A 72,089-nucleotide genomic window follows, 5' to 3' on the forward strand; every position below is an offset into this window, starting at 1 on the left:
ACAAAAGTGGATGTAAGTAGGTGAATTTCTTTCGAACAAACATATTATCAATAGCAAACTCATAATAGTTATAGTTTAAAAGAAAAAGTACATTAATTCAAGAGAAAAAAAAACTGGTTAATTTAGATCTAAGTTATAGAGAACAGAAACACGGCCCTGGCCAAGTTCGCAGGGTTTGACGGTATTAAAGTGAAGGAGTTTCATTTTGATTATTGTAATGTAGTGTTCTTTAGTGAAACATATCACCATTTTAACACTTTAATGCGCCTCCAACGGTTCATCACGAACCGGCTGCTGCAGATGGGGTATGGCTGATCATATGCATCAGACATGCTCGATAAACACGGAGGAACCGCCAGGGCTCAGTAGAGTCTATTCCAAAGCAATAGTTCCAAATCGGTTGGATTTGAGAAGGTTTTGATGATCGTTACAAATCCTTATAAAAGTTTTATAGGATTTGTGACTGGTTTTGGAACCTTTTACAGTCAGCTGATTTCAAAATGTTGTTTGGGCTCTATTTCCCACGTTTCTCGGTTGATTTTGATTAGTAATTTATTAATGTCATAGTCGCTTTTTCGAATTTTTATAATGTTGGGTACTTGATTATATTTTCTTTAAATGAAGCAATTAAAATCAACCGAAATAATTAATAGTGGGAAGGAGATTTGCAGCACTTATTTGTGTTGATAGATCCAAATTAACGTGCGAACACTTAAACGCATTGCGTTTGACGTGACAGTTCGGACTGGACAAAAAACTGACTGCTTTTTATTAACTGAACAACGTTACTTTTGTATGACTAGGTTGACATTTCTAGGCCACGCATGAGAAAAAATGACATGGTCTATCTTGGTAGGACAGATGGGACAGAACAAATTTGAATATTTTTCATAGTATTTGTAGGGGGATGAATACATAATAGTTGACAAGCAATTTTTGTTTTATTACAATCAACTGACCAACTTGGCGTATTTTTGTTTATCTCGTAGATGGTGTTATGACACCAACAGAAAAAATATCAGAAGTTCAGTTACATGTTTCTGTAGGTTTTGAACCGATGACAATTTAAGGACACAAGAGATGAACACAGAGAAGTAGAAATCAAGAAAACAATTTGACACAGGATCGGCTATATTTTAACATACGGGTTCGACTGATTCGATTAATCTATCTAGAAGTATCTAGAAGACAATTGACGCTAAGATTGGAAAAAAGCTTGCAGTTGGGGCTAGACTACAATTATGGACGATAGGAAACAATTCGCTAGACAGCATGATTATTCATGTTTTAATATTTACCCGTAGGCTTTTCGCCTATTGACAGTACAGTATTTAGCTGTGTATGAAGATACGGATTAGTTGGTGTACAGATGACGAGTTCTCGCGGACAGTGCATCAAGCGAGGCTTGCATAACAACTGACAATAAAGAAACCTATTTTCCTTGACTTTCTACGCAATGGACAGCTGACCGTTAATCTCCTAGGCATTAATAAGACATGACGTATGTGCATGATGGAACAACTAGCAGAATACAGTTCTAGACGTCTCTTTTCAATAACGACATTCAGCATATTTCCAATAAAACTACACTTCAATAAAGCAAAGACTAAAGCTGCTATGACAGAACAGATCAGAATGACTTAATTTACTATTACCTTGGAGATCCGCTTCGAATAACTGACAAATTGACAAGAACCTAACTAATTACATGGACCATACTACAAAAAAACAATTGACAAAAAGAAAAAAGGGGAAACTTTTGTTAAAACTATTTTTGTTCAACGCAGGCCAAAACAGTGTCGACTTGGGCCACGCACGCCTACGTACTTCTGTGTGTTGAAACAAAAATAGAGGCTCCTAGAAGCAAATGTAGGGAAAGGGTGCGGTGTAGAACATAAGCACAGTGTTGCTACCGCCGTAATCACTTTGAAAAAAAAAAAAAAAAAAAAAGTTATAGAGAACAGAAACAATACAAGGTAAGTCAATATCCACTTTAAATAATTCATATTATACAAATATTGGCATCTCTTATTAATTCCTATTACTTTTATTACTGTTATTACTTTTTTTTATCTATGTATGTATTTTTTTACGAACATGGAAAATATAAATAAGGTTGTGGGTTCTGGAGAGGGTTTTGGAAACATCAGTGATACGCTTATTGATCAAATAAAAAAGGCTGACAAACGATTTTTGACATTCAATTTTTCCAAAAAAGTTTTCGACGCTCTAGTTTCACCCTTTGTAAATAGTAAGGTACCCCGGGGCAAGTGGGACCTAAAAAAATGCTAATTTGGTTTTGTCATGCCAAAAGTTTCAGAACACAAATTCTTTAATAATTCCAATGGACCCAAAAGACGTTGTTGGTATATTTGTACTTATTAACGTGCATTAAAACTGTTTCAAAATTTTTACATTCCATATATTATGCATATAAAGAAAAGTGTAGCAGATCTTCATTTACTGCGTTTCACGGGGCAAGTGGGACCTATTCAGAGTTTTTGTTCAAAGGGCTTAATATAAGTTGCAACAAATAAGGTAACATAAATCATAAATCTCTTATATTAATGGCTATGTTTAGAGATTAAAATAAGAAGAGGTTTATGGTACCATGCATAAATTACGTAACACATAACAAATCGCTGGGAAGAATTGAATCAACTCTAGCAGCTCATGCAAAATAAATTGATTTTTTTTATACAAAAAGCGCCGTAAAGTGAAGAGACAAAATATTTCGAAACTTGCTCTCTATATTATATAGTTGATGATTCTCACCACTAGTTAATCTGGGGTTTCGAGGTTTTCAGTAATATCTTCTCCCTTACATAATCTTACGATCATTAAATAATGTTTTTTTAATCATAAATTTTGAAAAGGCCATTTCCCTATTTTAATTTTTTATGGACGGTTCCCGAATGCTCAGAAGAATGCATTATGTAGCGTTAAGTGAAACAAAAAATGGAAGATATTTAGAGAAAAACATAAAAAATGCATGCTTTTGATCTTTTTTTGTTTTACCCAAGGTTTTACCATTTTTAACAAGAATTCCATCATCTAAATAGAGGTAATAAAGTATAATTCAACAATAGATTACTTAACGCGTCATTTTTTATTGACTTTCGTGCTGATTTCATCTTAGGCTGGACAAGGCGAGATGAACCCATAAAATTATGTTTATTTATTCTCATAGGTCCCACTTGCCCCAGATAGCGAAATGCACTGGGGCCAGTGAGAGCAGTAAACTAAAGGTAATAAATAAAAATAAAATACAGCTTTTTCGCTTGAAATCATTTGCCTGAACTCCAAATACTATCCTGAAATCAAAAAAGTATTTGTAGAATAACAAATCTATTTTTAAACGACGAATGTAGTAGAGCACGTCAATCTTACCTAGTGAATTGAAAATTACATATGAACAACAATAACGTATATGGTCTCTTTATGGTTGAAACAATAACATTTTTTATATTCAAAGTATCCGTAGGTGTGATACCTATGTTTTCTATGAAGAATGTTAGACTTAAAAATCAATAATAAAAAAAATACTAGCTATAGGTCTCACTTGCCCCCGATTCTCACTTGCCCCGGAGTACCTTAAATTGTTTAAGAGAAGCATTGTGAAAAGAGATATAATTAAAATATTTCAGAGAAATAATTTCAAAGATCTTAGAATTATTTGTGCTACGGCGGAAATATTCTGTACAGTGATTAATATTTTTGAAGGCGGTGATTACAAATTTTTAATAATTCCTGAAAAAATGCGTAATACAGTTAACGGGGTTGAATTTAACATTGAATGTAAAATAATGGACTCATCAATTGCGTTCAAATCCAGTGGGTCAACAAAGCGGGATACAACTACAAACAGTGTGAAGAAGTCTCACCAAAAACAAGAGAGCAATTCGGAAAATTATGTAGCATTGTTACACGATAAGACAACAAAAATAAGAGTTCGTAAGATTAAGGGAGACGGGAACTGTTTGATTAGAGCTCTTATTGATCAATTGAAGGGACAAGAACATAATCACATTGTTACAACCAAGGAAATTCAGGATTTCAGAAACAGAGTTGCAGAGCACATGATCAGTAATAGAGACAGATACGAACCTTTCCTAATAGAAAGTTTGGAAGAGGGAGGGTTTGATAAGTTTATTTCGTCAAGTGTCAGAAAAATGGGAGCATGGTTAGGACATGAAGTAATGGTGGCAGTTAGTGAATTGTTTGAGAAAAACATAATAGTTCATCAAGAGGATGAACCAGATGTTATCATTGGTGAAAGCGGAAGAGACGAGGATCAGACACTGAGGATTTTTTACACCAGAACTGTGGCAGATGGAGGAAAAAATCATTTTGAGAGTGTGATTGAAGTTTTGAATGTTGAGAATGATTCATGTGGACAGGGTATGGTTGCACAGGAACGTGTGAATGGTGAGATTGAAGATTGTGTTCAGGTGGTAGAGAGCAGCGAAATAAGTGTGGGGGATGAGGGGGGGAAACAGGAAGAGATAGAGTTGAACAGCCAAAGAAGATCGACCCATCAAATAAAGAGAATTCCAAGCCAAGAAACCAAACAACGGTTCATCAGGGTGGCCACATTGAACGTGAGAGGATGTATCAAAGAAGAAAAAAGAAATGAGATAGATGAAATAATGAGGTTACATAATATAGAGGTAGCAGCGTTACAAGAAGTTAATGCCTTAGGAGAGTTGATTGAAACTAAAAACTACAAATGGACATCACCAATGAATAGGCCCAACAAATCAAGGGGTTTAGCATTAATGATTAAGAAAAACTCGGGAGTATCGGTAGGGGAGATAAGAATGAAGAGTGCGTCAATTATGTCAGTGGAAATCATGATTGACAATATGTGGAAATTTATTTTAGTGAATGTTCATGGACCAAACAAAACGGTATACAACTTTTTAACAGATGTGGGTTCGTTGACCGGAAAAGATCATGTTAGAAGTAGAGTTCTAATTATTGGGGATTTTAACGCTCAAATCGGACGTGAAGATACAGATAGCGACGATAAGGAAATTTTGGGAGAGAAACTGGGTTTTGATAAGAGTAATGATAATGGAGAGGAATTTAAAATGTTTTTGAAAATACATAGGCTGATCAACATTTCTTCAAAAATCGGAGAAGACACGTGTGTCACATGGAAGAGTGGGCATAGGGAAAGTCAAATAGACCATGTGCTGATACCAAACGATAGTGCTTTGAGGGTAAGGTTTGTAAGAGGATTTTGGACAGGCATAAAAACGGATCACAAATTGCTGTTAGTTGGGTTGAGGTTTGAAGATAGTTCTATTCAAAGAAAAAGGAAGAATTGTAAGAGGAAGTTAGATTGTGCGGCCTTGAGGTATGATGCAATTAAGAAAAAATATATTGAAGCCCTAAAACAACATGACAACACTGAGTTCAGGGAAATAAGGAAGGATATTCATCAGCAATATAAAGCAGTATCGGAGAGAATGAAATGTTCTGCAGACGAGGCATTGAAAACGGCAAAACCACCTTTAACTCCAAAAAGAAAGGCAGCTTTGGGAAGACTGAATAAAGCATTAAAATTAAGGAAGAAACATCCAGATATGTTGCCTTACAAATGGAAAGTTCAGAATAGGAAAGAGGAATTCCAGAGAGCAGAGAGAGAGCATACGGAAAAAAATATTAGGGATTTTTATAGAAATTTGAATGATTTTGAAGTAGGAGCAAGAATTAGAAAATCTTATACCTTTTTGAAAAATTTTATGAAAAAGAAGAAAAAGAAGAATGCCTATATTCCTACGAGGTTATGGAATCAAATTTTAAAAGAGAGTGAAGGGCCTAGCATAACATTTTTGGAAGAGAATGATACGTGCCCATTGACCGAGCCGCCAACGAAGGAGGAAATGCGCACGATAATTTTTAATTCTTGTAATGGGAAATCAGCAGGCCCGGATGGGGTACGTATGGAAATGATAAAATACGCTGATGAGGATACTTTCAATGACCTGATGGAAATTTGGCAAAGAATGTGGATAGAGAATGTAATGCCCAGAGACCTTTCGTGTTCAACACAAATTCCAATTCCCAAGGTGAGCTGTCCAAAGAAAGTCGAAGATTTCAGAAGAATTAGTCTATGCAATGTTATTTACAAACCTTATGCAAAGTGGGTTAAAAATAGATTAAGAGATTTTTCGGGAGACCCAGGGCTTCATCAGGCAGCATTTACGGAAGGGAGGTCAACAGATGACCACATTTTCATCACACGAAGAATTATGGAGGAGTACTGGAATGCTGGAGAGCAATTATATATTGCATCTTTAGACATAAAAAAAGCATTTGATAATGTCAAGATAGAGAAGTTAAAGGATATATTACTAGATTTAAAGGTACCCACACACGTAATCAATAGAGTTCTATTGTGTTTGAATGAAGATAAAACAAGGGTAAAATGGCAAAATCAGTGGTCAGAAGAAATCAACAGAGGGAAGGGAATTAAGCAAGGGTGCCCTTTGTCACCCTTTCTATTTAATCTAGTGATGCAGAAAGTGTTAATGTTAGTGGTAGATAAAGTTCCCGGACTCAAATTGATGGAAATGGATTTAATGGAACTTCCCTTAATATTAGTTTTTGCAGATGATGTTTTAATTATAGCAAGAAGTCGTGCGGAACTAGAGAAAATAGTGAAAGCGTTAGAAGAGTGTTTACCGACAGTAGGTTTAGAGATCAATCAAGAGAAAAGCCACGTAATAATAAGAGCGCCAAATAAAATAAGAGACATTCCAACTTCAATTCAGCTGAATAATAAAAACTACAAAACATGTAAATCACTAAAATATCTGGGAATTACTTTAACGGAAAGCTTGAATAGGCCAGCAACAGTAAAGCAAAGATGCGTAAATGCAGTAAAAGCAGCCAGAGTAGTAATCGACTTCTGTAAACAATTCCAACCTCCGTGGAACATTGGCAAGTTGATGTATAATACTGTGATAGCACCGGCAATATTATACGGTACAAAAGTATCAACGCTGACAAAGAAGAGTAGACAGCAGATAGCAAAATATGAGAAAATTATAGTTAAAAGTATTTGGCAAAACTGTAGAAGAGAAAACAATAACAAGTTGAATATAAGAAAAGAATTGAATGGTAAAACGATAAATAGGAGGATTAGAGTCGGTAGAATAAGCTATTATGGTCATATCAAAAGGAGACCTCAAAATCATCCACTAAAAATCGCATATAGGTTCAAGTTTAGCCGTAAAAAGGAGGGAAGGCCAAGCTTTACTGGGAAGGATTCGCTGAATAAGGATCTGGGAAGATATAGATGCATAAGCAAAGATGAGTGGAAAGCTTTTGCGAAAGATAAAGTTAAGTTGAAAGAAAAAGCGGAAGAAATCTATAAACAGGAAGAGAGTGAAATTTCAGACGGAGAAGAAGAATAAAATTGAAAGGAATAAGAAAGAAAAAACATAATTGTAAGTGCATGCAGAGGTAATTTTTAGCTTAGGATTGTTATTTTAATTAAAAAAAAAAGTGGTAGGTATAAAATAAATATTTAGTAAAAGTGATTGTTTTTGAGGGTTTAATTGTTCATTCGCTCATCTTTCAATAGAGTATGAATAAAAATCGTTTTATTTATGTTTATCATTAATAATTATAAAATTATTTGATGAATTATCAAAACATGCATATGTTATTGCAAAGCATATTTATTTATTTATTTAATTATTTATTTATTTATTAATTTATATTTATTTATCAATTTCTATTTACATATATTTATATTTATTTAATTAATTATGTATTTATTGAAGAATTTATTAATTTATCATTAATTTACTCAATTGCTAGCTTAATAATTTAAAGTTGATCGGTTGCATGAATGAGCGAATGAACAAATTAAAAAATGATAACAGTTGGAAGAGGAAGTTTAATAAATGATAACACGACAAAATTAACAAACAAAAACGAATAAATAAGTATTAAAGTTGTTGATCACCTTTAAAAAGAACAATACGTCAACACAAGGACTAATGGCGCCCACCATGAGATCAATCAATTTTAGTTGTTGATCACATAATTCATTATGTAAAATTTAGGAATAACTAAAGCAATCCAATAGAGACAAAATTAAAAGGAGGCATTTAGGCAGGATAGTTTTAAGTGTAATTCACAGGTTAAATAAAGGTAAGGATACGGACAACATTGGTGCTTTTAATCGTATATCTCAAAAAAGCGGGTAAGTTGACATATTGACAAAAATAATGAATTACTTTAGAACATTCTTATACCATATGGGGGTTTAAATAGGAGGGTATCAAACTAATAACAAGCTGAATGAGGTGGGAGTCGTGGAAACCAGGCCCAAATCACGGAGGTATTCGCTGCTATGGTTAAAATTCGAGGATCTTGACCATAGTTGATGAAGTCTTCTAGCAGTCTGTTATAAGTTTTGACGCACCCTATAGATCAACAAATTTGTCACAAACCACCAGACGGAAATCTTAATGAGCATTGCAAGTTGCTGAGGAGTAAGATTGTTCTTAAATTGAATGGTGATTCACTGCTATAGTGGATTTTATACATATCTAGTGGTTACTTAGGGGTTAACTTGCTAAAAGCAACGATTGGAAAATATTGTATTACTCAGCATCTTGACCTTGCTATTAAGAGGAACCGTACGACATGGCAAGTCCTGCACTGGTGGTGGCTGCATATCATATCATATCATATCATCAATAAAAAATAGTTCGATAAACATAGGAGTTAAGATATGTGATGTGTGATTGTGCTGACAATATTGTCGACAATATCATGACATGATATCATATGTTTTGCGAAAGGAGAATGGAGCAGAAAAATCTGCATAATAAAAATAATTGTTGTTGTTTTTGAACTTCCCTACATCGTTTGATATGTTGCCATCTAAAATTGTGATTCCCGGATAATCGAGCCATATTTGCTGGATAATCGAATCACGGATAATCGAGCGCCCGGACAATCGAGTCCGGCCTGTTTCCCAGATCCGGTATGATTTTCAGGTTTCATTGAAGAAATCCCGGGAATAACCCTTCTGCATGAATGCTGAGAAAATTCTGGATAATGCTCTGGAAATATACCAAGCTATCCCAAATCAAGATCATGGATTGAATTTCAGAAAAAAATCCAGCCAGGAATATCTGCAGAAAATCCTGAATGGATCTATGAAAGAATCCTGGGCAGAAATCCGTGGGGAAACACTTAAGGGAGAATTAATAAAGACCCCTAAAGGATTCATTGATTAATTCATGGAAGGAATATATAAAATAATATTTAAAAAAAAATGAGATTAAACCATGGAAAAATACCATTAGAAATTGTAGAAAAATATTGAAAAAAAAACGCGGTTCCCTGATAAAAACCTCTCAGTTTAATACTGTGCAAGTGCTCACAAAACACTAAGCGAAGAGCAGGATTTGTACAAGTGGGTATGTTACGCCAAGAAGAATTAAAAGAACATCTTGAAGAATCCCGAAAGGAATCCATGGAAAAATCACTGTGAAAATCCCTACATAAATTCTCTGCAGTGGAGCGAACCTGGGATCGAATTTCACTCCCGACAAACTCGCTGAATGTGAGTTCTTCCTTCGGAAGTAAAGCGTGGATCCCGATATGAACTAGCCTGGAGCTTAAAATCTCGATAATACAGATTAAAAAAAATCTCTGCAGAATAAACAATCATGCATATTGTGGAAGTTGTTCGTACATTACGTCACGCTTGCAAAAAATGAGTGGTGCGTTTATAAAAGTGTGACGATTCATGCAAATATTTTGGATGTCCCAAAAAAGTGACAATTTGTATACTTGCGTGATGTACATAATTAATGAACGTCCCCCTGTCAGAAATGTCAATTATACACACTACTTTGATTTTATTTTTTTACTTATTCGTTTATTTGGAAGACTCGGGCGCCTCATGGGCATAACTGAGCCGAAATCATTTGTTTTTTTTTACAATATTTTTACATTTTACAATATTTACTGCCTTAATGCTATGTTAGTTTGGGAAGCCGAAGTACTCGCGGCTGTTTCGAGGTAAGGGATAAAAAGAAAAACAAAATTGTGAAGGACGGATTAGGGGTCTTAAATTAAATTATTCGCTAACTTATACTAAAAATATACTAAAATATACTAAAAAACATTGATGGGACAAAATGTCCTGATCTGAAACGGCACAAAAAAGAAAGGGCTTCATCGGTAGACAATGACAACAAGAAGACAAACGGAAGGGGGGAGGGCGACAGACAGGGACGACAGCAAAACCAAATGGCGGACAACGAAAACAAGGGATGTACTAGATCAAACTCTGACATCAACATGTTACACAAACTGATATATGAGATTCATGTCTTCCAAATCAAGGCCTGCCAACACGGGTTTCTGTTGTTTTCCTCGGACCCGGAGAATTTTTTGCAGCTCAGATCTGACCTCAAGATGCTCATCGCATCCTCACACGACATGTTTTGCCGCAGATACAGAGATTGCTTTCTGAGAGCCCAATACGGAAGAGATGTGCGTTTAAGAAATAGTGATTGGACATCAGCCGACACATCAAACGAATGAAATCGCGGCCTAAATCCAACCCTCTGAACCATGGCCTCTTCGACACCTGTGAAAAGATGGAGTGCAACCATCTACCCATGTCTCCATCTCTCCATTTGTGTTTCCAGCTGATCAAGGTCTCCTTGACGGGCCAATGCAAAAAATTCGTCGAAGATGATTTGGCGCTCGTAAATAGCCTTAGCCAGTGAGTCCGCTTTCTCATTTCCCGGAATCGAGCAATGTGAAGGGACCCAAGCTTGGTGATTGTGTATGAGCGCTTGGACAAAGCTCTCAAGACAAGCGACAGATCCAACAGTAATTGGTGCAAAACGATCAACTACAACAACATTAACAACCATCTACAAACATGGGCGGAACGAAATCAAAGGAGGAAAACACCGCCCATACACACGGAAATCAACTAGTGACGGTGATCCAGACTCAGGACGTCCACTCCACGAAGCATCAGGAACAACAAACGCTGCTGCACATCTTACTGGTGTTGCAGACCTTCATCATCCTAATACTGGTGGCGAAGTGATACGCAAACGGTAGATGAAGAAGGGCATCAGGCACTGAGTACACGCGCCATGAAAAATGCACGCTTGTGGTATACAACGTGAGCGTGGCGTCGCTGCAGGCAGTCCAAGACGCAACTGCTTGAGGGTTAAGTGTACAGTTGTTCTTGCAACGACGAAGTGACAGCGAGGTGTAGGCGGGTAATGATGTTCATGCGCATGCATAATCATTATCAGAAAACATGTATTTTTGTCACATCTTAACGTCAACGAAACCAACTCATTTGAAAATATTATTGCATCGAATTCACCGCTCCATTTCAAACTTGATTCTCAGCGCTACCCCTACAAATGTTATGCAGATAAAAATTGTGCACCAAACACCATCATGCAAATTCAGAATTTTGATTTTAGCTTTCACATTCAATTAGCAAACGTATTGAATTAGCGCAGGCTAACAGTAGCATAATCATACGTTTCAATCAATTAAAAGTACCATAAAATTCACAGCCCGATCCGTGCTGTGAGCGTCAGCAGCGATCCACCGCACTAACCTCACGTGTAATTGCCTTGCGTCTAAATTCTAAATATTTCTACAACCAACGGGTGCATCCCATCCAGCCAGCAGCGTGGTACCCAGCACCATCACCACCACCACCGCCCGCCATCAACCGCATGGATAATATAATTATTAATTAATTTCGTTGATCCAGGTAAACCGACATCACCTCACGCCACAGACATACGCGCTTTTATTTATCTCGAATTACATTCGGTTCAACTATAATTGGTGGCGAAATTAATGACTTTCACGCAGTAAATATGGAGCTCAAAACGGCGGGAATTGATTCAGCGCGGCGAATAAAACTAACCGCAAACCAACCATAATTGTTATAGTTTCTTTAGACCGTTCCAGAGATGTGTTGGGCAATGTTTTCGCTTACGATTTTCAAATATTCAAAATTGAGAAGTAAAAAAGTAAAAGTTCTGAGCATCCATGATGGTACAGAGGGACGAATCGAAAGATCTCCATGCTGGGCGATTGCCAGCCATAGCGTTAACCTGTGACCATGTCAAATTGTTGCCGATTTCCTTTATTTCTTTGTGCCTGCTGCGCCATGAGCCTCTGGGCCTGCCTCTACTGCGATGTCCTGCTGGGTTCCAATTAAGGACAAACGTCTTGAAATCCCGGTTCAACAGTGCATCAAAACTTCAGACGCACAAATCTCAAGAAGCAAGCTTCAAACAACAATGCATTTTATTATTCTGTTCTTGCTCACTTGTAATAAGCTTAAAATAAGAAGCTCAGGTGCGCTGGTTTTGTTTACGAAGAGATTTGTGCCCTCAAAATCGTGAGTAGGTCCCAAAGTCGGCCATTGTGGCGGCCATATTGGGATTCTAACAAGTCTGTCCTTAATACCTAAGGAAGTAAGGCAATCTAATGCTTGCTTGCAGATTTTGTTTCCACCCCTGCGTAGAGTGTGGCCGACCAACCTCCACTTTTGCTCCCGAATTTCTGTTGCTATCGGCTTTTGATGGCATCGACGATGAAGCTCTACGTTGGAGATCCAATAGTGAGGCTACCATGCACGAATTATATACCGTAGGCATCTATTGATGAAGATCTGCAACCCATAATTTGGTTCACGATCAATCGCACCTACAAGGATCTCGTCGATTACGATGAGAAACAGTAGCGGAGATAGTATAGATCCTAATTGCCTCACGTGAGTACTGCAGCAACCGCCCGGATGGGATCGAACAAGACACCGTTGTACAGTACTCTGCACGAAAATGCCCTGTACTGTGCTTCAACGAGGCTGATGATTTTCTCAGGGACACCCTTGCGCCTGAGGCTCTTGATGGAATCCTTGGACAAATTTATAAAGGTGCATATTCCATAAAGAATTGCTGAAGAAATCTCCATGGAAATTTCTTAAGGAATCCCAGAAAGAATGTTTGAAGTAAATTTTGGAAGAATTCCTAAAGTAGTCTGTGGAAGATTTTCTAGAGAAATTCATGGAAAAGTTTCTGGGGGATTTTTGAACGTTTGATTTTCTGTAACAGTTAGACGAAATTCAAGGCTAAAAATGACCGAATTAGTGTAAGTAACCGTGACAAAATAATGTAACAGATCAATTGGTACATGAAATCAATTCTAGTTCCCCCTGAAGAAGACATTAACCCCGTGACGCAAGTTGGACTACGGCTTTGAAGGCGTTCTTGATGACGTTCCATTGATCTTCTACGCTTCCACCTTCCGGAATATCCGCAGCCCGGTTCTCTAGCTCCTCGACGAAGGACCTTTTCACAAACGGCGCCAGATTTTCTTTTCCTGTCGATGTATCCTCGCAAGCCGCAGCCGGATCTCGCCGATCAGAAGATGATGGTCGGTAATGTCAGCGCTACGTTTGTTCCGTACATCAAGAAGGCTCCGTCTCCCTTTTTCGGCTGATGCTTATGTGGTCGATTTGATTTTCCGTGACGCCATCACGGGAACCCATGTCACTTTGTGCACTGGTCAATCCCCCAATCACCATGTCATTGACACAAAACTCTGCAAACAGTTCTCCGTTCTTTCTCATTTCTCCGAAACCTTAGCGTACCATGACGTGCTCCATAGCCCGAGTTGTCGGAATCAACCTTCGCGTTGAAGTCGCCCATAAGGATCTTGATATCACCTTTCGGAACCTTGTCCACGACAGGATTCAGTTGATTGTAAAAGTTCTCTTTGTTTTGCATTTCGGCAGCATCGGATGGCGCTTAACGTTGGATCATGCCACTATGGGCCAGAAATCAAAATTTCGCGACAAAATTCAAAAAAGTTGTTCTTTTTTTAAATCAATCAATTTTTATATCGTGACGAGAGTTTCGACTGGAAATTTGTTGAATATTTTAACTGGCTTTCTCAGTCTGGGGAAATTCAAAACGACTAGTTTTTGAAACGTCGGGCAATACAAAACTAGTCGTTTTGAATTTCCCCAGACTGAGAAAGCCAGTTAAAATATTCAATTTTTATATATGTATGATTGTCTGGGCTATGATTGATTATATACCGATTGATTTTGTTTGATTTGTAACAAAATTGTTTAGTTTTTTGTATTAGAAACTTCTTATAAGCGAAAATTCTCGATTTTAACCAATATTAAGAAAAATGTTTGTTTGTTTGTTTGTTTATTAGTGATACTTTACACCTGAGGATTGCGGACTGAAATTTGATAGCAGCCAGGCTGCTGCCAAACCTCCACAATGATCAGAGTGTGCCTGGATCAGTCCTGTTATTGGTCGTGACCATCCCATGACGATGAATAAGTAGGCCCTTTCATCGTCACAAAATGAAACGAGCATTCGCGCTCTTCGTCATGTCATTTCGCAATAATCAAGCGTCATGACGAAAACTTCCATATTGTTTTGAAATTAAAATTTTCCCGTGGTCCAAGCAAATTTAGGCTAGTCGTTGTATTTAATAGATAGAGGAGGCATGTATTTATGATTTGAAGGATTTAAACAATAAAAAAATTCATCTATGTGCTGGTAATTGCCCTGTTAACAACCTTGTCACGCTCCGTCATGACCAACAAATGAGCGAATATTGTTAGACTCTTTTGGTCATCGTCTCCCGATTCAATGACATTGAGATAGGCATTTCTGTAAAAATCACGTGACGAATCGTGTTGAAATTGACGCTTTCCAAGCCTGGCCTGGATACAAGTTCGGTTTACTTAGTCACGCTAAAACAAGTAAAACTTTATGACACACAAAGTTTCAAATCAGATACGAAATTGTTTTTCTAACGTTTAGTTATTTGAAAATTATGTGTAAAACTTGCCCAATATTTACAAATTATTCTCCCAAGCCCATATAGGACCAAATCAGCTGAATATATACGTTTATTGTAACTTTTGCTGTTATTCACCTGTTTAAACTTTGTGTGGAGTAGTTTATGCGTGCACATCTCCATTTCCCCGGTCCAAACTCCTAGTGATTTCTCGTAGTAACGCAGAGAATTCCTCGGTTATTGGCCTAAGCGAGAATCACGTCATCACTTCCTTCCCTATCCTCAATTGACCTGCATTCGGACGCGGCCGGCGCTGGTATTGCTTATTGAAAAGTATTGGGATTCCAGCATTTACACAATGAAGAGAAAGCTAATCCCAAGCATCATCTGTTGGTTCTTTGTGTAAATGCAGTTGTCCTTACAATAACAGAGGAGCAACCGCGGGCGGTCAATCATGCTCATGCTCATGCTGCAGTAGTTTATGCGTGCACTTTGAAATAAATCTCCATAGAGATAAGCAACTCAACAACGGGAAGCACTGGAAGAAAACGTACGTGCTCAAATTGAATGCCCAAAATAGTTGAGTCCGCACACCTCAGCTTTACACCATTCCCGTGGTGCATTCGCATCAGCAATAAAAATGCAAGAAAATTTTTGGTGGAAAATGTGCCCAACAAATATATTGCCTACATTTCCTAACAGTAAATTTAATATATTTTGCATATTTGATGCACAAATTGTGATGTCTTCAAGTTGAAATTAAACTTTTACAATATTTACTCAAAATTTACGGTTTATTTGTCAATATGTTCAAAAAGTAGTAGTATTCGACCGTATTCGACATGCAACTGGTCTAGGAAGCTAGTTGAGACTCTTCTTTTTAGGATGCTACCGGATTTTTTTGCGGAAATTTGCGGGAAACCAAAATATAGTGATTTTAGTGCATGCGTTAATTTTACAAAACTATGTTTTACGCTGTGCTTCAATAACTATCCACTCTAAGATCCACTTTTGCTATTACGACTCTATATTTTTATGGCTTGCGAAACAATACACATAGCAACAAACTACCATTATTCTGGAAGGTTTCGTTTCAGGTAAGACTGTGATTGTAGGCGATCAAGTCAATACCACACACTTACTCAAAGTGCAAAGTTTCGGTACATCAACTCGTGTGGTCAATTATGATTTTTAATAAGCTCAATTTATGTATATATGGATAAGTTTTTGGTAAAAAATCCGCTGCTCAGGTTGTTCAGATGTCCGGCATTTGGCCGAATGCCGCTTGACCAAATTATGTTCAAAATAATTCAGAGAACCCTTTTCACATTCTAGCTGCCAATTCGATCATCATTAATTTTTCCATCTTCCTTCCTCCAATAATTGTCTAATCTTTCTAGTTTTACAATTCAGGGATTAGTTGGTGTTGAAACTGTCAATACTATACCAGAGATTTTTCCTCCTTTTAATCATAGGCGATTATTTTGAGTTATACTGACGTGGAAAACAATGACACGATCGTTTCTTCTTCAGCCTAACGGCATTCAGCCAAATGGCGTTTGGCCAAATGACCCTTTCGGCCAAATGGCGTTCGGCCAAGCGGCAATCACCCAAACGACAGTCGGCCAAATGATTCGGAGCCGGTATTTGAACAATAAATAAATTACACTCGCTCTTCGTCCATATGTACAAGTGGGGTGGATATATTAGCGATAAATAGACATATTTAAATTTCCTTGTAATATTTAAAATGTCGTGTCATTGATTGGCTCGGTAGCTAAGTCAGTAAAGCACTTGTGTAGCATATAAGGGTCGTGAGGTCAAATCTTACTTGAGCTGTGGATTTGTTCCTAATTTCATTAATAATATATCCATCTGTACATATGTATGTACGTTGAGAAATTGAAAATTCTAATTGATCACACGGATTGATGTACCGAAACATTGCACATTGAGTAAGTGTGTGGTCTTGATTTAAAAGCTTATAATCACATTTATATCTAAAACAAAATCTTCCAGAATGGTAGTTGTTTGTTGCTATGTATATTGCTTCACAAGCCATAAAGTTATTGCGTCGTAATGGCAAGAGTGGATGAATATTTAAGCATAGCGTTAAATATTGTAAAATTAAACCAAGCACTAAAATTACTCTAACTTGGCTTCCCGCAAAAAAGTCCGGAAGCATTCGAAAAAGATGAGTCTAAACTAGCATTCTAGACCGATTGCATGTCGAATACGGTCGAATACTCCTACTTTCTGAACACATTGGCAAATAAACCGTAAAATTTGAGTAATTATTGTAAAATTTATTTTTAAACTTGAAAGCATCGCAATTTCTGCACCAAATATGCAAAATATACTAAATTTACTGTTGGGAAATGTATGCGTTATACTTGTTGGGCACATTTTTCACCACAAATCGCATTTTTTCTAAATATTGGTTAAAATCGAGAATTTTCGCTTACAAGAAGTTCCTCCATACAAAAAACGATACAATTTTGTTACAAATCGAAAAAATCAGTCGGTATATAATCAAACATAGCCCAAACAATCATACAAATATGAAAATTGATTGATCTTAGAAAAACAACTTTTTTGACTTTTGTCGCGAAATTTCGATTTCTGGCCCATAGTGCATGCTGAAGAATAAATTGATACTCAGTGCTCTATTATGAGTACATAGTGATATATTGAATACTGATATGGCGTAGTACACATTCAGCGTGCATCACTGGTCATAACAGTCCCAATTTACGATTCGAGTTTAAATCTATCCAAATACTTGAATCAGCCTAATGCCCCATTGGTCCTGTTGTGCAAAGCGTAACCTTCCAAACAAACACTTTCAAGTCAATACATCAAAGATTTGGAATTTTCAATTGACAGTAAGCCGCTACAACGATCTGTAATTTTTAATTGCTGAAACCACTCAAATGATCCATTCATCATTGATGTTATACGAGTGAATACGTTTCAATGACTGCACTGTACTATGCAGTGTGGTTTCAACCTTCGGTGGATTAATACAGAACATCTTTTGTGTCCGTTACGGCTTGGTTTGGTTTATTCTATGCCTTTCATAGGGAATATATATGTACGCTGTTATAGCTAATTCACCACTAGCCCGAGCTTTCGATAAAAACGTGGTCGTGATTAACAAACGATGTTTATTGCTAGCCCTACGTTGCGACACGGGGTTAATGTCTTCTTCAGGGGGAACTAGAATTTATTACATGTACCACTTGATCTGTTACATAATTTCGTCACGGTAGCTTACACTCGTTTTGGCTTTGACTTTAGTCTGACTGTAACACTCCGTAGAAAATCAAAAGTTCAAAATTCCTGCAGAATTTTTTCACGGATTTCTCTAAAAAAAATCTTCCACAGACTCCTTTAGGAATTCTTCCAAGGATTCCTTAAGAAATTTTCTTGCAGATTTCTTCAGAAATTTTGTATGAGATACCTTTATAAATTTGTCCAAGGACTCCATCGTCTAATGATTGCTCAATGATTTTTTCAGATGATTCTCTACTGAAATTCCCTTGAGAATTTCTCCAGAAATTTATCCAGGAATTCTTTAATGTACATGAATTTCTCCTTAACCTCCGCCAGGGATTACTTCAGAATTTCTATAGGGATTCCTTTCCACATTTCTACCGGGATGGTTTCGGAAATTCTTTCAAAGATTTTTTGTTCGTAAATACGAGTTTTTTTTTTCAAAATATCCTTACAGAAGCTTATTTAGGCGTTTTATTTTTTAGCTTCAGAAATGCTTTCTGCGATTGCATCATAAAATCTAAAGTTCAAAATTCCTCCGGATATTTCTCCATAGATTTCTTCAGAAAATCCTCCACAGATTTGTTAAAGAATTTTATTGAAATATTTCTTCAGGAATTTTATTAATGATTGCTTAAAAAACTTTTCTAGGAATCGACCAAAGTTTTTCTGGGGAATTTTTCAAGGAATTCCTTCAAACATTTCCAGGAATATTTAGATGTTTCTTTGGAGATTCTTTCTAAAGTACTTCCTAGGATTTTTACAGAAACTTAACTGGAGATTTCTTCAAAAACTCCTTCAGAGATTCTTTTAGAAATTCAAAAATTCCTTCAGAGATTCTTTTAGAAATTCCGGCGATTCATTGGGAAGTTCCCAAAGAAGCTTCTTACGGTACCTCCTTTTAATTCTTAAAAAAAATCATGAGAAACTTCTTGAGGAGCCCTGAAAGTTATTTGTAGGAAAAATTGCTCCATATATTTCTGACAGGAAACCTGCAGAACGTAGAGGAATTTCTGAAGAAATCTTTTAAAAAAATGTCTGCCTAAATTCCTGCAGAATTGCAGACGAAGGTACCATCAACAAATTTCTGAGGGATCCCTGGAGAATTCTTTGAAGGAATTCTTAGAAGAACTCCTTGAAATATCCCTATAGGAGTTCATAGAATAATTCATTATACATTTTTTACATAAAATCTCTGGAGAAAAATTTCTGGAGGGAATCCCATAGAAAAATAAACATCCTAAAAAAAAGTTTTAGAGATTTTTTCAATGATTTTTTTGAAAAAAAAATATATGGTGTTCATAGAAGGTTTTCTCGGTAAATTCTTTGAAAAATTCCAAGGGGTAGATTCTGGAATATTTTTTGTAGGAATTGTTGCGAGAATCTTTTGAGAAATTTCACAAGCATCAACGGAAAAAAATATGAAAGAATACCTGAAGCAAGGTCTGAATGAACTCTAAGCAATCCCTCGAGCAAAACTTGGAAGAAATTCTGGAGAAATCTTTTAAAAAAACTTTCAGAATCTCTTGGGGGCTGTCCATTAATTACGTAAGGGAATTTTTACGATTTTCCGACACCCCCTCCCCCCCTTGTAAGGTTTTTTGTATGAGAACCCAAAAATTTTTGTATGGCGCGTAAGATTTCTCAAACCCCCCCTCCCCCCATAAACCCTTACGTAATTAATGGACGGCCCCTTGAGAATTTTCTTGTGGAAATTCTAAACATATGAAGGGGTTAGAACCACCGGGGTGTAAGCGTCAAAAACCCACATTCGAGTAAATGAGGTTTAAAGTTATTCACCAATTTTTCATCTCATACAAACTGTATGAAGTTTGAAGATCGACTCAATTTTCTCTGATTTCAAGCCTAACTTTACCAAACACCGTAAGTTCTGGGACCATTTGGGCAGGAGCACCTATTTTGGGCACTTGCTGCTACAACTCAGTCAATTTTGAACCGATTGACTTGATTTTTTAGACACGATCAGATAAGCACAGTATCTAGCCATGTGCAAATATTCAAGTCAAACGGTTAAAAATTGACTGAGTTATAGCAGCAAGTGCCCAAAATAGGTGCTCCTGCCCAAATGGTCCCAGACCCTATCTAACAAAATCTACGAACGGAGAAAATCGAAGGGGTAGTTCGATGTTCCCATGGCAACTCATACATTGAGCATCTCCGAAACGTGAAAAATCCGGATATTTTTTCAAAAATTATCCCCAAAGGTGAGTGATACGAGGAGTCCTTAACGAATTTCAGTGCCTCATGTTAAAATCTCTTTTTTGTTTGCATATGTTACATACGGTGTTTGGTAAAGTTAGGCTAATCATCAAAAAAATAAACTTAAAAAAGTTCCTGAAACCTGACGAATTTTTTGATTTGCTCAACTCAAAATCGACAAAATGGTCACTCACATCGCTTTGCATCTGGGCCCCTCAAATGTAAATAAATGCCTGAGAGAATCTCTGAATTTATGGAATAAGACCTCAAGGAATTCTTGAAAGAGTTCCAGGAAAAAAAAATCTGCATTTCTAAAGGAAAGCCCTAGAGCAGTGATTCCCAAACCAAAATTGGGGGGCGAAAATACTAAAAAGGGGGGCGATTTTTTTTTAATAGTTGAGGAATATCAAAAGTATTGGATTGTGTTGCATTGAATGTCAACTGAATTATTAAAACTCCCTAACATTTCAAGATTTTTTGTTTCTAGGATTTTTGAAAAATGTCTGTACTGAAATCGATTGAATGAACCAAATTTTCTATGTTTATGTGGACATTTTGGCAAAATTCTAAAAAAACAGACGATTGCTACATGAATTTCCGAAAGAATTTCTAGTGATTCTAGAGATCTAATCAAAAAGAAATTTCTATGGCAAAAATTCCTGATTGATTTCTGTAAAAAATATGAAAGGAACAGGGTTTATTTTTACGTGATAAAAAGTTTTTTTTATCATGCGGTTTGTTTTTCATGAAAATTTCAACCTAAAACATGAAATTGGGAGCGGATCTGGTGTGATGGTTAGAACACTTGACTATCACGCCGAGGACCTGGGATCGAATCCCACTCCCGACATACTCGCAAAATGCGAGTTCTTCCTTCGGAAGGGAAGTAAAGCATGGGTCCCGAGATGAACTAGCCTAGGGCTAAAAATCTCGTTAATACAGATAAAAAAAAAACATGAAATTTAAGATTAATCTTAAAACACCTTTCGGATGAAAGTCGTCACAATTGTGACATTAAACATTATTTGACATTAAAAAGTTCTCTAATTGATAGGAAGCTTGTCAATGCATTTCATTTTAAATTACTGAGCAAAGCTGACTACATTCAAAAATACACTAATACACTCATGAGTTGCACTTTTTGCATAAATGATAATTTTGTAATTGAGGGGCCCAGAATCAAAGGGGTGTAAATGACCATTTTATCGATTTAGAGCTGAGCAAGCCATAAAATTCTTCAGATTTCAAACTTTCAGGAACTTTTTTAAGATTGTTTCTACGATGTTAGGAAAAATTACAATAAATTACTCGAAAGTGTGTTTTGTCACCCCCTCAATTGTTTTCTTCAATTTCCCACCAGTCTTACTTGAGTACTTGTGATCAAAAAACTCGGATGTTAAAGAACCCACTTTTAGAACACTGGTAAAACATCTGGTTGAGGCAAACAAGCGTTCGTTTTTACATGCAACATTAGTTTTTTTCTCAAATGCAGACAATCAATGCATTTGGAAAAGAACTCAATGAATATGAGATCGATACTTATTGAGATACATTAATTACCAGTTTGCCACAGTAGCGTCAAATAGTGGGCTTTCACAGGCTTCCGCTTAGCAAATTTTCAGTCTTTTATTATAGAAAAATAAAACCCACTTAGGGGGGCGAAAATGTTTTTCGCAAGCTCCAAGGGGGCGAAACCTCCTAAAAGTTTGGGAAACACTGCCCTAGAGGAAGTTTTGATCGAATCTCAAAAATAATCTCCGTATCTCTGTCGTTTTTTTTCTAAAATTGGATGTTTTGAAAAAATCTTTGGAGAATTTCCTAAATAGTCGCTAAAAGAATCCCAGGAAGAATTTCCGAACGAATCTTTCTGTGATTTTAGGATATCCTGCAAGATATCCTGCAAGACAATCTCAACAACCTAAGATGATCTACTGGGACTCGCACTTTGCAGGTGACATTCAAAAAGGTGATCGCTCGGAAGTTCTCACATTTCAAGTGAGCATCTTCTGTGGATGGGGCAGATTATCCCTGTCATCCACTTCTCCGGTAGCTGTTGGTCTTCCAGAACCTGTCTATGCACTGGTGCAGATACGTAACCGACTTTTCTGGTCAACGATACCATACTTACCGGCTGCTTTGTTATTTGCAAAAGAGAAAGTAAATATAGAAAGGCTCTCTTTTTTAGATAAGTTATTTCAAATACCTAGTTGGGCAAGAACTAAAACATTTTGCCTACAGTATATAAACAGCAATTGCAATAAGTTTCGTTCATGCCATTATAACAACCTGGCAGACGTAGTGTAGATAAATTGAAATTCTTCAACAGTGTCCAACATGAACAGCCCAACATACATCAAGCACAAACAGGCCTGATAGCTTGGTGGGATTTGAAGATTGAAATAATTGATGAGTAATTTCGGTGCCCTAGTAGACCAACTGGTACACCAATTGGGTTTTCTAGGAACGATCCCTTTCCCAATTTGAAAACATACATGTTTATACATATAGAAGCTGATACAGTGTGGCCAGTGGCGTAGCCAGAAATTTGCTCTGGGAGGGGTTTTTGATGTTCAATAATACCTTTCTTAATTTGACACTCACATTTCGTAAATATATACACTCTGATGGAACCCGGAGGTTCAAAATAGCGGCGCAGCCGAAAATTTTTTTCATCACAAAGCGTTTTATACTGGAAATTTGTTCCAAAAATGTTGGCTCTGGGGGGGGTTTTAACCCTAAATCCCCCCCCGTGGCTACGCCACTGAGTGTGGCTATCATCCCATGAAATGCACCTCCGGTTGTTTTTATAACTTCCAGTTGCCGACTAGCCAAGAAGTGGGCAACCATTGCTTTAGTTGTTTTCCCCCAGAAAAGGATAACCGGACGTTGTGCACTGAAAAAATCTTCTTCTCGATGCTTCCAGATGGTACGTCGTTCGATGTTCTGCACGGTTGGCGAAAAATGTTTCAAATCTACGCATACCTATAGGATTTTTTCTCGGACAGAACCCACTATGCTACCGAAAATGAGAAGCGTTCTGGGAAGCATCACTGATCTGCTCAGTAGAATGAGGTTATGCAAATAGCAAAGCACATACAACCTTGTCGAACAGGACTGAGAAAATGGCTCTGCTGGTGCTTCCAGCTGCCATCAGGCCGATCCAGACTCTCTGAATGCCAGGGCAAGGCACCGAAAGGTGTGCCACACTAAGAGATTACCATTTTCTGGCTTCTTGTCAAAAATCTCGGCTCCCGATGAAACTTACCTCCCTGTTTTATATATGTTCTGGTTGGACTCTTTACCGGTAACCCAGCAGGGAAGTTAGTTCCGTAAAGTGTACCGAGCAAACAGCCCTCCCAAGGCCATAGATAATGCGACAATAATTTGTTGATGCCCACTTTTCTATCGTCCCTTGGTTAAAAGTGAACGGAGCCAGCAAGTTGCACAATGATGCAAACGTTTAGATGATTGTAAGGATAGTTTGGGTATGACAAACGGAAATTATAAATATGTAACACCAATTGATTAACTTTCAATAAATGGTTTGGTTTTCTTCGCAGATGGGACCGATTCCATGGGGTTTTACATGAAAACATGTTGACAATGCTATTAGATCTGCATTGGGTTCACTTTTGAGGCGCCAGATCATCAACACATAAGGACTGTTCAGTCTGGACAACATGTTTGGGCGATATTTTTAATTTTTCAATAATAGCTATTTATGAACCGAGTTACAAAAAAGTTGTCCAACGAGGTTTGTCGAGTTGGATAAATACGAAGAGTGCTGAACATATTGAGTTTTGCAACGAAATTCATACTAGTTATTAATTTCGTTTAAGAGAGCGAGTAAAGGCGCTTAAGCCTAGGCATAAGGGCCAGGGCATCAGGGGTAAATACCTGTGTCCCATCCCAGGATTCCAAGGACCAAGGAGTGACATTAACCTTCTTAGCAACTTCACTCCCACCGTTAATATTTCATATTTATGCTTCGTATACGGAACGGTTGGTACGAGATGTCCCCGTTCTTTGATTTCAATAACAATAACAACGCTGCACAGTAGGCGTGGCCGCTTTAATGTTTGTAATACATCTCAGATGTGCTGCAAGGATTAATAATGACAAGAAAAATGATGGAATTAGTCGATTCCATCATTTTCCAGGATTCTTTCAATGAATGGCTGTGTATGTGTAGACTAGACTAGACTAGAAATTCATAGTTATTAATTAACGAGTTGCAAAACGTTGATTTTTTCAGTGCGAGTCGTACATTTATCCAAAGAGTCTTGCACAAATGAGTTGCATTATGAAAAAATCATTGCATGAAATGTTGTATGGAACTCGTTGCAAAATTTGATATTTCATCACTCTTCGGCTTGTCGATAAATCTCGCGCTCAGTATCATCCGGGCGTATCTACAATGATCGATTTCTCTTCATCGATTTTTTCTTCGGCTAATAACTTGGAATGCAAATCAGTTTTGGTTGTTTAACATGCTAGTCCTAGTCGTCCTTCTCCGAAATACACCGAGAGATCATCCGAATATTGGTCGTATTTTCCGGAATAATCCGAAGAGAAAATCGACGAAGAGAAATCGATCATTGTAGATACGCCTGTATGATACTAAACGCGAGAAATGTACGACTCGTGCTGAAAAAATAAATTTTTGCAACTCGTTACATAAATAATCATTATGCAATACAGTACTATATTTTTTATTTTATTTCAGGTTTATTTCGGACACATAATGTATAATAAATTCTTCCACACTGGTTCACTGAAATGAGTTGCAAAATGAAAATAGTTGCGTAATGTTCACTATGCAACTCATTTCAGTTTCATTATGAACATTATGCAACCCAAATGAGTTTAATAATGAAATAAATCATTGCATAAAATTTTGTATGCAATTAAAAATAAAGGTCTTGTACTATTTGGGCAGGTGTACATGTCGTGGGCACTTTGGTTTGAATTAATGTATAGGGTTGAATACTTTACGTATCTCACCGTGTGCCAAAAATTCAACTATAAGGTATAAAATTGGTTTAGTTATAGCGGCAGCTGCCCAAAACAGGGTACACGTACAAAAGCTTATTTCAGATTTTTGCACAGCTTTCAAAAACCACCCTACATTGTAGGAAAAATATATGTAGCATTAAAAAAATGTTCTTTGTTGTGTAAATGGAATAATTATCGTTCAGCAGCTAGGGGGCGTTTGTAGAGGAGAGGCAATAGGAGGTTGCAAGGGCGTTTCAGGGAGTCTCAAGGCGTTTCAGCGGAGTACTACGAAATCTAAGAGGCGTTTCAAACAAGTCGCATTTAAAGGCGTTTAAGGGAGTTCCAGCTGATCTCAGGTGGTTTCAGAGGCATTTCAGGAGGTCCCAGTGGCTTGAATGGGATCGCAGTGGCAACTCAGGGGGCTCTGGGGCGTTTAGAAGGTCTTAGGGATAAGGTTCTAGGGAATTTCCGAAGAATTTCAGAAAGTCACAGATAATTTTCGAGTTTCAGAGGCGTTTTCGGGAATTTCAGAGGAATTCGGAGGGGGAATTTCGGAGACATATCAGAAAGCTTCATAGTATTTCAAACGGGGTTCAGAGGCATTACAGAGCCGTTTTCGGAGTCCCAGGTGCGTAATATGAGGTTCCAGCGGGTTTCCGGGAGATTTCGGAGGCATTTCAAGAGTTTCAGAGAATTTCCAGCGAATTTCAAAAGTGTTCCGGGGGTTTCGGAGGTATTTCTGGATGTTTCAGAGCATTTTGGGCGGGTTTCAGAGGCGTTACAGCGCCGGAAGAGTATTCAGGGGTTTCGTAGGACCTCAAGTACGTTACATGGGGTTCGAGGGGGCTTCAAAGAGATTTCGAAGGCATTTCAGGAAATTTCAGAGCAGTTTCGGCGGGTTTCAGAGGCGTATCAGATCCGTATTCGATGGTTTTGGAGGGTCTCAGATGGAATCAAAGTGGGTTTTCGGGAGACAAGAAGTTGAACCCCTTGAAACGCACTGACATGCTTTGAAACGCCCCTGGAACCGCCATAATTCCATTATAATACCCCTGAAATCCCCGTAATCCATTTGAAACCCCTTCGCTTTAACCCTCGAACGATCGCTCTGTTGTCTTTTATACAGCACGTTGAAAACATCCCGCTGTATGTACTCAGCATTAGCGTGGTGCTGACGGTGGTGGCCAACCACGCGAGTTACGGAACGTTAAGGTGATACGAGCCTGTCTCGAAACGCCCCTGACACTTCCGTAATCTCGATGAAACGCCCTTGAAATCACCCAAATTAATTCAAAATACCCCTGAAACCCCTTGGAACGCAGGGTTCAAAAACTCCCTTAAACGCAACTGCAAACCTCTTGAAACACCTTCGAACTTTTATTAAACGCTCCTAAGGGGCTGTTCATAAACCACGTAGGCCAAATTTTGGCCATCTCAGACCCCCCCCTCCCCCCTCGTAGACTTTCGTCCATACAAAAAAATTGAAATTTGTATGGAGCGTAGACTTTGGCCAGACCCCCCCCTCCCCCCAAAAAGTCTACGTGGTTTATGAATGGTCCCTAAAACCTAAAGAGTCTAGGAACGCCCTTAAACTTTTTCAGAAACCCCATAAAACGCTCTGAAATGCCTTGAAATGCCCCTGGAACTCCTTGAATCGCCAAAAGCCTCTTAAAACATCCCTAAAACTCCCTTAATACTAAGAAACACCGCTGAAATCCCCGTAATAACTTTGAAACGCCAACGATACCTGACCTTTTTTCAGTCTATGCTCCTATATTTATTCTATTTCAAACTCAGACGATTTAGGGGCCAATTTATTTATCTTGCATGCTCATTCAAAAAATACAAAACAAAATTTTGCTCATGTATAAACTTCTATCTGAGAATATTTTTCATGTTATTTGTTTTGCAATATTTTCACCTAACTTTTGTGAAGCACGTGTTGTGGAGTAAAGGCATCCCCCTTAAGCTACATCCCTGACTCGATTGCAAATTAACTGCGATCAGTAGCCTTTATCGAACAATAAATTAACTGACCATCACGGCACCAGACAGGCTAGCGGATAGATCGGTTGTAAACAACCGTTCGTGTAGGTAGCAACCTGCTGGACTGATACGCGATAGTGAGAGTTCGACTGTCGTTTGGGAGATAGCCGGAGAAGGGATGCATTTAAATCAGCAGTGGTGGATATGTTGACAAGAGATACGGTGACCGATGATAAGAGAGGAATCTTGGCTCTTCTCAAAATCTACATTCTGCGATCGTGATCAACCATCTGGCAATGACCTTTAGATCAACGTAGGCAGTTAACATCGATCATTCCCTCCGATCACAGGCGCGCCGGTGAAGGCCTACGCACGGCTTTTTGTGAACCTCTTTTGTTTGTAAGCGTGATGTTAGTTTTAAGACAATAAATGTAGTCCGTATAGTTGGTGTTTGTTTTAAAAATACAGTTTGTTTTAATGTACCGCGAGTGAGTGTTGTTACTTGAAACGGAGGAATTGTGCCCAATGTCCGCAGGAGTCGGCAATATATCTAAAAGGAAGGAAGGAATAGTTCGCCCACACACCAAGTACCACTCCACCTAAACCAACCATCAACTGGTCGAGTGTTGAGGAGCCATCCCACTAAATCGAAGGAGGTAAATTTCCGGTTCCCCAACATTTTTGGTCCTTCGAGCCGGATTGGTTGGACCACGGAAGGACTGGAACTAGCACCAAGATCGCTAGTAAGCGCGCTTGGCTAAGCGCCATCATCAGGACGGGCACAAAGGAGACGATCGCCATTCCCAGCGCGATCAATTATCACCCCGCCATATCATTTGCGGACAATTGAACTGGCGCATTAGGACTACACCATTGGATGCTATTGGACTTCGCGCTCCTTTCCAACTATTATGGCTTCGGACTTGGACATTCACCGATTGGATTTTTTGTGTTGGTGAGTTTGAACAATCTATATGTCCTGCCGAAGCTTGGCCAAATATACAGTACTAACTGGCGCCTTTTCGAAACTTCCTGCATGTGAATCTGCCTGTGAGCGATCGTCATTCATTATCGCTGCAATCTACGAGTGCGTTTGGAGGTAATTGGAGCATTTTCAACCGATACTGGAAGGAACCTGATCAACCTGGAATTCAATGCGAACCTCTGTACATGGTCCGAACACCTTTCAACTCGAGAGTACGAACGTCGAAACCTCATCGCCAATAGGATGGCCTCCTTCTTCGAACAACTGAACCAGCGACGTGTTTTTTCTCTCAGGTAAATTACACATAGTTCAGTATATGTTCGGCCGAAGCGACGTTTATACGATTCTAACCACGGTTTTTCGACGTATTCTCCCGTGTTTTCCTGCTTGGAACGACCACTATTGCCGGCAAGCCTGCCGTGTGACGCAAGCCTACGTGTTGGAGTGGACATCGATTCGCCCATCCATTGACCATTGCTGTTGGACTTGACACTGCAATCAACGACCGACGGCATTTGGACGCTTCATCCCTAGCACGCGTGGTGCGTGTGACGACGACAGTGATTGAAGAGGTGGCGCCATCAGTTACTTGTCCAGGTGAGTCACTTAGAACGTATATGTCACCGAAGCGGGACTACAGAAATTACACGTTTTAATAAATTGAAATCCTCTTCGACAATCACTTGACACGATCCCCTGAGTGCACTTGACGTCACATATACGAATTTGGACCACTGGCTTTTTTTTTGGATTGCGCTCGATTTTGGGCTTTTGCGCCGCTGTTGGTTTCTCAGACTACCCATCCTTGAAATTGGTTGACGTGACGTTGAGCATTACTATCGAGTTCAACCGAAATACAAAATTTGGATTGTGAATTGGATTACCGACTGGGAACAACTACCAGTTTGTGAAGGTAAATTACTATGGTATATGGCCAGCCGTGGCCAGGCTCGTTGGATACTACATGCGTACCCCCTCCTCCTCTTCCGTACATACACCTACACACTTGTGATTTTGAGCTGTGCTGAGACGATAACCGTGAGTCATCAATCAACCGTTGGAGATAACGTGTTCCTGCTCGCTGGACGTTCGATGGGAACCGCATTTTACTGTGTAAGGTAAATATACACAGTATATGCCCGCCGAAGCCTAGGATCACGCGGATCACTACACCCTCCATCCTATTCTCGTTTCCTGCTTGAGCGATACCAACCAACATGGCACCTCGGAAGCCTGCATCGCTGAAGAACCTGGTGGTCAAGCTGCAAGAGATCCAGGCCGATTTGGACGACATTTTGGAATTCACCCAAGATTACGAAGAAGCTACTACCGCTACCGATGTCAACATGCGGTTGATCAGATTGGACGAACTTTGGGAGAAGTACGGCGAGACGTTGGTGGAAATCAAGTGCCATGAAGATTACACCGCTGAAGATGAGACCTACAACGAACAGCGTCTACTCTACAGCAGCCGCTACTACCGATCGAAGTCATCCCTCACGGACAAGGCAACGGAACTGCAAGGTACACCAGAGCTGAACCAGTCAACGCGTGCCAACGATTCAACCCTGCATGGCGCGCTGGACCATGTGCGCCTGCCGCAGATTAAGCTGCAGACTTTCAACGGCGACATCGACGAGTGGATTAGTTTCCGGGATTTATTCACGTCTCTGATCCACTGGAGAACTGATCTTCCAGAAGTAGAAAAACTTCATTATTTAAAGGGGTGTCTTCAAGGGGAACCAAAGGCGTTGATCGATCCTTTGAAAATTACGCAGGCCAATTATCTAATCGCGTGGGACACTCTTTTAAAACGCTATAACAATAGCAAACAGCTCAAGAAAAGACAGGTACAATCGTTGTTTAGTCTGCCTTCGCTTTCCAAAGAGTCGGTTTCGGATTTACACGTTCTTGTTGAGGGGTTTGAAAGAGCCGTGCAAACTTTGGATCAGGTCGTCCAGCCAGCAGAGTACAAGGACCTTTTGCTAGTAAATCTTCTCACCAATCGTTTGGACCCTGTGACCCGCAGAGGATGGGAAGAGTTTTCATCCACAAACGATAAGGATTCCTTGAAGGATTTGATGGAATTTCTACAACGAAGGATCCGTGTACTCGAGTCACTTCCAACGAAGGCCGCCGAATCTAGAGGCGTTCATTCGGTGCAGCCGCAGTCTCAAAAGCAGAAGCAGTCGACGGTGAAAACTAGCTACAGCACAATGCAGTCTTCATCCGGAAAACGGTGCGTGGCGTGCAAGGAGAATCATTTTCTCTTCCAGTGTGCCGCATTCCAGCGAATGTCAGTGGTTGACAGGGATGCACTGCTGAAAACCCACTCTTTATGCAGGAATTGCTTTAAAATGGGCCATATGTCCAAGGAATGCCAGTCCAAGTTCAATTGTCGGAACTGTAAGGGTCGCCACCACACTCTGGTGTGTTTCAGGTCGGAGAAGGATAGCTCTGCAAAGGTCGCAGCGGTTGCTAGGGGCAGCCATCCTTCAATTCCAAGGGAATCCTCCGAGGCCAGCGAAGCTTCCGGATCGGGTTCGTCTCAGGTGGTTAACATGACAGCCACCGACATTCCGGTTTCTGGTGCGGCTCAACAGTATTCTTCGCAAGTCTTGCTAGCAACAGCAGTCGTCGTCGTGGAAGATGACGAAGGAGGACGGTTTCCTGCTCGGGCTCTGCTGGATTCAGGTTCGGAAAGCAACTTCATCACGGAGCGGCTTAGTCAACGGATGAAGACTCACCGAGAAAGGGTAGACATCTCGGTGCGTGGGATTGGTCAGTCAGGGACCAAGGTCAGGCAAAAAATCCAGGCGGTGGTTCGCTCGCGAGTTTCTCAATTCTCGCAATCTATGAGCTTCCTTATTCTACCTAGCGTAACGGTGAATCTTCCAACTGCTACAATCAATATGGATGGTTGGTCGATACCTCCAGGGATCAAACTGGCTGATCCCGCCTTTTTCGAGTCTGGTAGAGTAGATATGGTGCTCGGTATCGAGTCATTCTTCGACTTTTTCGAAACCGGTCAAAGGAAAACCCTAGGAAACGAATTGCCAACGCTCAACGAATCGGTTTTTGGATGGGTGGTGTGTGGAGGCTTATCCAACTCAAGTCAGGATCTGCGCATCACTTGCAACGCTTCAGCAACAGAGAATCTGGAGTCTATGGTTGCCCGGTTCTGGTCCAGTGAAGAGGTTGGTCCGGTCAAGGTACTCTCACCGGAGGAAAAACAATGTGAGGACCTATTCCAAAATACAGTCCAAAGGAATCCCGAAGGCAGATATACTGTCACACTCCCAAAGGAAGAAGACGCTGTTTCACGGCTGGGCGAGTCCAAGGAAATCGCTATCCGGCGTCTTCAAGGTACCGAGCGTAGATTGGGCAGAAATGCAAATCTCCACAAAAGCTATCACGACTTCATGGAGGAATATGAGTCGATGGGACATATGGTGAAGGTGGAAGGAGCAGCGTTAACATCACAACGGCGTTGTTTCCTACCTCATCATCCTGTTTTCAAGGAGGACAGCACTACCACGAAGGTCAGAGTGGTGTTCGACGCTTCCTGTGCGACGTCATCCGGCGTATCCCTCAACAATGTGTTACTGACAGGACCGGTAATACAGGACGACTTGAGGTCAATCATCATGCGGAGTCGTACCAAGCAAATCATGCTCGTTTCGGACGTCGAGAAGATGTTCCGACAAATCTGGGTGCATCCGGAAGACAGACCTCTCCAATGCATCTTGTGGCGCGCTAATCCTCAGGACGAGATCAACGTGTACGAGCTCAAAACCGTTACGTACGGAACGAAACCGGCACCATACCTAGCCACAAGGACCCTCAAACAACTAGCGATGGATGAAGAGGCGACATACCCCCTTGGTGCAGCTGCAGCGAGTGAAGACACATACATGGATGATGTCATCACGGGGGCAGATTCGGTGGAACAGGCTTGCGAGCTTCGTAAACAACTAAGCGAAATGACGGAACGAGGTGGATTTAGGCTTAGGAAGTGGGCTTCCAATTGCTCCAAGGCCTTGGAAGGACTTACTGAGGACAACCTAGCGATCCGAGAGGTGGACGGAATCAATTTGGACCCGGACCCGTCCGTGAAGACCCTCGGACTTACCTGGATGCCGAGGAGTGATCAGCTGAAGTTTAAGTTCGACATTCCGGCGGTGCAACAAGATCAACAATTCACCAAACGGGAAGTACTATCCATAATCGCGACGCTCTTCGACCCCCTAGGGCTGCTAGGAGCAACAATCACAACTGCGAAGATCGTGATGCAGCTTCTCTGGAAATTTCGAGACGATGATGACCATGCGCTGGACTGGGACCAGCCGATACCTTTGATGGTGGGTGAGGTTTGGAGGAGATACCTCACACAACTTCCTCTGCTGAACGAAATCAGGATCGATCGTTGTGTCGTCATTCCCAACGCAGTTACCACGGAAATCCATTGCTTCTCGGACGCCTCTGAGAAGGCATATGGCTGCTGTATTTATTCGAGAAGTGTAGATGCAGCAGGAAAGATTAGGGTGCGGTTACTTTCGTCAAAATCAAGAGTAGCCCCTCTAAAATGCCTAACGATTCCGCGTCTAGAACTTTGCGGCGCTGTACTATCAGCGCAACTCTTCGAAAAGGTGCAAGAATCTCTGAAATTCCCGACGCAGCCATATTTCTGGACGGATTCCACCTGCGTCCTGCGTTGGATTCAGGCTGCACCGACAACATGGACCACTTATGTGGCCAACCGAGTGGCAAAAATCCACACGCTCACCAATTCGGAACAGTGGAGACACGTACCTGGCAAGGAGAATCCAGCCGACTTGATTTCCAGAGGTATAATGCCGAAAGACATCATCCAAAATGAATTCTGGTGGCGTGGACCGCAATGGTTAGAAGGAGATTCTGGACAATGGCCAAACAAACCGGAATCTGGTCTCGTACAAATAAATTCGGACGATGGTGAAGGAAAAAAGTTTGTGGCACTACGCCACGAAAAATGATTAGTATAGTGATTTCAACGAAGCTGTTCTTAGTTTTTGGTGAAGATTTTCGTATGATAAATTTGTGTACGAGTGAGATTTTGTGCTTCGGTGTCGAAGGGTGAATTGGTGAAGCGAAAATATGTGTTTGCGGAACATTCGGACTTTGTCTCTTCGAATCAGAAAAAAATCGCAATTCGGCGATCGGGTGGATATACATTACGGAACGGATGGACAGCCGAATCGGCTCGTTCCGACCTTGGTTTATGCGGACGTCGGACGATTCATTTGGGTGAAAACATCCGCGATACCAACATCCCTTCGGGAAAGTTTTGTTGTTCGTCGGCGGAGAGGGTATTGCCCTTCGTGAACAGAGGAAAAATACGTTATAGAAGTATTTGGTGTGGCTTCGGAAGCTGAATATTATTCGTTTCACGTCGAAAGGCAAAATGTGACTCCGTAGGCGCGTGCTTCGTGTGGGGATTTCAAAGGAAGATGCAGCTCTCCCGTTGCATTGCGCTACTTCAATTGTGAATTCCGCTGGCATGTTGGTGATAAGTTGCTGACGCAGATTTACAACTTATTGACCTACTAATATTTGATATGGCGAAAAAGAATCAGTTCCGCTGGCATATTTGTATCGAGTTTCAGTTATTTGATGTGAAGATACGGCTATCAGCAGTAGAAGCAATGTGAATTTCGGTGTTTATTCCTGTACGTTGAGAGTTCCTGTGCGAAGTACATAGTAACACTCAGATGACGATGCAGTGTTAGCAGCTTGTGGTGAGATTAACCCGATTTATCTTTTTCGGACGATTTTTTGCAATGGCATTTTTCTGTATTATTATGCCTTGGTAGGGTATCGCGCCACTTGGGCGGTGTCTTCTATATTCGTCTGTTTTCCACTATAACTCAGTCAATTTTGAACCAATTGACTTGAAATGTTCTACACGGGTAGATACTATACCTATCTCACCACATTCCAAAAGTTGTGTCAATTGGTTCAAATTTGACTGAGTTATAGTGGAAAACAGACGAATATAGAAGCCACCGCCCAAGTGGCGCGATTCCCTATATCTAATAACGCAGGTAGATCGTTTCACAATAATTCGTTACTACGTAAGATCTACGATCAATCTTTTTTATGCATTCTTGTGTAAAACAATAACCGTCATTTTTTCTTCAATGAAATGAATGTAAATTTATTTCAAGAGTACTCAAGTTTATTTAAAAATATAATCATCAATAAATAACCTCTACATTCGTTACTAATATTTACTCTTTCAGCGGTAATAAGGTAAATGATATTACATAATTGAATATTTATAATAACTCATCATACGCTTTTTCGCCAAGGAAAGCATCCCAATAAATCCCACCCAACTTCCAACTCCAGATATCTATGAAGTGGCCCAAGTTCTTGGACATGTTCTGAGTAGATATCTAATCAACATTTCCTCCCCATCCCCGCTGATCGTAAGGACCTGGCCAGGTGTCGAGAGTTCGTTAAATGAAAGGTTTGTCAAATCCCAGGCAACTTTTCTGGCGCATTAAACGTCTCTATCGACAGCCACCCCAGGATGTGTACGGTCGGCTATGCTATGCTATGCTATGCTATGCTAATGGCCAAACAAACCGGAATCTTTTAATGCGGTTGAAGCAGAGAAGGAGAAGCGGCGCACAGTCGTTGTTTGTACCAGTTCCCCTACCGCAGAATTCAACGATTGGTATCTGGGACGATCCTCATCGTATATCGAACTTGTCAGGCGGACGGCGTACTGGTTACGGTATCTCAAACTTCTACGCACTCCGAAGGAACAGCGAAATCCACCGAAGTTTTTGACGACAGTGGAGTTACGAGAAGCAGAGTTTACCGTAGTGCGGATGGTGCAGAAGGAATTCTTCGTGGATGAATGGAAGGCGCTGGCGAAAAGGGAAGCAGTTCAAAGAAAGTCACCACTGCGGTGGTTTAGTCCGTACATATCCGAGGACCAGGTCATCCGTGTAGGAGGTAGACTCCGCCATTCAGAAGAAGCCGAGGATACCAAACACCCCATGGTTTTACCTGCCGGCCATCACCTCACCAAGTTGATCCTCCGCTACTACCACGAAAAACTGCTGCACGCTGGCCCGCAGTTGCTATTGGCAGCAGTTCGTCAACGTTTTTGGCCGTTAGGAGGGAGAAACGTAGCTCGGAACGTGGTCCACCGGTGCATGAAATGCTTTCGGTCAAAACCGACGTCGATTGAGCAGTTTATGGGAGAACTGCCGGCGGCACGTGTCACTGTGTCTCGTCCCTTCTCACAAACCGGTGTGGATTACTGTGGGCCCTTTTACGTACGGCCTGCACCCAGGCGGCCGGCCGTCAAGATGTACGTCGCTGTGTTCATTTGTCTCTGCACCAAGGCGGTGCATCTGGAGCTTGTATCCGACCTTACTACGGACAGGTTTATCCAAGCTCTGCGTCGGTTTACGTCTCGGAGGGGCAAGGCCAAGGACATGTACTCCGACAATGGAACCAACTTCGTTGGAGCAAGGAACAAACTTCGGGATCTATACGAGCTAGTAAGAAGTCAGGAGCACCAGGAAAGGATTGTCAAACATAGTTTGGAAGACGGTACGCAATGGCACTTCAACCCACCGAGTGCTCCGCATTTTGGGGGCCTTTGGGAAGCAGCAGTGCGTTCCGCTAAGGTTCACCTACTTAAGGTAGCAGGAGAAACAACATTGTCTCCGGAGGACTTCAACACGCTGCTCGTGCAGATCGAGGGTTGCCTAAATTCCCGTCCATTGACACCTATGTCAGACGATCCCAACGATTGGGAGCCGTTAACACCTTCTCATTTTTTGATTGGATCAAGCCTTCAAACCCTTCCGGACCCAGATTTGGAAGGCGTTCAGATGAATCGTCTCGACCGTTTTCAACTAGTACAGAAAATCCTCCAAGACTTCTGGAAGAGATGGAGGCGCGAATATTTGTGTCAGCTTCAGGGGAGGAATAAACGCTGGAAGCCACCGGTGCAAATCAAGGTCGGTAAACTCGTCGTCATCCGAGAGGACAACCAGCCACCGATGCGGTGGAAAATAGGAAGGATTGTGGAGATTCATCCTGGAATGGATGGGGTAGTAAGGGTTGTCACCTTAAAAACAGCATCTGGAATACTGAAACGTGCTGTGGAGAAGCTCTGCCTTTTACCATCTCCGGAGCCAACGTCCAATCAGTCAAATGAATGATCTACGTACAGTGCACACTCTCCCATCCAGTCGAAGAGGACTTGTTTTCTTTCCTTTCAGAAATTGCAGCAATTCCTGGGTGGGTGAGGATGTTGTGGAGTAAAGGCATCCCCCTTAAGCTACATCCCTGACTCGATTGCAAATTAACTGCGATCAGTAGCCTTTATCGAACAATAAATTAACTGACCATCACGGCACCAGACAGGCTAGCGGATAGATCGGTTGTAAACAACCGTTCGTGTAGGTAGCAACCTGCTGGACTGATACGCGATAGTGAGAGTTCGACTGTCGTTTGGGAGATAGCCGGAGAAGGGATGCATTTAAATCAGCAGTGGTGGATATGTTGACAAGAGATACGGTGACCGATGATAAGAGAGGAATCTTGGCTCTTCTCAAAATCTACATTCTGCGATCGTGATCAACCATCTGGCAATGACCTTTAGATCAACGTAGGCAGTTAACATCGATCATTCCCTCCGATCACAGGCGCGCCGGTGAAGGCCTACGCACGGCTTTTTGTGAACCTCTTTTGTTTGTAAGCGTGATGTTAGTTTTAAGAAAATAAATGTAGTCCGTATAGTTGGTGTTTGTTTTAAAAATACAGTTTGTTTTAATGTACCGCGAGTGAGTGTTGTTACTTGAAACGGAGGAATTGTGCCCAATGTCCGCAGGAGTCGGCAATATATCTAAAAGGAAGGAAGGAATAGTTCGCCCACACACCAAGTACCACTCCACCTAAACCAACCATCAACTGGTCGAGTGTTGAGGAGCCATCCCACTAAATCGAAGGAGGTAAATTTCCGGTTCCCCAACAGCACGTATTAAAAAACCTCATAATCTGAATTTCAAAATACTATAACTCGAAAACGGTTTGTTGGATTGAATTGGTGTCTTAGAGGATGTTTGGGAATATTTGAAGGGCTCATACAAAAAAAACATACTGAGAGTAATATTCATCGCGGATTCATGTTAGATGTCATATAATTTCAATTTTCTTCAAACCTTATTTTCCGTGTTATTATTTTTCTTGAAAAAATATCTGAGTTTCAGCATCAAAATTGGCCATGTAGCCCATGCTGCTCAATTGCTTTTAACTAGATTTTCTCGAATTTTTATTTTTCATTGATTTTAAAACGGACCATTTTTGATATTTTTTTATACCAAAAATAGATTCTACGTTGAAGTTTCAATGAAAAAAAAACATGCAATTGTTTCCCTAAATTTAACCATACTTGTTACAGCGGATTCAAAAAAATCAAAAAAAAAGGAAAGAAATTGGACTTTATTAAATGTTCTTCCAGACGGTCTGAAAATTGACATATCTGATAATTGATAGTTGATTCTAAAAACTATAGAACAGCAAAAAAATCTTGAAATTCACAAAATCCCATTACATTTATCTTTTTTTTTCTTTTTTATTAAATTCGCTATAACTTAAGTATGGTTGAATGTTGAAAAAAGAAAATGCGAAGTTTCTTCAATGAAATTCGCACGTTGAATCTATTTTTGATATAAAAATCATTAAAATAGATCATTGAAAATAGATCAAAAAAAATCGAGAAAAAAATAGTTAGAAGCATTTGGCTATCTTGGGCTACTTGGCAAATTTTGTGACTGGAAGTCAACTTTCTCAAAAAAATAAAAATAAAAATCGAAGGTGTTGTTCTTGAAAAATTGGCACTATAGAACATTCTTGTACCGACTTTTCGAACCCTCTAAGCAGAATACCCTCTTCGAATGAGTGTAATCAGTTTCAGGAAGATTACAAGTGGTAGTTGAAATACGCGTATCTGTCACAGGATAAGCAACATAGAGCGGAATTAAAAGGTACGAAACTGATTACACTCATTCGACTATAGAACATCTAACACAGATCCGCGATGAATATTACTCTCAGTGTATTTTTTTCTGAAAGTCCTTCAAATAACCTAAACATCTTATATCAATCCAACAAACCGTTTTCGGGTTATATTTTTATAAGAAGAATATTAGTTTTTTTTTTTCATATCCCCTTTTCAAACATTAGGTAAGGAAAAATGGTTATGTGTTGATTGATGCAATAGCAAATGATACATGAAATCCAGCACATGTACAAAATCTCATTTAAATTAAAAAATATAGTGTCAAAAATGGCAATTATTTTCGTATTTTGGACAGGAAATGCTCTACTGCCGTGTGCAGCATAGTTGTCCCAAAGACAAACAGGCGTAACATCTACAGTGATAGACATTCGTTTAGCCGGGACCAAAAAAAAACAAAAAAGTGTCAGGAAACTCATACAAAAGATTTTACTTTTTTATCGTAGTGAGAGTATATCTAGTAGGGGAGACTGAGGAGACTTTATCCCTGGGGAGACTTGTTCCCCCCATATTTTCTCGGAATCAAAAACAGTTTTCTTCTAGCATATTTTTTCCAAAACGACATCTGGGCAGGCGACAATGTTTTGGCTACAATTGATTTTAATTACGTATTGCATTATTTTTAATGGCTGATGGTTTGTTTTCAGTCTTTCAGAAATCTTTCTGGCGAATTCGAAAAATCTCAATAACTTTGTGAAAATTGAACCAAATCGTGTCAAAACTTCACAGCACATAGTATAAATAAAATGCTATCAAACGTATTTATCCAAATAAGGCTGTTATATAAATATTTCAATTAATGTAGCTTAGTGTATACAACAGTGACATAGGGAGACTTGATCCCTCGAGGATTACATACACATTATACATGTGAAAAATAAAATTCTGTTTGAAAGCCTCTAGTTACTCGGAATTCTAGTATATTCAATGATAAAACGTGTTAGATAATTATTATTTTAGTACAAATCATGAAAATGGGGATCAAGTCTCCCCATTTTTAAAATACGGCATATCCTTGACAATTTAAGGGAATCTTATAATTTCAAATACACCGTATTCATCAAAAATGCAAGAAAACTTGATACGATCACGATCAAACGATCAATTCTGACTATACATGCCAATAGTTGCTCCTCCGTGATTGATCTGAACTGGTACCAATTGCACTGAGATCCAACTGAAGAAGGGGCTGGGACATTCCACTTATTCTCAAAGTGCAATTTTAGCAGCTCATGCATATTTGATCAATAACGGCGCCGGCCAAGTCCTTATAGTCAGCTGGGAAGGGAGAGGAATGTTAGAGTGTACTGGTTGTTGCTACTAGAGACCGAGAGCACTCTGCGTCCCCACAACCCGCACGGACTGGGGTATTTGTTAGACGGAAAGGATGTGAGATCTGGGAGTCACCGTTGGGTCGGTGATGCGATCCATGGATAGGGGTTATTTTATAGTGTTCGTGATAGATTGTGTGGTGAATAAGGTCAAGCGGCACAGCACGCTTTGGTTGCATAACTTATAGGCGTTATATATACACTGTGCTGTAAGTGAAAGTTGGAAGGAGAGAAACGACTTTTTTTCAATTCGTTTCTGGTTCTAGCGATGGCTATGAACATATGAATATACATGAGTTGTATATGTAGAGAAGAGAGAGCGAGAGAAAGTGGATAGAAAGATACAAAGTAGGATGAAAGGGACGGGCCAGGGATTGAACCCATGACCTTCTGCATACGAATCAGAAGCGGTAGCCACTAGACCACCAAGCCCGTCGTCATCAAAAAAAAAAATCTTTTCAAGTTTTCTTGCATTTTTTTTTCAACAAAAATGCAAGAAAACTTGAAAAGAAAATGAATAGGAAGCTTTTGGAGTTATTTCCCCTTTAAATTAACCATGTGCTCAAAAGGGGATCAATTGTGGCCCATTTTTGAAAAATACATCATAAGACATGCCTCCATAAAAACACTGTTTTGAAAACTTTAACAATATATTTAAGTCCTTCTGTTGTGTATAAACTTGCAATAGATGTTTACCTGCCATTCTGTACGAAGAATGGATCTAGTTTTGTGTTTTTTTTTCTTAAAGTTGCAGGCAAATTAAAAAAAGGGATCAAGTCTCCCCAGTCTCCCTACTGTTTTATAAAAATGAGATACATCACACCAATTTTTCATTTACCAATGATGAAAATCATTGGTCATCATTTACCAATGATGAAAACCAATTTTTCATTTACCTCGGCTAAACGAATGTCTAGGAAAAAAAATGACATTTGAAGGGTTTTTACCCTCGTTTTTATTATTTAAGTGTATATATAAGTGTGATGTATCACATTTTTATAAAACAGTACTAGATATGCTATCACTACGATAAAAAAAATATAATAAAATCTTTTGTACACACTTAATTCAGATTGCCGGGATATCAGCATTTTTTCAAACTTTTGCCGAGATTCGCACAGCCGAGCAATCAGCAAATAATCATTTTGCCGGGATCTCGGCAATTTTGACAGTTCATTGCTGATAGTCGGCAATCGTTTTGCTGAGAATCAGCTAACAATCGTCACTTTTTGCTGAGATACCAGATAAAGATTTTGCTGAGCAGACGGCTGTGCGCGATTTTGCAGAGCCCGCGAATCTGTTTTGAGTGTGTATGAGTTTCCTGACACTTTTTTGAAATTTTTTTGGCCTCGGCTAAACGAATGTCTATCACTGTAGAACAATTTTTGTGAAATGCCATCGCCCAGTTCAAACTACTATCACCTGGAATGTCCCACGAAACATTGCGTTGTGCAATATCGTCAGCAGAAAGCGTTAGTGTGAAACGTCAAACGCAAAGAAAAACGATGCGCGCGCCTCTACTTGTGACTGCCACAACTATAAAGATTTAAAATTTAATGATGAAAATGACAAAAGCGTGGTCGATGGAAATTTCGCCAGTGTTACGTCTGTTTGTCTGTGGTTGTCCCATGTTAATAGTGATTCCCATAGAACATGGGACAACTATGCTGCATAGTGGAAGTCTCTAACTACATAAACTTATGTAGAGCCTGTGTGATAATCGAGAAATTTTCAAGACATGTTTTTTTTTTTCAGGTAGTATTCAGCATGTTCTACTGATCCCTTTTGCTCACCCATGAAAATTACTTCTCTATCAAACATGCTCGATTGCTTTCCTTATCTTAATCAATTTCGATGTCCAAGCGGAACTACAACAGTTCCCTTGAGCGGCAAGGTTCAACAACTAATCAATTCACCCTCGATTTGCGATGTGTTGTGTCGGTTCGAATTCCGGAAAGGACTTGACATTTGTTTCATGTACCGGACGCCTCTTCATGCATAAATTACATTAATCAAACTATCAAACATCCGTTTTCGTCCACCATCACGGTATGCTTTCTCCGAACAAACACGATAGCCATTCCAGTTCAACCATACTGTGATGCCATTCACTACATTGCATTTTGAATACAGTGGTGCCTAGCAGTTAAGACTACCCTATAATCCATAACTCAAACCCACCATCACATCGATGCTGTTTCAGCCAAAATAACGGCCACGCGGAATGGCGAATGAATAGCTCTTAATAATGTCGACTTTTCGAAAATCACTACTATCCAGTGTAGGAGCCCCCGGTGGTGTTGGCCCGAAATCGATTACAAAGCCGGTCGGTAATAATTTTAATGACCGACCAATTTAAAATTCGATTCAGCTTATCGTGCAATAAAAGCCTCATCCCAAAAGCCAGCCAGCAAACGTCATCGTGTTGCGATTCGCTGAAACTACGAAACTAGGTCCTGACCGTACGGCTACTAGGTAGGTACATACAATAGGTAGCCTAAAATAATCATAATAGACGGCAGCAAAAGTCGATTTATCCTGCGGCAATTCGGTCAAACCGAGTAGTAGAGCAATGTGCAGCATGGTACATACGGTTTGGCATGCATAGCAAGTATGAAATATGCGTAACAGGGTGTGAAATATGACCCAACACGGATCGGTACTCCTGATTTCATTTGAAAACCAAATGAGTAATTTTTACTTGGCATCTCTAGAAATCAACTTGTTGCTTCAATAGGTTATTTCGAGGGGTTAACGAATTTTCATAAAAAATGTCACACCGCATCAGGATTGTGGTTGTGCTAAATAAAGTGCAACTGATTTGCCTATGTACTCTTTAGAGTCGTAAACAACGGGATTGCGATTCACTGTACCTCTTTCTAGGCCAATATTTGACTCCAATCGATGATGACCTCTTGAATGGAGTTCGTGGAAACAACTAATGATGCTGTTCATTAGATTTGATGTTGTGGTATCATTGCGTGAAACCTGTTTATGAAGATCACTTGGCATTTTGGTGAAAACATGTTCCTGAAATCCAAGCACAAGTTCTCATGTACCAATTATCGAACCACATGGGAACAGTTATCACCGAGCTGAATTATAAGGTATTCTTTAATTTAGACACTCAAAAGTCACGACTTAACGTTTAGAGAGTACTACTCTAGCGTGAGATAAATACTGGAAAAATTTTATTATTGAGGATTATTGAGTGTGCAACAATTGGCGATTTACCCTACATAAAGTGATGGCAGGCTGCGGTGGGCTATGCACATAGACAGTATGTCGGAAAAACGACAGCCTAAAACTGTTTTCAGCAGAGAACCGGGAAGGGGCCGTCGGTTTCGTAGTAGGCCACACACGTTGGTATTTTGCAGTTGAGGAGGCTTTAGCCGCGCTATGGGGCGCATTTTAAAGTCAGGACTCCTATAACACGGTAATGTTACTACCCAAGACTAACTAGTGGGCGTAAAGTGGGGAAAACCGTGATGTTGGAGTCCCGACTATACGTCTGCTTTCCTCTGTACATATGGATTTGGCATTATCGAGAACCATGCGTCTCCATCTGATGATGTATAAGTAGACTTCAATCAAATGAAGTGACGAACCCGATACACATTTTGAAAATACTACTGTGAACCATGCATCCCTCCAGGCTTTGAGATATGTATGGAAACTTCTATAAATTACGTCATACTCGAATGTCGATTTTCTCCCCCGGATTTCAAACCAGAACATACATAGATATAGAGGTGGGACAATGTTTACTGTCTAAGCAAACGAGGTCAAATAACGAATCAAATACAATAGCGTATGTAGTTCACGACAGGACTATCGCACAAGTTTGGTAGTCAATGGGTTGATTCCATATGATATATATAATCAGCATGCGATCGCTTAAGTTCTGTGCACTTCAAATTAGACAACCTTTCCAAATGATGAAAATAATCGTTTTACGCTTTTCCTTCGACCATTCTATTCAATCTTGAGCTTATCCGACTCAATAAAAAAACACGGGTACGTTCGATGCTTCTTGTGAGCTTCTCGCTCTTTGAAAGAAGCATGACACTAGATAACGGCCTATCATACAACGCCCAATGGCACATCCGAAAACTTTTCCTGACAGCTGCAGCGGGAATCGAACCCCCGCTCCTCAGCACGATGCAACTATATGCTTGGTGAAACTTGCCGCACTACGTCTAGATTACTTGCATCTGATGCAAACTTAATTTATATAATGAAATAGCATGATGGCATTTTGTCTCGGGGTGGATATTACCCTAGGTTACCCTAAGGAGGAAATGTCTCATCCCTTGAAAAAGAATTTCAATGGAATGACATCAAATTTCTTAGCAACGATACTCATAACGTTTTGATTCACATCTACAACACACATGACATGGAGCGGTTGACGAGATGTCAGCAGTTTTGCTCAGGGTACGCAAAAACGGACCACGCCAAAGAGCAAACGCTTAGTCCTTATGCATGTTAGCAACAAACACGCTGCGCGACTAGCGCTAATCAGACGATGAAGACAATAAAACCAATATTGCTAGCCGTGCGTGTGGCGACATTCCAGAGTTTCTGCAAATGTTTTCCGAAATATAAACCAAAGAGTATTTTTTTTTTTGAAAACTTCTGCGAAGTAGCAAATTTTTAGAAATTTTCTGGACAATTTATTGGCTTTCTCAGGCATAGATTGCATGAAATACTGCGCTGAGAAGCCAACTATCTCCCGATAGGAACGTTTCGTCAATAAGAGTAAAGTACGGTTATACTATGGACTTTTCAACTAATAGTGTTAAATAGCAGCACAATAGTCGCTCGTTTGGAAAAGCAGCACGTTTTCCGATTGCAAACGGCTGACCAGTCCGAGTACCTTTTCCAAACGAGCGACTCCAAAGAGCTCAGGTCGTGGATTGATACGATCACTGGCGCCCAACGTAAAAGTAACCATTTGAGGTTCCAAGGAGGAAAAAATATCTACGGATATTTTTTCTCTATTAGCGTTGGGGGAGTTTTCGTAATAAAATTCCTCAAATCCACTCTGGTCACATTAGGTGCTTAAACAAAACAAGTTTTGCCTTCCACGATTTGTAAATGATGTTCACCTTCACTAAAATCAATGCAAACAGTCCTATCCTAGCAGTGGTCATCTTCAGGGATTAGATATGACTGAGCTGAAATCAAAATCGTGCGACCTAAGGGTGTTTGATGAAGTTAGAGAATACCGCTCGTTTATAAAAGCGTTTATGAATTGAATGCCACCAATCCGCCGCAACACATCTGCACCGTAGCGCCGAATCCTATCGATGCCATTCTTCATGAGCTCGATCGCGATTATGGTTAAAAGAACTCGTTGCTCGCGACGCATAACGTTAAAATCACTATGGGAAGCTAAGACGATCATTAAATACTTGGTTCAGTCCCCGGTCTATAGAACCAATATAATCACCTCATATCATTTTCTGGACAGCCACCAGGAGATTTCAGCTCCACAACAATGCCTCTACTCCGGACCTCTGTAGAATGCATGTATAAGCATACTACATACTACAAAGAGTCCAAAAGTAACTTTCATTCACCAGTCCAAAAGTTTACTGAAGCTAACTCTCCCAGACAAGTTGCTCGATTCGAGTAGTGTTGGGATCTATGATGCAGCTTGGACAAACTAACCCTTCTACTATGTCAGCAATCCTAAAGTCGCTGGATTTCTTTAAGCGCCACCAGAATTTGACTTTCTCACTGGTTCTTGGCACTCAACCAGCAACTTACTCTTCATGTTTTTTCTTACGTTCACGTTTTAAATGTATGCGGCTATAACTTACATCTTTCACAGAAGATTTAGAGATGAGAATCATAGCTCCGTCAAAACCAAAACACAGCGTGAATAATGGCCAAATAATATTTGACTTTCGAACTTTGTTAAAACGAAGTTGTAAGTTATTAAAAGTACTTTCAATATTATTCACCAGGTAGCAGCGAAACCCATCCCTGCTTCAATGGCCTCGGTACGGTATAACTCAGTTCATTTCCGAAATACAATTATGTGACAAAACGTATTACCAATAACCTTCTAAGGACATCCCAATTTAGTCAGTTTCATTTAAATATACAATCAATTTTCAAGCTCACATTGGGTACTTGGTGATTGCCAAACAAGGGTCATTGCCCTTCGGATTGGCTAATGATCACAGTCAAAATGTCGTACTGTTGAGCGTTGTCGGTCGACCCATTAAAATCCTCCGAACAATAGTTCTCGTCGCTTCTGTCCACAAGCAGTGTGACTAAAGAAGCCGAACCGTTCTTGGATGCTGAGGCTAGACTCTGAAAACCTGAAATACTTAGATGTGAATATTCGTTTCACGACCAAGTTTACTTCCATTTGAAATTGCGGTATCTACCTTCTGTCCTTGACCACTTAGCCTAGGGCAATCGCTTTCCGCGGAGCGAGCCATGTAGGCGTTTCAGGTCAAAAGGAGCCGTCGTAGAAGCAAATTTCTGAAAGAACATTACCCGACTTTAGGAGGAGACGTCCTCGAATAGCGGGGTTTACAATGTATACGCGCGCGCGGGTTGCGTTCCATAGCGAACGACAGCCAAACGAATACTGTCTGGACTGATGCCGATCGATCCCAAGCTAGGGCGATCGGAGAACTTCTCCGGCGAAAGCATTATAAAGCTTATATTCTCCTTCAGCAATACATAATTAACTTGCGTGTTAGTATTGTTATGTACTTCAAGTACAATCGAATCGTCTATTGTTTCCCTTCGTATTCATATGATCACTAGAATTCGTGAGAAATAATCGTCGGTAGAAATTTGTGTGGATCAGTATCCCTCGGTCTTTCACGCGTATCGGTACTGTTCCGCGCGACAGTCGGTGGCGCGTCAATTATTTTGACCACGGTTCGTATGCGAGGCAGTAGATGTTGTGTGAGCACAGAAACCGCGATTGTTTTACTGATCCACCCTAGAAAGTCCCATGATGTTCTGACATGGGAAGTTGAAGCTGATTCAAGCGAAGATTTTGACCTATTTATATATGGAAGTTCGCACTGTTTTTTAGAAGTTGAACTGTGATAATCAATAGTAGTTCAGTTGTAAGGCATGTTCTGTTTGTTTTTGCATTTGGTGTTTTTTTTTGTTTGCTTTATATCGTTTTGTATTGTTTAGATAATTACGTTCATTTAGAAGTAGCTCAGTGTAAAAAAAAGCAATTGTAAATTCCTTTTTTCCCCTGACCAGAGGGGGATGTTACCGTACGGTAACTTTGTATATTGTGTGGGGTTGTAGGGAAAGTTTTTGTGAAGCTAGTTTAACGTCCCATTTAAATGCACTGTGATTGAGTGTGTCGATATAAAGCAAAAGCTGTGTGTTAAGTGGGTGACCAACTCGCCCACCCGTGTGAAGTAAGCACCGATGAGGGCGGAAATGAGAAGCGAAATGGGATGGTGGGAGAAAGAGCGGAAAAAGTGGAGCGAATTGGTGGGAGTAAAATATTCGAGACCAGTAAGGAAGATGGCATTCGATACGAAGGACGTACAAACAAAAGTGAGACTTTCCCAAAGTTTTGTTATAAAAGTTCAAGTTCGATGACGTTGAGCGCGAGTGATTATCAGGATTGCGGAACCTCACGACCCCCCCCCCCCCCCCCCGTCCCTCCGTGGGCAGACGACTCGGCTCGGATGTTTCGTCAGACCTGCGTGCTGGTCCGTATTCAACTCGCACTTGTTCCACTACGACCGCTAGCTCGATTACCGCAACGAAACGGATTCAACCCCCCCCCCCCCTTTCGGGGTGGCCCAGGAATTGCCTGTCATCAAATTTCCACCGAATTTCCGGCGTACTTCAACCGCATCCATCGCGCAATCAAACTCTTCTGTGGCCGCTTGTCCGATCACCAAACGGCCATGCCTTAACCACACCATGATCATCAAAAACGTCCACCAACCAATCAGGAGATCCGATCCCCTCCCACATCATCGGCAGTAGTCACTATTATAAACCAGCCAGACTAGCGACCCGTCCGGCCACGCCTCGCCATCCACGACACCACTTCGATATTCGACATGTAAGTGCAATAGAACAAAAGTTCAAGGTAAATCATTTTCACTATTTAGGACCACCCCACTGAAAACTCCCCCATCCGAAAAACGCCCTGGGACCCGGGAGTCAAAAGAGGCCTTTCGAGCCCACCCCGGAAGCTGCCGTTGGCTGGACCAGCAGCTTGTGGCTTAGGCACGGCTCCTTCTGGGCCGGCGCGATCGACTCCCGGGGTCAAAAGTTGTTTCATAGTAATCAAACTTTTCAAGCTCAAGCGAAAAATTTAGTTTCCACATTAACAATTTCAACTTTGTAGTACCCTTGAATCCCGTTGTTTGGCGGCGAAGCCATTCTATAATTGATTCCAAACAATCTCCCACCAAGCAAGCAGAAAATCTCAGAATGCACATTAATTTCACTTAGATCTCGAGAAAACTTTTCTCGCCTCCGCGTAGGTACTCATATATTTTCGTTCTCCCGCAGCTACGTTCGTTGTAAGTGTAAATATGTGTAGGTATATCGGATACGCAGCTCCTTGGATGAACTTTTCTCCCATTACTTTTCTCATATCGGTGACCTTTCAGCAAAACACTTGAGCGTTCGGAAACAATTGAGGGAGACAAATTATGAACGTGCTGGTAATTGTTACTTACAAATTGACAATATCAATCAGAATTTCACAAGGAAGCAACAACTCAACTAATGATGTCGTAAGAGAATAAAGCGCGAAAGCTAAAAACGTAATAATAGAGCATAGATCAATTCAAAATGAAACGAAAATAGCACACTTGCTAATTTTTGCTGTCTCAAAGAAGTAGGGTATCGGGATGCTTCGTTGGCATAGTCCCCTCGTTCGGCTTAACTTAACGTAAAACAAAAACTCAAACAAACACGCATAACTGGATATCGGAAGAGCTATGCGCCAAACAACTGTAACATTTCGTTTCAATATTAGCACTTTGGAGCAATAAAATTGAATGAATGTTTAGCTTTTGTAGACACCATGATTCTTCGGCTTAGTGGGTAGTCTATACACGTGATCATAAATGGCATGATTCTGGAACATTTCGAATTGACTTTTCAATAACTGAACATTTGATGCGACGGTCAAAGACGCTATTTTGAACTTGTATATTTGATTTCAACGAATAATAACTATTTATCAAATTAAATATGGGCCGAATATTGAGGACATTTTATTCACTATGTACCCAAACCTTGGCCCATCAGTAAAGTGACGTCAACAACATTGCTTGCGTAGGAACCAGAAAGAACGAACAGGAAGAAAGATTTTGTGTGCGGTGACTGTAAAAATAAATCACAATAATAGTTGCGTTGTTTTCGTTACTAAATTAAGAAAGAACTTTAGTTTAAGTGATTTGTTTATAGTTTTTTTGAAAATTTGGCAACGGAAATGTAATTTAAAAGTAAGATTGGGGAACAAGCAGAGATAATACAACAGCAGAAATATTGAAAAAATGAGATAATAAGTGGTTCTAGTGCATGGAAAGCAATAGGCCAACGTTGTATCCATTAATAGGCCAATTTTTGTACCTTAGACCAACGTTGCATACCATCGTATCGAATCTTTTCAACTTAATTAAGTACACACTTAGAAATTCTGAAATTTCCACGAAACGGAATCACCAAAAAACGTAAATGTTTTCAAGACTGAATCACAAATTGGACTCAATTTTACGCGCATCATGTAAGTGCTGGTTGGTTAACAAATTCGTTTCACCAGAAACGTAGAATCAGTATCACGTTCATCAACCACCTTCCAACTCGGTGAAATAGCCGAGAGGTAAGAGATGTGGCTCACGATCAGCAGATCCGGTGTTCGAATCCCGTGCATGACAATATTTTACTTTTCTATGTTTTATCTGTCAAATCGGTTTTAGCGATTGCTAGACGCTAAGAAAAAATAAGTTTTATTTTGGGGTGTCTTGAAAGACGTAAATTTACATGTTATAACCTCTAAATTTGTGTTTTTGAAGATGCTCGTATATGTCAGGTTCAGAACACTTAAAATTACATGATATTTTCTTGGTGTGTAAGTTCTTGAATATTTACGTTAGCTTACTTCCAATTGGTGAAACATGCATTGCCTAGAGTGCGTATTAGGGTCAACATATTATTTCTAGTGCTATTAATTCTTGAGTTATGGTCAAAATTGTCAAGGCGGCTTGAAAAGTAGGCCAAGGAATGGTACATATACTCTATACCAGACATTATATTTTCACACTAAAAGCATTAGGAGATAAAAGAACTCAGGAAAAAATAAATTTGAAAGCTGACACAAACACAGTGCTTGGATAATTATTACAGTGATTTTGTCAATCATCACATATTTTACATATAAAATTAAAATAAGCTTCGTGGCCATTCGCCCCATACTGAAGAACCGCATAAATTATAGGTTACCGGAAACTTTTATCTTTTTTCGAAGATTTCGAGAAGGATACAATAGATGAGATTAAAATGTAAGCATCGTAGCCTTATCCAAGATTACCAAACCAAACAGCTTCCATCCTCATCCTCAGACCATGCCTTAAAGTAGAATAACTTATTATCTTTAATCATTTCCATAAAAATGTCAAATTATGTTGTTTGTGCCCAACAAACAACGGCACAACACGGCCAGCATAAAAGGAAACCAAGCTTTGTAAATCCCATAATCGGTAAACTCAATTAGACGCAGGCATGCCACTGGACGTGGTGCTCAGTTTTCCAAGTTGAATGAAACGGCCATAGCATCCATCGGAACTCATCAGCAAAGTAATGGAAAAAAAAAGTCCACAAAAACGGCTGCTGGTCCACCATTCAATGGACCTTTTTTTTTCAACGAAAGACCCGAGCAGTTAAAAACAAGAAACCATTAAACTGCCACACTGAATATAAGCTCACGGTTCGTCGGTCCTCTTGGAAAACGAAAGCGGAAGAAGCTCTTCAGGCATGTAGCCACAACTGCACCGTGCAGAGAGTGGGAACTCGACGAAAATGCTAATTCTATTTAAGACTTTCGCTCCAGTTCCTGTCTCTTTTTTTTTGTGTCCAGCGCTACTTGGCTTTTCAACCGTGCCCATGAATGGCAGAATCTTCCCAAGGGAAGGCGAATTTTTATTCCTGGAGCTGAGCTGTGTCCCGCTAAATAGTTTTCTAACGAATACGACGTGAAAATGGAGAGCCAATGGAAGCCACATCACACGCAGGCGGGGGTTTGGTTTCATGACCTTCTAAGAGTGTGTCCATGAAGAAATAACTATCTGCAAATTCAAATTTAGTTTGAAAAGTTGGCTTATTTGATGTTCATGTAATTAGTAGCTTGTTCGAAAGTTTGTCGTCCGCCAGGTGCTAATTGACATTGAAAATTCATAGGACAAACAGGAAAGATTTGCACACCGTTTAAAAACTAAGTTTTGGTCACACACTTGCAGAAGAAGTTATACGATTGCGCTAACATAACTAAGTTTTATATTGTTGTTTCCTTTACAACTACACTCCCGTACAAAAGTTTGGGGTCACCCCTCTCAAAAACATGGAAATGTTTTTCGGTCATATCTTAGTCATCTTTCATTTAATCCAGTCGTTCTCAGACTCTATCGAAAGATAAAGAGTTAGATTTGATTCGTAGGTACTTTTTACAAATTTTATATGAAATCAATAGTGCGACCATTCATTTGTAAAGATTTACATTCATTTGCTATTATCTCAGATCAGAAGCATGCTATCGAAAAACAAGGTATGAATGAATTTAACCTTGTAGTTTTATCTGAAAGTTTGCCGAATAACATTGGGATCGCACACGCATATCAAAGACGTGAGCGAGCTGTGAAGGCAACTTTCCACAGCGTGAATGTAATTTACATTCACCGCGTGGAGAGTTGCCTTCACAGCTCGCTCACGACTTTGGTATACGTTTGCGATGCCAATGTTATTCGGCAAACTTTCAGATAAAACTACAAGGTTAAATTCATCCATACATTGTTTTTCAATAACATGCTTCTGAACTGAGATAATAGCAAATGAATGTAAATCTGTGCAAATGAATGGTCGCACCCTTGTATGAAATTTTTAGTATAAAAGTTTACCTAAACTTGCATGTTTTTCCTAAATCTGTACGAAAAATTGTTTTGCGTTTAATTCAAAATTGGGTCGACCAAATCATAAAATTAAAGTTGCATTAGAACCCTATTTATATCCTCTTTGAGAGCCATTCACTAGATTTTAGCGGAAAAAATCATTACATAATTTAAATTATCGAGTTAGGTTTACATGTCACCGTGCAAAAGTTTGGGGTCACCCCTTAGGATGCTGCATCGTGCAAAAGTTTGGGGTCACCTTCCAAATGAAGTCTGAGTCGGATTTTTGTTCAAATCTTCATTTCTTTTTGGTGCAACTTCAATTCTTTCTTTGATAGTTGAATGGCAAAACACAGAAATGGTTATGAAATGTTCATAAATTAAGTTCTCGACTAAGTTAAGGTAGAAAATTGTATATAAAATCCATACTAAATCAGCTAAGTACGTTATATAAAGTGCCAAAGAGGATGGAAGTGAGATAAAAATGACTGATTCGCGAATTCTACCCCATATAACTGTAAGTGTTATAACCACAAACGTACCATTACCCCAAAATCAATAAGTTTCAGGAATGTTACATATTTTAATTCATTTAATATACATTTTCATCAAAAAGTTATCTTATCCCTTTGCTTTGCACCAAAACACTAAATCTCAAATGTAATAGTACATTCGGAGAAATGACATTCATTGTAATGGTTTTTGGGAAAGTTGTGTATTTGTGGTTTTAACACTTAAAGTTATATAGGGTAGAATTCACTAATTAGTCATTTTCATCTCACTTCTATCCTCTTTCGCACTTTCTATAACGAACTAAGCTGATTTAGTATGGATTTTATATACTATTTTCTACCTTAACTTAGTCTAGAACTTAGTTTATGAACATTTTATAACCATTTCTGTGTCTTTCCATTTATTTATCAACTCCACTTCCTTGGAGTTGCACCAAAAAAATGACGACTTGAATGAAAATCCGACTCAGACTTCATTTGAAAGGTGGCCCCAAACTTTTGCACGGTGATATGCAAACCTAACTCGATAATTTAAATTACGTTGGGAATTTTTTTCGCTAAAATCTAATGAATGGCTCTCAAAGAGGATAGAAATAGGGTTCTAATACAACCTAGATTTCAAAATTTGGACGACCCAATTTTGAATTACACGGAAAACAATTTTTCGTACAGATTTAGGAAAAACATGTAAGTTTAGGTAAACTTTTTGTACTAAAAAAATCATATAAAATTTGTGAAAAGTACCTACGAATCAAATCTAACTCTTTATTTTTCGATAGAGTCTAAGAACGAGTTGATTAAATTAAAAATGACTGAGATATGACCGAAAAACATTTCCATGTTTTTGAGGGGGTGACCCCAAACTTTTGCACGGGAGTGTAACTTTATCTTTAAAACTTCGATTGATATTTTTCAGTACAGTTTAAACTGATGTAAAATCATAAGTGCTCTCAAGGTCCACTCACGCTACACGGAACTGCAAATCAACCCAAATTTAAGTTCTTTTGACGCAATGCTTCTCTCTTCGTTTTTGACAACATTCGTGTGGGGCGAGGGAGAAAACAACCCAATGCTGAGTAAAACTTAAAGCTGTTTGGCCAAATTTTAGTTCTTAACCGTTATGTGTCCGACAAACTTTTTGCTTTTTTCTACACCGTGCTTTTTAAATGGGCGCTGGGTACCCGGGTACCCTGTCGGCCACATAAGGGTAAAAACTTATTCGCTGGGTTTAAATATTTTGCAGTGTATATGAGTGGTGGGTGGTGGTAAAACATGGAAATAAAGTAATGCTTTGTCAACAAAAATCATTTACAATAACTCCAAATGTTGACCTGAGATCATGTGGGTGTAGTACACGTTAATCTCACTTAGTGAATTAAGAAAGTATTGTCGTTATGCTTATGTATTCCAAGAAAATATAAATTTTAAAATAGATCATAAAAAAATGTATGTATACAGGGTGGTTCATGAGTGCAAACTTTTTAAAGGATGATAGAGGACCATAAATGGTGAAAAAAATAATTCTGTGCATACGGTCAAATCTCAACCGTTACGTAGTTATTGAACTCCCCATGTTTTTGACTCTTATTGCCTGAACTGGCTATAATTTTAAAATGGTCAAACTTATCGCAGTTTTTTTTTATCTTTATTCGAAAGATTATTGAATTTTCTATCAAATGGCATCCTTTTTTTGTTTTTATTTTTTGTTATTTGTTTGTTTCTATTTTACCGTTTTGAACCCTTTTTAAGGTTGAAGGATTCGTCACTGACATAATCGGCATCATTGAAAATTTGAAAGCAGCTTTCTCGATCAAAACTGAAATTTCTCCAGTGAAAATGTATTCATTGTATTGCTGGTGCATAATAAAGTACAGATAATACTTTTTCAAAGCAATCATTCAAGTTTTGAACGAGAAAACTGCTTTCGTATTTTCAATGATGACGATTATGTTAACCTTCGCGTACCCAACGTCTATTTCGGATGATTTTCGAATCTTGAATCAGCTATGAAAAAGGCATTTCCCAACCGATTTTTTTGAAGTCAATTGCATTCGCTCCAGGGTTGTCCAAATTGTCAAGGACTACCATACGGAACCGGTTCACCCATCCGTTCCGGAGTTATTCCAGATTCCGTTGGGGTCATGACCGGCCGGAAAATGACACATTAATGCATATTACTCTGAATCTATAGTTATTTTGGAAATTTGCACATATTATACGCCAGGAATACAGAAACTATATAACTGCAAGGAACCATTGACTTGAAATGACACAATCAAGCAGTCTCATGAACCGGATATGTCCCGGGTGCCCCCAGGGATGTGGCCAAAGTGGCCATTCTAGCAACATTGTCAGAATCATTCATGCGGCACCTCGAAGTTCATGATCTGTCGAAACATGAAGGAAAATAGTCCTTCCACGCTCCTAAGACCCCTCGGGAATGACCTGGCCATACCCGGAATGTTCCGGGTGCCCCCAGGGATGTGACAAAAGTGGCCATTTCCACAATATTATCAAAATCAACCGTGCGACACCTCTAACTTCATGATTTGTTGAAACCTAAAGAAAAATAGCGCTTCTAGGCCCTTATGGTCACTTGGGACCGGTCTGGCCATACCCGGAATGTTCCGGATGCCCTCAGGGAAGTGGTCATTTCTCAAACATAGTCAAAATTAGCCGTGTGACACCTCAAACTTCTTGATTTGTCGAAACATGAAGGATAATAGTCGTTTTAGGCTCCCACCCGAAATGTTCCGGATGTCCCCAGGAGAGTGATCCAATTGGCCATTTCCACAACGTTGCTCAAATCAATCGTGCGGCACCTCAAACTTCATGATTTGTCAAAACGTGAAGGAAAATAGTCCTTCTAAGCTCTTATGACCCCTCGGGAACGACCTGGCCATACCCGGAATGTTCCAAGTGCCCTAGGGATGTGACAAAAGTGGCCATTTCCAAATTGTTATCAAAATCAACCGTGTGACACCTCTAACTTCATAATTTGTTGAAACATAAAGGAAAACAGTCCTTCTATGCCCTTATGGTCCTTTGGGACCGGTCTGGCCATACCCGGAATGTTCCGGATGCCCTCAGGAAAGTGGTCATTTCTCAAACATTGTCAAAATCAGCCGTGTGACACCTCAAACTTCATGATTTGTCGGAACATGAAGGATAACAGTCCTTTTAGGCTCCCATGACCCCTTAGAATGGTTCTGGCCACACAAGAAATGTTCCGGATTCCTCCAAGAAAGTGGTCAAAGTGGCCATTTCAACAACGTTGGTGAAATCAATCGTGCGGCACCTCAAACTTCATGATTTGTCAAAACATGGAGGGTCCTTCTAGGCTCTTATGACCCCTCGGGAACGACCTGGCCATACCCAGAATGTTCCGGGAGCCCCCAGGAATGTAACAAAAGTGGCAATTTCCACAACATTGTCAAAATCAACCATTATTTGAAGCATAATAAATAGTTATTCTAGGCCCTTATGATCGGTCTGGCCATACCCGGAATGTTCCGGATGCCCCCAGGCAGGGAAGTGGTCAAAATGACCATTTCTACAAAGTTGGTCAAATCAATCGCGCGCACCTCTAACTTCATGATTTGTTGTAACATGAAGGAAAATAGTCCATCTAGGCCCTTATGGCCCCTTGGGATCGGTTTGGCCACACCCGAACTATTCCGGATGGCCACAAGGAAGTGGTCATTTTTTAAATATTGTCAAAATCAGCCGTACGACACCTCAAATTTCATGATATGTCGAAACATGAAGGAAAATAGTCCTTCTAGGTTCCCATGATGTCCTGGATCCGAAATGTTTCCACAACTTTGGCCAAATCAATCGTGCTACACCTCAAACTTCAAGATTTTCCGAAACGTGAAGGAAAATAATACTTCCAGGCTCCCATGCCCCTTCTGAACGGTCATACCTACCATGGCTCTCAGGCAGGTGACCAAATTCGCCATTTCAATGTTATCAAAATCAACCGTATGATTTCTAACTTCATAAACCGATGAAGCGATGAAGTCATTCTGGAGAACTTCAAATTGATGCTTGAATTGAAACTTGAATAATGAAGATTGTGAGTAATGAACACCCGAGCAGAAAAGAATAGCAACAAAATAACATACCGAGGTATTAATCTTAAATAACATTATATATCAATATGCCCTTCATTAGGTGGACATAAGATTCAAAATAACAAAAATGAATACCATAATTTTGTATTAATAACAACTGAAAAATATCAAATCTTGTTATTTCAATAATGAATGCATACCATAAATTTCAAGTGCTCTATTTGTTATTCAGAAGGTATGAAATAACAAAGTAATAATATATCTTGCTATTAAATTGAACATTTTACGATAGCTCCATGATGTAATAACAAATCTTGATCTTCAGTTATTTTCCCAGCTAAATCATCAATACCACAACAATACCCAACTTTGCTCAAATACATTGTTCTCATAACATTGTGTAGAATAATATACCAATACCAACTTGAGGTATTAGAGCACAGGTTGCTCTCTGCACGGTATTTGTAAGGTATGCCCCTCTGCTCGGGTATTCGGGATCAATCTGATTGCATAGAATATGCTTCGAAGAATTCACAAAAATGATGATGATTACAATGCTGAGAGTATCAACCGTGAAATTGAGATATAAGATTTTTGAGACATGAATAGAATGTTGTATTTGAACATGCATGGTCTGAACTTTGGTTATATTCAGGATGCCGGGTAAATTACATAACTTCAAAAATAACGTTAATTGTTAAACTTTTTAATTTTCATATTTCAACCGTTTGTAACATTATTTTTTTTTTCGCTAGCCCAGTATTTGCAACAAAATGTTTGCATAATTCCGCTTGTTCCATGTTCTCAACAAATTGCATTGAGACATGAGGAACATTTAGTATGAATTTTCACATCCTTGCAAAACCTTATAAAGTTGGCACAACATCAAATTAGCAGTATAAGAATGGGTTTTGCATGCAATGTTTGAACAATTACACCGCATTTAGTTCACCACTGAACTGCGCACTCAGTCTTCATAAGTGCGAAAACATTAATAAAAATGCGCGATTGCATCAAATCAATTTGATGTTTTCGGCGCACTATTTCTACGATCTATGCTGAATATGTGCTTTGAAGACACCGAGTTGATTTGTTGCAATCGTGTACTTTTATTTGCGTTTCTACACTCGTGAAAACTAGTGCGATAGACCAGTGGTGAACTATTTAACAATTGGACAATTTATCGTTACGCGAACACATAAAACAAGTCTTTGTCAACGGAAGATAGTTATCATACATTTCCTCATAACTTTTCAGATATGTGGAAATTTAATTGATTACATTGCATTGCTTGACAAACCGAAAGCTTTTTATCGTTGTTTTGCGTGTTCAAGGGCCAACTCCTTTGCAAGCCAGTTCAGAAATTTACGTTTTCTGGTTTTATTGTTGAGGTAGTAATTAGGGTTGGCGACTGTGAACAGAAAATATGCATATGCGATTCTGCGTTTACATGCGACACCACCTTTCAACTTATTACAAACCAGAACCACATTCAGCTTTGGCGTCGATAGTCTAAGCGTCAAATAGTCTAAGGTCTTCAGGATGATTATTCTCATAGCATCATGCACTTTGAGATGTTGCAAGAATGATTTCGACACGTTGCGGTAAGGCGCTGTCCAAAAACTACATAGACTCAATTTTGGCAATCTTAGATCCCCCTCCCCATCATAGACTTTTGTCCATACAAAATTTTCAAAATTTGTATGGACCGTAGACTTTGGCCAGATACCCCACGTCCCCCCTCCAAGTCTACGTAGTTTGTGGACAGGCCCTAGTACCTAAAGTAATGTTATCCTCGACCATTTCCTCATGGGGCATACAGGACATTTCTTACAATCAAGGGATCAAGATTCACTATGTTCTTATATGTTTTGACAAATCGTGAAGTTCGAGGTATCACACTATTGGTTTCCACAGCCTTCCGGGGGACATCTGGGACATATCCGGTGTGGCGAGGTTGTTTCCAAGGGACCTTGGGAACCTAGAATAGCTATTTTCCTTCATGTTTTGACAAATCATTAAGTTGAGGTGTCGCACGGTAGTTTTGACCAACGTTGTGGAAATGGCCATTTTGACCACTTTCCATCGGGCATCCGGAATATTTCGGGTCTGGCCAAAACCACTCTAAGGGGTCATGGAAACCTAAAGGGACTGTTTGAGAAATAACCACTTCCCTGAGGGCATCCGGAACATTCCGGGTATGGCCAGACCGGTCCCAAGTGGCCAAAAGGGCCTAGAGAACTGTTTTCCTTCATGTTTCAACAAATCATGAAGTTAGAGGTGTCGCACGGTTGATTTTGACAATGTTGTGGAAATAGTCACTTTTGTCACATCCCTGGGCATCCGGAACATTCCGGATATGGCCAGGTCGTTCCCGAAGGGTCATAAGAGCTTAGAAGGACTATGCACTTTCACGTTTTTACAAATCATGAAGTTTGAGGTGCCGCACGATTGATTTGAGCAACGTTGTGGAAATGGCCAATTGGATCACTCTCCTGGGGACATCCGGAACATTTCGGGTGTGGCCAGAACCTCTCTAAGGGGTCATGGGAGCCTAAAACGACTATTATCCTTCATGTTTCGACAAATCAAGAAGTTTGAGGTGTCACACGGCTAATTTTGACTATGTTTGAGAAATGACCACTTCCCTGAGGGCATCCGGAACATTCCGGGTATGGCCAGACCGGTCCCAAGTGACCATAAGGGCCTAGAAGCGCTATTTTTCTTTAGGCTTCAACAAATCATGAAGTTAGAGGTGTCGCACGGTTGATTTTGATAATATTGTGGAAATGGCCACTTTTGTCACATCCCTGGGGGCACCCGGAACATTCCGGGTATGGCCAGGTCATTCCCGAGGGGTCTTAGGAGCGTGGAAGGACTATTTTCCTTCATGTTTCGACAGATCATGAACTTCGAGGTGCCGCATGAATGATTCTGGCAATGTTGCTAGAATGGCCACTTTGGCCACATCCCTGGGGGCACCCGGGACATATCCGGTTCATGAGACTGCTTGATTGTGTCATTTCATGTCAATGGTTCCTTGCAGTTATATAGTTTTTGTATTCCTGGCGTATAATAGGGAATCGCGCTACTTGGGCGGTGGCTTCTATATTCGTCTGTTTTCCACTATAACTCAGTCAATCTTGAACCAATTGACACAATTCTTGGAATGCGGTGAGATAGGTATAGTATCTACTCGTGTACAAAATTTCAAGTCAATCGGTTCAAAATTGACCGAGTTACAGTGGAAAACAGAAGAAAATAACAGACGAAGAAAACCACCGCCCAAGTAGCGCGATACCCTATGTGCAAATTTCCAAAATAACTATAGATTCAGAGTAATATGCATTAATGTGTCATTTTCCGGCCGGTCATGACCCCAACGGAATCTGGAATAACTCCGGAACGGATTGGTGAACCGGTTCCGTATGGTAGTCCTTGACAATTTGGACAACCCTGGAGCGAATGCAATTGACTTCAAAAAAATCGGTTGGGAAATGCCTTTTTTATAGCTGATTCAAGATTCGAAAATCATCCGAAATAGACGTTGGGTACGCGAAGGTTAATGACGAATATTTCAACCTTAATGGGTAACTAAGGCCTGAAGTACACAGGGTCAAATATTTGACAAGGAAAGAACTCAAGAAACAACACCAGTTTGACAGTAGGGAATGTTTTTATTATCGTACAAATTGGTACGAAGGTTCTCAGAATTCATTGATTTTTTTTTTCACAGGTAGTGTTCATTTCATATATGTATATCCCTTTCGTGACGAAGCGCAAAAAAGTGAAATCTCCATACAAATTGCTCAACTTTGGCTCTCCAGAACTCTAAGATTTCCCAACAAAACAACAATTATTTTACCTCATTTGAAAGAACTACTCTTTATCTTTCTATTTCTAGCTTTGATTTCCTAGATGAATCGGATATAAAAAATATGCGACAGATAAAACTTTTTCATGTTTTACGGTTTTTGTACACTTTTTGTTTACCTTGTAGTGGTAAATCTCACAGGCAACGTAAACAAAAGTTTTTTTTACACACAAACAAGTATAAGTAATGGCTGAATTATAGAAACGGTTTACATCAATGATACAAAGTCTAAACAGATGGAAAAAATATTTAAAACTGTTACCGCTCAACAGCACAATTGTGCTGGTTCGTCATGAAAGGGATATACATGAACAAAAACTAAATTGAAAAAAATCAGGGTCGCCTAATATTCCGGAAAAATCTAGTGGAAAACAAACATCTTCCACAGACATCCAGTTTGACTTTCTATTCTGCAGAGTTGTAACTTGTTCTGTAGCTTAGTTGGTTAAAGCGCCGGACTAGCGATAACGGAGTCGTGGGTTAGAATCCCACCAAAACAAGTGGTAATTTTTTCACAAATTTATCTCTCAATTTGCCAATTAAACGTACTTTGCCCAAAATACTTCAAGTTTTTACGTCTGTATCATATAAGCCTTTTCTTTGAAAAATTAAAACTCAAGAACAAAGCATCGTAGAAACAAAGTTTTATTAATAAAAATGAAAGCAAATTTTCTCAGGTATCAAAAAAAATATGAAATGGAAAAAGTTTTTCACAAATTTTTTCACCGTTAAGAAAATTCAAAAAGAAAAGCCGGAAAAACTTTTCCCGAACTAGCGGAAAATTTTCAAAAAAATATTTTTGAGATGGTAATCATAAGTTTTGATCGCTGAAATTTTTGGAAGTTTTTCCGACTATTCATTATGAATTTCCTGAATTCCTGAATTTCCGACTTTTCATTATGAATTTCCTGAACGGTGGAAAATTTTGTGGAAAACGTTTTCCTTTTCATATTTTTTTTTTGGATTCCTGAGAAAATTTGCTTTCATTTTCTAAAAAAAATTTTTTTTTGTTTCTACGATGCTTCGTTCTTGAGTTATGATTTTTCAAAGAAAAGGCTTATATGACACATTTTTCAACAAAATTGGCCATAACTCAAAAACGAAAAAAGTGCATTCCAAAAAGTTCAGCGGTTAAAGCTTATGGAATAACCTTCTCAAAAATATTTTTCTGATATTTTTTTACGAGTTCGGGCTTTTTCGGCTTTTCTTTAGGAATTTTCTCAACTGTGGAAAATTTTGTGGAAAACTTTTTCCAGTTCATATTTTTTTTTGGATTTCTGAGAAAATTTACTTTTATTTTCTAAAAAGAACTTTGTTTCTATGATGCTTCGTTCTTGAGTACCGCCGTGCGGGGTTACTTTTGAAATGCGCTACTTTGGACACTTTTGAAAATGATTTTTTAGAATTCAAAATATGGTTCAAATCTGTTTGATGTCTTTCGGATCATTATGAAACAATGTTTTCCCCTTCATTTGGTTGAAATTATTTTTCAAACAGATCATTTATTGCTTGTCAAGACGTGAAAAAACATCAAATAAACCAAAAAAAGATACATAACGTATCAGAACATTTGCTCTGTAAGCATTGTTTCTACAGTTCATAAACGTCAAAGGGTTGTTCAATTCATCCAAGATGTATCAACGTAGCATATACAATCGAACATTTGTATCGTTATACATTATAAATGACCGTTTCACCTGAATAAATGATTAATGGTCCCTTTTTTATGGCTGTCTAAATAACAATATGACGCTGCTAATAACACCAAAGGTGGCACAGAACCATCTAAAAACGCATACATTTATTGAAATCATGTATGATATAGTATACTACAGTATTGGTACAACGCAGTTTTCTAAATAATACTGAAATTTTAAATGCAGTTTTGTTATAGTTAAACATGTCCAAAGTTGCCCCCATCTGGATCTATATGAGATGTGCCCGATTGGTGTATGAACAACTTTTTTGTTTATTGATGGATTTAGTTCAAATTTTGTACACATCCTACATACATGCTCATGATAATTAAGTGTAAAAATTTTGGAAATCCATTTACTACTCTGGGATTTATAATGCCATAAAGTTGAAAAGTCATGAAAAAGTGTATAAAGAAGCCCCGCACGACGGTAATGATTTTTCAAAGTAAGTAGTGTCAGGGGAAAACAAAGAATTTCGACCTGAGTTTTCCGGGAAAATAGGCGACCCTGAATTTTTCTCTGTTCTTTGATCTCTGTTTCTCTGATTCTTCGGCCCAATCCCGTACGGTAATAAAAAAAATGCCCTGGTGTCTGTGAAAATTGTTTGTTTTCCACTGGAGTTTTCCGAAAAATTAGGCTACTCAGATTTTTTTTTTCAATTTAGTTTTTGTTCTTATATATCTGTAGGGTTCATGTGAAAAAAATTTCATCAAATTCTGAGAACCTTCGTACCAATTTGTACGATTATAAAAAAAATCCCCAACTGTGGAAGTACTCATAGAGCTCTAAGCTGAGAAGCACGCTTAGTCCCAGTAAAAGCGTTACACCAAGAATGAAAAGAAGAAGAACGCGATTGTGTGTGATAAAAAGGTGGTCGTCAATGGAAGTTCATGACGTTCGTTTTTAAAAAAAAAAGAGTGTTATGGAAATCTCGAACAAAAAAAATTGCCCTTTCTGAACAATAAACATTTCAAACAGAACATCCTTTTGATTAGGTAGAGAGTAATACAATTAGTTTTGACCTAGCTTTACTTGTTTCCAATCATTATGCGGTCCTTAGTACCATTTTAGAAACCTAAAACGCAACGGTATGGCTAGAGATACAGAAACAGTGACAACAATTCTACAAAACGCCTCCTCTCTGTACCTAATATTACTGCTGGTTGATTATGGGAATTCGTTACGTTTTGGGGGAGTTCGGCGTAAAATACGCGTCTTATAGAAATAAAGCAGAATTTTCCTATGAGCATATACTGCAGCGATTTTTTTAGATAATTTCGATTTTAAAATTTCTTATGGATTTTTCACTCTTTGTGTAATTTTCAGGAAAATAACACTAGTTTACAGCATTTTTGAACTCGGTAAGCTGACGATCGTTTTTGGTGTAGAATCATGCCCTGAGTTCGAAAACGCGAAGGAAAAAAATTACAGTAGAGCGGAAATTTTTTCGACTTTCCATACAAGGTTAATGATTTGAAATCGATTTTTGTTCTATTTTTAAGCAAAGTCGCTCACTTCACACGTCTCATTCTCCGTAATCAATGCTCCGATTGAGCTGAATTTTTTACTGTAATTCGCCTACATATGGTATGTCAAAAAAACGTTGAGAAAGAATTTTTAAGTTGGTTTTTTCTTATTGAAAAAAATACATTTCTTCAAAAAATTTTGGGAATTTTGCTAAAATTTAAGAAGATCGTCCATAAAGCTCGCCAATATCTTGAATTTCATTAATCTGACGCAAAACCTGTATTCAGATGATCGAATGGTATTGTATTCAGCTTTTAATTGGTGAAAAAAGATTTAAAATTGGATGAAAAAAACGCAATATATTTGAATTTCAGTAAATTACATGTTTTGAAAAGTTGTAAAACTCGATATTGAGCTAAAACTCAAAAACTGTTCTACTTAAAATTTTTTGAAAGTCGGTTTCGAAATCAGCACTAAATTGTGCTTCAAAAATTTTGGTCGTTGACAGAAGTTCACGACTTTCGTTTTATTTTGTAAACTTGTGTAATTTTAGAGTATATTCAATTCCACTTAACTCTTTTGTGACGATAGGATGGTTGAGGAAAAAAATAAATATGAAAATTGTTACGATTTAGTACAAAATATAAATTTTTCAGTGATTTTTTAAATGTAGCAACGCGTCAGCAGACATCGAAAACCATTTTCAAATATGCAAAACAGTCCCAGCTGTCAACCAAAATTATAAAAAAATGCATTGCTCAAAAACGTAAAAAAAATACGAACTAGCTAAAACTATATTTTATAAGGCACCTTTTATTACATAGAAATAGAGGAACTTAGTATTTTCGGCCGGTTTGTTATCTTCGCCATGGGGGGTTCTTTCAAACCTATTGAACCCAAAATTGGCATCAAATCTTTCCCAACCAGGCTGAATTATACTACCAAGTTTCAGGCAATTTGGTCGACAAAAACACCCCATGACGAAGAGAATAAACCTGCCGATAATACCCTTTGTCACCCTTGGTGTTTTTTTTTTATTTAAAAAAATATTTGAAATTATTGCATGAAAGACATGCAAATTCAAGATGTCATCGATTGACTTTAAAAACATATCTGCTGAAAATTGAAGTGAGTTGTTTTCCCATGCCGCTGCATTTTATACGTCTCCCATACGCACGTATACTAGTAGGAAACGACCGGAAACTGAAAATTGCATCGGATATGAATCTTCATAAAATGTATACACTGAATAAAGTGCGAATTGCATCTACACACGCTCGTTCCGGCGGTGACAATACATACTAGGGCACATATATCTTTGCTTCGGTAAATACTAACAATCCATTTGGGTGCATTGATTCGTTCGCAGGAACACACAGTCAAGGCGAAGCACAAATGCGTTGTGGGTATCCCCAGTTCAATCTCGTTGATGGATCGTACCAGGGATATGGGAGATCATTTCTATGCTGGTTGCTATAGGGAAAAGGCGCAGCGCAACATCATGTCGTCTTCGTAGTATTGCAATTTATTTGCTACAATGTCAGTAGGGGAGAATGCAAGCAGGGGTTGTAAAGGCAGCTGCATGCAGCATGCATGTTGGCCAGAGAAATCATTCTCTTCGTGTGTCTTCTAGAACTTCCAGAACACTACAGAACACAACAAACGAAATTATGTTTTAAGCTGAAACCATTATGAATCGTTATCCTATAACACTAGTTTACAACATTTTTGAAATCGGTAAGCTGATGATCGTTTTTGGTGTAGAATCATGCCCAAGGATGGAAGAAAATCACTTCAAGCGATAAATAATACAGGATTTTTTTTTATTATTCCTGTTCGGGTTTGTCACTGCGACCAGTTTTTAGATCTATTGTGACATTACCCGTATCCTTAGTGTAGTGCATGTCGCATTACTCAATTGCCATTGAGGGGCAATAAAGTATCGATTTTGATACAGTTTTTATTTTGTTTTCTTAGAAAACAAAACAAGAGTACTGATATTGGCCATGCATCGGAAATCTAGCATCACCCTTGTTTTACTGTTAAATTCTCCCCAGTAGGATGTTTAGGACCCGGGTTTAAACATTAGCAGCAATATCATTCCAATAATGGAACATGTGTTCAGTAGGGCAGTTCAGATTTCAAACATGTTGAAAATTCAAAGCTCCCATATGTTCATTGCAATCCTTAGTGCAAAAGTAGAGTCGTGTCAAATTTTCAGCCATTTCGGTGGTAATTTAATGGTGGCCCAAGAGCAAAATAGGTTTGTATGGGAATTACTATGGAGAATTTTCAGAAAAAGTTCTCCGCGTTGTAGAGCATTCACACATGGATAAAGTCATAGGGTCAAGGCCAAATTCAATTCTTCTGATCTTAATGATGAATGTTGCCGAAGACCGGAACTTATTTCGACAAACGGCAAAAAAGATATTTAACAAATTCTCACTCGAATGCGCATCTTCATACACGATGTCCTGCAAGGTGTGCAAGAAGCTAACACGCATACTATGATTGCGTGTCAAGCGTGTTGGTCAAGCTGTGGACTTCTGTTCAAGCATGCATGATTGCATATTGATTAATAGCTTCTTTTTCGTGAGTCGAAATGAGTTGCGGTCTTCGGCAACATTCATCATTGAGATCTGAAGAATTCAATTTGACTTTGACCCTATGACTTTATCCATGTGTTAATGCTCTACAGCGTGGAGAACCTTTTTCGAAAATTCTCCATAGTAATTCCCATATAAACCTATTTCGCTTTTGGGCCACCATTAAACCACCACCGAAATGGCTGAAAATTTGACAGGACTCTAGTTTTGCACCAAGGATTGCAATCAACATATGGGAGCTTTGTATTTTTTACATATTTGAAGTCTGAACTGCCCTAGTGTTCAGTAATAAGGATTCTAGTATGTTCCTTGCGTACTAGCACTTTCCAGTCTTCGAAGAGTTAGTACATACATGGATCCCTAACCCAATTTGATTTCCTTTGCATTGAGTTTAGCCTCGGATGGTGAGGTTTTTAACTATATGCAAAGATAAGTTGGTAAACTCAGTTTTATTCAAAAACTGGAAGTCACCAAAACACCAGTAGTAAGGACTAAATACTATAATCCCTTGAATTAACAGAACACATATTCCAAAATTGAAAAAGAGGACGACACTAGATTTGGGTTTGGTAGATCTATCACCGCAACGCAACCCAAAAAGGCGATCTACCCACGCTACGGGCTCCGTTAAAGATTGAGCATCTTTTAAACCCCCTCAACCATTCATCCCTCAGCACGGGTCGCCTGACACCTTGGATTGGGGTTACCTGTTTGGTGGACTTTTACCCCCGGAACAGGTGGTCCGTAGTGCTATTCTAAGCCGGCAGCTACACGGGCATAATCCAAGATAGCCTTGTTCTTGCAGTAGCATGATGCCGACGCTTCATACCGTACTCGTATCGGCTTTGGGACAGAAGGTCGAAGGACAAATGGTCGAAGGACAAAAGGTCGAAGGACAAAAGGTCGAATGGACAAAAGGTCGAATGGACAAAAGGTCGAATGGACATAAGGTCGAAGGGACAAAAGGTCGAATTTTAGTAGACCAATTTGTTGCCGCTCATTGAAAGAAACATTGTAGTGCTGTTATAGAAATCATATGCATTTCAGTCACTAACATTTCCATAGGAAATTTTTCCTTCTTTTGTTTGTAGGCGGTTCTTTCAAGTTCTGTTAATGTAGTATTTATTTAATGGCAAATTAGTTTGATTTTTTGTTCTGGAATTTTTCCTTCTTAAATTTATAGGCTGTTCTTTAAACTTTTGTTAGTAAAATAATTATTGACTCCTTAGGGACTTATTTTTCAATCAGAAATTTTGCCTTCTTCTTTTCAATATCTGTTCTTTCTAACTGTACTGCAGAAACATTCATTAACTACTTGTGCTTAGTGATCATCCCCTCTTGGATTGATAGGTAGATCCTAATAATTATACTGTATAATTAAACAATTTCATTTTGTTTGCTCATACAGGCGTTACGCCAAAAATTGAGAATTTTCGATCCCCCTTTCCCTGTCCTATACAAACTATATTGCTTGTTACACTTTTGAAAACCACCCTCCCCCTATAATCGTTACGTACTTCATGGATCACCCCTATAATATCCAGAGATTTGTCCTTTTCTAATTTATAGACTGTTTGGCTTTATTTAATCGCTTTAATGATTGGAATTTCAAATGAGAATATTCCTATCTATGATTCATCCTTCTTCAACCCATAGGCTGTTCTTTCAAGGAATCAGAGATGGCATGCTCCTCAGTCCTCAGTGCGAAACGTGAGAAGAGAAAACATACACTCTACACACGACTTTTAACGAGAGCGAGGGTGAACTACGCAACTTTTTTCACACACAAACCACCCGCTCACTCTCTGGCATCCATCGTGGCACCCTCAAAATGAGTGCTCAAACAAATGTTAGAACAAACATGTTTTTTTCAGTTTCTGCGTGCACATTTTGTGCGCGCAGAAAATGTGCACACAAAAATTCGTGTTGAGAGCGCACTCATTCGTGCTTCCAGTGCAATACTGTGTGAAAGTACTTGCTTGTCTAAGATATCACATAAATCACAGACAAATAGATGTGACACTAACAAAATTTCAATCTCATATATCTCATGATCCTGATTACTTAGAAAGTTGGTGTCTTCGGCAAAGTTGTTTGGCTTGTCAAGGACTAACCGATAATAAGATTAAAGACTCAAAATTCCACCGCTAGGCGGTGCTAGTGAGCAAACAAATTATGTTTTTCATAAATATCAGGAAAATTTGCAAAAAAATGCAACTAGTGCCGCCTAGCTGCAGAAACTTGAACCAAACGGTAATTATTCTGAAAGCCCTTGATCTACCAAACAATATTGCCGAAGACACCATCTTCTACAAAATGAGGATGCTGAGATATGAGTAATTTAAAATTTGTTTGCTCTCTAGCGCCGCCTAGCGGTAGAATTTTAAATCTGAAGTCTTATAATCGGTTAGTCCTTGATCAGCCAAACAACTTTGCCGAAGACACCAACTCTCTAAGTAATCACGATCATGAGATATATGAGATTGAAATTTCGCTAGTGTCACATCTACTTGTCTGTGATTTATGTGATATCTTAGACAAGCAGACGCAACACTGACAAAATTTCTATCCCATATATCTCAGGAACCTGATTACTTAGAGAGTTGGTTTCTTCGGCAAAGTTGTTCAGCTGGTCAAGGGCTTTCAGAATATGGGCCGTGTGATTCGTGATTTCACCGCTAGGCGGCGCTAAATAGCGTACAAATTTTACATTTCACATATCTCAGCATTCTGATTCTTTAGAAAGATGGTGTCTTCGGCAAACTTGTTTGGTAGATCAAGGGCTTTCAGAATAATTATCGTTTGGTTCGAGTTTCTGCAACTAGGTGGCGCTAGTTGCATTTTTTTGCACATTTTCCTGATACATATGAAAAACAAAATTTGTTAGCTCACTAGCACCGCTTGTTGGTGGAATTTGGAACCAAAATATTCATCAACTGTAAGTCCTTGACCAGCTTAAGACATCTGCTTGTCTCTGATATCACAGGATTTGATACCCCTTAGCGGGTTTTGGACTCACTGGCATGCTCTTTACCCTTTTAGACCTTTTGTCCATTCGACCTTTTTTCCATTCGACCTTTTTTCCATTCGACCTTTTGTCCATTCGACCTTTTGTCCATTCGACCTTTTGTCCATTCGACCTTTTGTCCATTCGACCTTTTGTCCATTCGACCTTTTGTCCATTCGACCTTTTGTCCATTCGACCTTTTGTCCTTCGACCTTTTGTCCTTCGACCTTATGTCTTTCGACCTTTTGTCATAGATTCCGCGCGATGCCTTTCAACCGCAACACATTCGAGATCTGATCATGATCACTAGATTTCCATCCTTGATCATGCCCTCCTGAGTTCGAAAACGCGAACGAAAAAAATTACAGTAGAGCGGAATTTTTGTCGACTTTCCATACAAGGTTGATGATTTGAAATCGATTTTTGTTCTATTTATAAGCAAAGTCGCTCACTTCACACATCTCATTCTTCGTAATAAATGCTCCGATTGAGCAGAATTTTTTACTGTAACCCGCCTACATATGATATGTCAAATAAACGTTGAGAAAGAATTTTTGAAGACTAAAATATTAACGCACACTGAAACGGCAAAAACTAGCAATAGCCCATATCTCATAAAAACTTTGATAAAAATTTCCCAAATCTTTGATAACAGAGAGATGTTCCTTCTTATCAGGGTTGACAAACGTCCTTCTCGTCACCACTGCGTGAAGATAACAATAAAACAATCTTCGTCCGAAAGAACAACGGTGACGATTAGCCTTTTCGTCGCCGACTGCGGGCGTCACGACGAAGCTCAATCATAAATAGTCACCCACCAACTTTTCCGTCGTCTTTCGTCACGACGCAAGCCCTTCACGACGATTCGCTGGCTTGAATGAGTCATCCGATGTGGAACGAGCAACGATGACGATCTAGTTTTCGTTCTCGTCGTCGACTTTTTTGGTCGTACGGCGACGATTTTCAGCCCTGCTTCTTATTATCATCTGTACGAAACACTACTGAAATATTCATAGAATTCTCTGTAATTCAACAAAAACCTGAATTTATTGCTAATTTCTAATTTTTAATTGCGCGATAATATAGCTGCCATTTTTGAATTGTTTATTTCTCATTGAAAAAAAAATACATTTCCTCATAAATTTTTAGAAATTTTGCTAAAATTTAAGGAGATTGTCTCTAAGACTTGCCAATATCTTTAATTTCATCAATCTGACGCAAAACCTACATTCAGATTATCGAATGGTATTATATTCAGCTTAAAATTTGCGGAAAGGGATTTAAAATTGGTTGAACAAAACGCAAGATATTTAAATTATAGTAAATTCCATAGTTTAAAAAGTGGTAAAACTCGAAATTGAGCTAAAACTCAAAAACTGTTATTCTTAAAAATGTTTGAGCACGGTTTCGAAATCAACGCTGAATTGTGCTTCAAAAATGTTGGTCATTAACCCATTTCCGCCCAGTGATCTATTTATAGATCAGATGCCTCAAACGCCCAGTGATCTATTTATAGATCAGTAACTTTTGCGATAACTGCGGAGAAATGAAGCATTTTGGAAGACTGGTGTCTTCAGCAAAGTTGTTGAGAAGATCAAGGACTCTTCGATACTACGTAATTTAGTACGTATTCGCTCCAGTAGGTGGCACTAGTGATCACGAAACATTGTGCTTTGCCAGGTATTTCGTCAACAGCCATTGCCAATACTGTCGCCTTCGTATCTTGAGAATCAGACTACATAGAAAAAAAATATATTCAGCAAAGTTGATCAGGACATCAAGAGCTATCCGATAGTGAACTAGTTGGTTCTAGGTTTATCCGTTAGGTGGCGCTAGTGAGTCCTAAAAAATTTAAACCTCTGTATCTCGAGAATCTGACTACATAGAAGAATTTCGTCTTCCGCAAGGTTGATCAGGACATCAATAGCTATCCGATAGTGAACTAGTTGGTTCTAGGTTTATCCGTTAGATGGCGCTAGTGGGCTCTAAAAAAATAAACCTTTTTATCTCGAGAATCAGACTACATAGAAGAATTCTGTCTTCGGCAAAGTTGATCAGGACATCAACAGCTATCCGATAGTGAACTAGTTAATTGTAGGTTTGTCCGCTAGGTGGCGTTAGTGAGTCCTAAACAAAACAAATCTCTGTATCTTGAGAATCCGACTACATAGATGAATTTCGTCTTCGGCAAGGTTGATCAGGACATCAAGAGCAATACGATAGTGAACTACTTGGTTCAGTGGCGTCGCGTAACCTCACTTTTTACCTGTGCACCAACCCTAAAACTTGCTATTGCAAGGGATTCATGATCAAAATCGAAATAGAAATGAGTGAAAGCAGCTATTCTCGTTATTTTCTAATAATTACAAGCAAATTTGTTCAAAAAATTCAAGAATTTATACTTGGTGCACAGGTAAAAAGTGAGGTTACCCGACGCCACTGACTTGGTTCTAGGTTTATTCGTGAGGTGGCGCTAGTGAGTCCTAAAAAATAAATCTCTGTATCTTGAGAATCCGACTACATAGAAGAATTTCGTCTTCGGCAAGGTTGATCAGGACATCAATAGCTATCCGATAATGAACTAGTTGGTTCTAGATTTATCCGTTAGGTGGCGCTAGCGAGTCCGAAAAAAATTAAACTTCTGTATCTCGAGAATCCGATTATATAGAAGAATTTCGTCTTCGGCAAGTTTGATCAGGACATGAATAACTATCCGATAGTGAACTAGTTGGTTCTGGGCTAAACCGTTAGGTGGCGCTTTTAAGTCCAAAAAAAATTAAACTTCTATATCTCGAAAATCCGACTACATACAAGTATTCTGTCTTCGGCAATCTCGATCAGGACATCAACAGCTATCCTATAGTGAACTAGTTGAATGTAGGTTTGTCCGCTAGGTGGCGCAAGTTGGCTCTCAACATTCTGAACTTCTGTATCTCGAGAATCAGACTACATAGAAGAATTTCGCCTTCGGCAAAGTTGA

General features: G+C 39.3%; 1 protein-coding gene across 1 annotated transcript; it reads left to right on the forward strand.

Annotated features, from left to right (window-relative positions):
- Nucleotides 1-29,541: 29,541 nt before the first annotated feature.
- LOC134286276 (uncharacterized) lies at nucleotides 29,542-48,286 on the forward strand. Its single transcript, XM_062847864.1, has 4 exons — nucleotides 29,542-33,172; nucleotides 35,033-36,088; nucleotides 47,704-47,816; nucleotides 48,272-48,286. Exons 1-4 carry the CDS (start codon nucleotides 29,542-29,544, stop codon nucleotides 48,284-48,286), a joined length of 4,815 nt encoding a protein of 1,604 aa, XP_062703848.1.
- Nucleotides 48,287-72,089: the final 23,803 nt, after the last annotated feature.

This window comes from Aedes albopictus, chromosome 2 (assembly GCF_035046485.1).
Source record: "Aedes albopictus strain Foshan chromosome 2, AalbF5, whole genome shotgun sequence".
Lineage (NCBI taxonomy): Eukaryota > Metazoa > Arthropoda > Insecta > Diptera > Culicidae > Aedes > Aedes albopictus.

Excerpts from the sequence above, each read along its gene's own strand:
- LOC134286276 (XM_062847864.1), top strand. The coding sequence starts at position 29,542 with ATGGCACCTCGGAAGCCTGCATCGCTGAAGAACCTGGTGGTCAAGCTG. Across the intron at positions 33,173-35,032 it reads AGCCGACTTGATTTCCAGAG|AATTCAACGATTGGTATCTG; the intron begins GTATAATGCCGA and ends CCCCTACCGCAG. Across the intron at positions 36,089-47,703 it reads GCTGCTCGTGCAGATCGAGG|GAGATCCGATCCCCTCCCAC; the intron begins GTTGCCTAAATT and ends CCAACCAATCAG.